The following is a 60,948-nucleotide window of genomic DNA, read 5'->3' on the forward strand; positions in this document are numbered from 1 at the left end:
AAAATGATGAAAGAAAGATGATTGATCATCACGTTCGGTCCATATGTTGATTCTGTGAAGTTCAACTGTGTAATGCTAAACAGCGAGCGCCGGGAGCCGAGGTGTGCGGGAAGTATGCGAAACACGCCACAAAATGTCTGCGAGATGATTTGCAAATGGGCCAACGCATTTAGTAGCTCGTAAGGAGATTTTCACTTGCACTTAAAAGACTCTGCTGCCTCCCAGCCCTGCTCCGTTTGATAGAAGATGCTCTAGTATCCAACTGCTGAGGATTAATGGGTGTGAAGCTTTTGGGTAGGATGAGAAGTGCAGGGTAAGGTGTCATACAGGGATTTCCTCATACTGCAGCCACATGTCAGCCACAAATAAATAAATAAATACTTCAATTACTCACGCTCCCACTGCAACTAACACATGAGGCTGTGAAGACAATGCCCATTGTCTCCAGAGGGAATTCATGAAATTCACGTCGTAGGTTGTGTGGAATACAGCAATAGTTTGACATTTTGGGAAATTCACTTTCTTAGTTAGCCGAGACGCTGCTCCTATATATGTAAACTCAACATGAAGATGCAGCTGATTAGCTGAACTTAGCAGAAAGACTGGAAACAGTAGGGAACGCTGTGGTTTTACAGGGGATTATACATGACGGACTATTTCTTGGCCGTCTCTGCTGGCCAGGGTCTCCAGCGCAGACATCCGCGTGCAGCCCAAAATTTGCAACCACGTGGACCATATGCACTACAATGTGCCAGAAAAGCAAATGGGACGCTTGTTTCGTGGACTGTATGTACGGTATGCACTGTATTCCCCATCCTCAAGCAGCCACGCATGCCTCTTTCTTTCCCTTTCATGTTGTTCAGCCAAATACAACAAAGAAGCTCCTCTTCTTCCTGTCAGAGGCTGGTCTGTCTGCGTCTGTACTGATGTACAATCAAGCCTCAGAACCACAGCTTATTTACACTTGTGTGGTTATAACAAATGAATTAGTGAGCTCAGAGCCACTATAGGTGGATTCTGCTACCTTCGGACAGAGTCGGGGTGGCTGTTTCCCCTTTCTTTAAGTTAAACTCATCATCTGCTGACTGTAAAGGCAGGAAAGTGGTATCTCATTTAATATGAATTTAGAAAAGTGTTTAAAATCTGCCTTTAACAGTGGCCTGTTTCACTCGTTCCACTATCCGCCTACAGTTTCTCTAATGGCCTTAAACATATCAAACATCGGAAGCAGAGCAGAGTTGAGAAATGTTGGGAGGACAGTGAGAAATGAGACGCAGGGGGTGGAAAGAGCTCTGGAGACGAAACAGTTGTGGGAAAAGAGCAAAATAAGCAAGATAAAAAGACATTCTTTCGAGGACATTAACCCTGTTAAGCTACAGTATATCATGCTAAATCCCACTCAGCTCTCCTGCCTATTAGCCATTAGCGCTGAGGGCCATGTGTGTTATCACTCTCCAACACACTCGGGCCAAGGTTACATCCCCTCATGTTTATGGCAGTGCACTTTCCAGCAATTTAAACACGGCAGATTAAACAGTGAGTCCACTTTTCACCTTGGAGCCATATGACAGTAGTCACAAGGTAACACCCGAAGGTGCTGCGCTCATGAGATAACCGAAGAATAAAACCCTTATCAATTAGCAGCTGCACTATGGCTGCTGATTCAGCCTGTGTGTGCTTGGTCTCAGATAGGCTCAGTGTCACTTTAATCTCTTAATCTTTGGTTTGTTATCTGGAATATAAACTGGGGAAATTAATGCAGGTGGAGTTTTGTCATTTACGCACTTGCGACTTTACATGCAGAATTCATGAGGTAGCTTCTTGTAAAAGGAAAAAATAGAGTCAGAAGAGCTCAACAATACCACTCTCATGTCTGGATATGAGCCTAGTGTTAGCAACGAGTTAGCTTAGCACAAAATCTGGAAGCAGGGAGAATCAGTTAACCTGGCTCTGAAACAAAGTCCACCTACCAGCACCACAAAAGCTCGCTAATTAACACGTTATATCACTTTTGTTTAATACAAAAACCAAAGTGTAAAAGCAACAAGCAGTGGTTTTACGGGGGTTTGTGTGCCAGACTTTCTCCTGGTGCAGTTTTACAAGTAAACCACAGCTATGTCTTTAACCTCTGGCACTTGGCAGGTGGACCGGTCTGTCGACAGCGCGAGTATCATGCAAATACTAGCTGTATTGCGCCCTCCAGATCATTATCACGTGTGGTTCTCGCCTCTCTCCGCTGGCCTTTTTTCAATCAGCTTTTTCTACTCGTGATCTGACCCGCAGTCGTCGCCGCTGCTGGAATCCAGCGGAAGAATATTGCCTGTGACTTCGTCAAAGGGGAAACTCATTTTCCGCCATAATTGGAATTATCACTTCATTCCTTCTTGTCTAAAATTCGAGATGGAGAAAGGAGAGGAGTGTCCTCAGCATTGCCCCAAATAGGCTGTCTTCTTATTTGTTTTTCACTGCATTGGGCGTAAAAAGATTTGCAGGCTTATGTAGGGTACACAGAGTCAAGCCCACAGAGAGCGGTGCCAGCACCCACTGCCGTCTGCCTCCCTGCACACTCTGCAGCTAAATCCTCCCACTAATCTCCAATTAAAATGGTGATAATAGGTGTTTGCCCAACTCAGTGCCCACCACTGCACCCATGCTCAACCCCCCCCCCCCCGCAACCTCCCATCAAATCTGTCACAAGGGACTCAAACACACACACGCGCTCACAAACCCCGACAGACTCTTTCCAAAGTGCCCGAAGGATTGACCTAGATTGAGCCCACTTCACAAACTAATTTCTGCAAACACAAAGGGGGATTAGCAGAGATTAAGATGACAAGGTCTGAGGATTGAGAAGTAGCAGGCGTAGGCCAATTATAATTACTGCCCTAATAAAAAGTGGACTGTGGCTAAACCAGTCACTGGAGGGCTTGTGCTTGGATCTGCTCCGCTCCCAGACTGTTATTTAGCTTTAGCTTGAAGAGTATACATGACCGTACTGTACAGTTTGTTCTGCCTGCTCAAAGCTCCCAAAAGCTTTGGTTCAAAGCAGAAAACAAAGGCGCATATACACCGAAGAGCAGCAATTACAAAACAAAGCTTTGTTAACGGATGAAGTTCACCTTCTTTTCCTTCTCGTGGGTCTGTTTGCTCCCTGCGCTCTGCATTGTTGTGGTGGTCCTTCCAGACTACACAGGTGGCTTGCAGAGTGTCTTACAGTGCTTAACCAGTAATTTCCCCTAACACGTTCCATATGTGGCTCGGCTTTGTTGGAACACTGCTCCACCAAATTCATTTAAAAAAAATCATGAATGTATTTTAGGATATTCCCAGCATTTGTGCTGAAAAGCGAGATTAGGAAATCTAATGAAAATGGAAAATTCAATCCTCTCCGGATCACTTGATTGGTTTAAATTTCTGCAATGTCGCACATCTAAGAGCGACTTGCCGGCTGCGTGACGCTGCTGCTCGTCTCTGAAAAGACAACTTTTTCATGTAAATCCCCTTTTTCACCAGTGATGAGAGCACAAATATAAGCCCCTGCTCCATCTCCTTTACTCGGTCCACATGAAGCAAAGTGGAGAGGAAAACATCTGCAAGGAGAAGCAGAGTTTGATGTGGTCACCAAAGCCATCAGCAAATCCGCGTGATAAAGCTCCCCTGAAATGTCAGCCGCTTTTCAGCATTTCTGACGCAGAGCTTTGGGTGTTTTGAGAAGTTTTCACAGCACATTGGGGACAGGGTGTCTGAGTGACTGCGGCCAAACCGAGTGTGTCTGTGGGTGTTTGGATGTGTGTTCGAGCGCATGTGCGGTTTGCTGTGTTTATGTGCGTGTGTGCGTGTGTGGTCCGCTGCAGAACAAAAGCGGACACTCATCAGCAGAGTTGGCGTGCGCACAACGCACTCGGAGCAGGAAAGAGAGGCGGGCTTTCATCTTCGCTCATGCTTGCCGAGACCCCAATGGGGACCACATGCCTGAGTCAGGCGAGGAATCCTTTTGTGTGATTAATGCTAAAAGTTTAGGGGTCCCCTGCTGTCAGGGCCTGAGATGCAGCTTCAGAGCCCACAACAGGGAGTCAGGGGAAGCCAATGAAATCTCTCTAAGGCACAGATAACAACCTGCCACAGGGGACGGCAGGCAAAGGATGAAACAGTCAAAATCCCAACCAGAATCCTGCATTGCTCTGCTAATTACAATCTCAGTGGGCTTCCTGATCCCCCTCCCTCCCCACCCACCGCTGTCCCAGCATCACCTCTGTTCCATCTGTGAGCCCGGCATTTAGTTAAGGAGGCTCTCCTAATTGATGAAAGAGAGCGAGAAATGCAACTTCAAACCGCAGTCTGACTTCAAGCGCTTATAAAAATGCCTGAGAAAATTGGAGTTCTGCACACGCCTCGTGCTCATTCATTAGCTGCGGCGAGGCTACCTTACATCAGCACACGCTCATTTATCAGCATGCCTCAGTAAACACAGGCTTTCCATCCCTTCAGCTTTGCCACTTTTTTATTGTTTTCTTGATTTTTTTCCTCCTCTGTGAGGTTGTTTTGGTTTGCAGATTAAGGTCTTAGCCCGGAGATGTTTGCACAGACGTGTCTGTCAGAGGGAGAGCCGAGCTGACCTTTAGCTGACAGGTAGTTTCAGGGGATCAAGGAGGGTCACTCCGCTGAGCATGATGGGTAATAAAGAGTTTGGATCACCTCTCTCTGTGCTGAAAGATTCACGGTTTGTGGGGTCTCTGGGGGAAATTAAAGCAAGAGAGTTAGAGGTAATGTATTTTTAGGAGTGGAGAGTAAATAATGTACTCAAATACTGTATTTAAGTGCAAGTTTGAGGTACTGAACCTCCATTTCTTTTCACTTCTTCTGTACATTTCAAGGGGAATTTAACAGCTACATCAAAATTTTACATAAAAAAAAACCTAATTACAACCATTTAATTTGGCTCATGACCTGCAAAAGGGTAGTATCTTGTCACCTTTCAGATGTTTTTGAGTTGCTAACAGTTCCTGCAAAGAAAGACTTCTCTCATGGTTTCATTTGAATAACCGTTCGAGGATAAAACAGGTGAAATCATCCATTTAAAAAAAAGCAAAGAATCGAGAAAAGACTTTAAAGTGAATCCAATTGTGTTGCAGAGCTTTGTTTTTTTCTTCTGTCCTCTCCCATTAATCATCCCACGACCTCTCACGTGACCTTTCAAAGGCGGCCCGACCCCGAGGTCGAGAACCACCGGACTAAACTACCAAACTGAATATTAAGTATTTAACAAGAAAGCTACAACAATAAGGTGCTGCTCATATCTTGCATCAGCATTAACCATGTAGAAACCGATCTAATAATATAATATATGATAATATATCGCTCACGTTGGCCATTTTTCTAACATATCTTTAATCATTTCATTTTGTTGATACTTCCCTTCCTTTGCTTAAACGGGATTTTGAATGCAGACCTTTTACTCGTCGTATTTGCGCTTTTACTTTTATAAACGCTTCCCCCACCACTGGTTATTTTGGAGGATCTCTAAAGCATACACCTTGTCAGAATGATATAGGTCAACGCTGACGCACCGTCATACCAGTTCACCGTGTTGTCTGTTTGAAAAGGGCAGCTGACGAGGAATGAAGGCAGATAACAGTGCGCGCTTCCACTCGCCACCTCTCTCGTGAATTCCCTTCCTTAATTAGAAGGCTGGAGTTAATTGATTGTTTTGGCTTCCCATTCACGTCAAGAGAGAATAATGTTTACCATCGAACAGACTTCACTCGAGCTATGCTACTTTAAAGTGCAGTGAGTTTACGCCATCATCCCACCTAAACCGCCAAGCCCTCCTCCGCCTCCCTCTTTCCTTACCCAACCTCAAACCACACCCGAATGAAAATCCATATAACAGCAGAAATTGCAGGGCAAAATGCCTTTGAGCCACACTGATTAAAAGACCCAACAACCCAATTTCAAAAAGAACGTAAACAATGTTATGAGCACACTGCCTGCAGTGACTCACCCCAAACTGTTATTACATCTACCTTATGAAGCCGTGCAGCGTTTCATCTTCATGCGGTTTTCAGCTATGAGATAAGCCTGAGAAAGCTAAGTGGCCTTAAAAGCATCCCTAAGCGGTTAATAAGTATGTACTAATGACCCCCAAACACATCTTATCAACGTGAAAAAGCCTGATAAAGCTGTGGGAGATCCAAAGGGTGAAACGGTGTTTAGATTTACCAGCTCATAAATCTGCAGCTGTCAGAAAAAATGAGAGCAGGTTTTCAGGACAGTTGCAGCATGCAGGTATGAGCCAGCTGTTTAACAAAACACATCAGTCTTCTTATGTCTGTCAACGGGTCCTTAGTGCTAATTATAAAATGCTACCATGCTATCACGCTAAACTAAGATGGTGAACATATGGTAAACACTGTAAGCATTGTCACTGTGAGCATGCCCACTTTAGCATTTAGCTCAAAGTCTCAGCGTCCCTGCAAGTACGGCCTCTCAGAGCAGCTAGCACGACGACTCTTACTGGGAATCCACATCAAAAGTCGGACATGAGTGGAACGTAAGCACCACGGAAGCATTCTGTCTGTTCAGTCCACACTTTCTCTGTCTGTCTTTCGGCACAGCGCCCGTCAGCACAGCAGCCAACCAAACTGTGTTGACAGCAGAAATTTACTAGACAAAAACAGTTTTCGGAAGCTCCACGGGGAGAAATCAGCATTGTTTTTATTGACTGGTCCTTTCAGTTTATTTCCCATTGAGGACTGATATGTTAAACAAAATGGAAGCGTGGCTGTTCAGTAAGCTGGGGGGACTTTTGAAAGCCCAGCAGTCTGAAAAACCTGCTCATTGTCCCTCTGTTTGGCTGGTGTTTGTTGCTTGGTTAGGGTTAGAGGGTTAGGCTTAGAAAAAAAATGCCAGGGTCAGAGCCAATCAGAGGAAGCGTAGGGGCGGGTCTTTGTGGAATACAAGTGGGAAAAAATAGCGCAGGAAATTGAAATAATGGGCCATCAGAACAATGCCGTGGCTCCGAGTTTTATGCTAATTGTCCTTTAATCTCTGGAACTTTGATCAAGGGCTGCAAATTCCTAAATATAACAATAAAACTGTTTAATAATACTGTAATTGCTCATAGAGTGGATATTGTATTATTATATTGCTAAAAATGCAACCTTGGTGGAACTTTGTTTTCCACAAAACGTACTCGCTGTGGAAAATTTGTTGTATGTGTCAAAAACAACGCTCATGAAGATGTTTGACAAGCAGCAGGCCAACGGCATCTTCTGGCTGCTGGCTGGACTCAGGAGCATGAGTGGAGCTCTCAGACAGCACCATGAAGAATGTAACATGGAGCGGGACCCAGCCGGTCCTTATGTCATCCCCTCCATCTCCTGGTGGAGCCAAAAGGCGGACGACGCATACTGGCTGTGGATGCTCCAGGGTCGTCACCTTCAGAAGAACAACAAGGATCACTTCTGCCAGCTGCTCTGGAGACCCAGACCTCCCACCCTGCTCAGTGCGGACCAGATCAAGACCAAGATGATCTAGTTCAGATCTTAAGAAATACTGTAAGATCTTTGAGTTGAAGGCTTCTAAGGAGCAAGTGTAGGTCCATGATGGAGGAGTACCATTGCTACAGGGAGCCGGTGCAGCTGACCAATTAGGAACAGAAGAGCAACCACCTGGAGCTCAGATGAGGAGCGGACACTGACAAGCTGACACCTGGGAGGAGGAGACCATTGAGTTCTTGATCAATGAAGAAATCCCTTGGAGATCTGTGATACCACTCTCGTGTCTGTTGAGTCAATATGAAACAGCAGTTAATTAGCTTAGCTTAGCACAAAAGCTGAAAACAAGGGGCAAGTGCTAGCACCATCTTCTCATCTAACCCTCAGCAGGAAAAGCGTAAGCGTCTTTCCCAAAATGTCAAACTACTCCTTTTTAAGTTTGTTGCCTTTAAAAGTCTGTGGAGTTTCCTCAGTCGAGAGGAAATTAGCCAAGGTCAGTCACATATTTGTTGCTCCCCAGTGCTCCATTAATTACAGCGCTTTTCTAAATGTCCTCCTCTGATGGGAAATCACTTCAGGTGATGTTCAAGCAGTAAAAGAGCTTGTGGCTGCAAAGCGACCCAATCAGCGGGGTGTCTTTCCTGGGACAGCCACAAACTTTAAGCACGCGGGCAGCGGGATTATCCAGGGAGGAAGGCTGAAGTAATGACACGAGTGAGAGACAAAGGCACAGGCAAGAAATGAGAAGAGAAAGAAGAGAGGAGCCATTGTGCATCTGAGCAGGCCTCCTTAGACTTAATTACCTCTCATCCATTTTCATTCAGCCTTCTCACGATAACACAGGGGGAAGGAGGGCGCACGCTGTGGAGGATAAACAAAGGACTAATGAAGTCATGCACAAAATTAAATGGGAAAAAAAAAACGTATTTAAAAACATTAAGAGATACCGCAGAAAGCGATCGACTGAAAACAAACAGCAGTGGGAATTCCACCTCTGCAGCCAGACGTCTCTCCGCATTGTACTGCGGGTTAAATGGAAGCTGCGATAAGGGAGGGTTTTGAAAATCTTTTGTGATCTCTGAGCCTTGCATGGCTCTTTCTTCAGCAGTCCAGCAGATGCTATTTTTTTTTCCCCAGTACGTTATCTCCTGAGTCTGCCCTGTGGTTCAGATAAGCTGGATCAGCTGCAGGGCTTTTGAAAGGACAGTAAACTTTCTTTAAAGTGAGCGTTTTCATGCAGGTAACATTGAAATTACAGCCCGCAACGCATTTGATGTTGTGAGAAATGTGCTCTCGCTGAATCAGGTGATAGCATCAGAAACGGAGAGGACATTTTCAGCTGAAATTCAAACTTCGAAAAGTTAACTTTGCCAAAGGAAGATCTTTGCTGTTAATTCTATTTCAGGACAGCGACACACTGGCCTCTGACACGGTCCCCTTGCCTGAGGCGGATTGGTCCTCAGCTGCCTGCCTGAATGCTGATGTAACTCGGAGGTCAGAGCGAGCACAGCCCAGTGGACGATTCTCTCATCCTGAAAACATCCCTGACATGATCACAGTCTCTGTCTGTGTCTGGAATGGTTTAAACCGGCTCCACCCTGCATAGTATGAATATTTTTTTTTTGTGGGTGGTCGAAGGCTCAGAAGCTCACAAGGCTGCTTCGGCTTTGTATCTCTACCTGTACCCACCTGAAGAAACCCGCAGGGAGAGGGTCAGATCTTATTTGTACGCAATCTAATGACAAATAACATGTAATATTTTCATTCTGTGTAAGACAAGTGGTTAAGTAAGTATGGATTTGGCAGTTGGAGCACAGATCCAGATGTCAAAAAATGTCAGATTATGAGAATAAATTAGTTTCCTTCAAAGCCAAAAATGTTGTAGACGAATCGACTGAGTAGACTGGAATACATGTGCAGGCTTTCACAATTCCTGAAGTGCTTATATGTCATGTTTCAGCAGGATTTGGACTCAACAGCAGGCATGCGGTCAGGCTGTAAGAGTAAAATAGGAATTTATTGAATGAACAATGAGTGGAGACTCCAGGTACAGGTACTGAGGTGGAGAGCAGTTCACAGATACGCTGGAGCGCACAGGGCTCAGGTGCTGTGAGTAGCTGCGTTGAGGGCACCTGCCGGTGGAGGCACAGGCGAAACAAGGTGGTGATGGTTGGGCTTGAGGCTTGAGGCAGGTGGAGGTAAGAGCCAGGTGGTGTTAATGCAGAAGTACTCACTGAGCAACAAGGAAAAAGACTCAGGAGATCAGGCACTGGTGATAAACAAAAGCTAAATATTCACCTCTACTCGCAGGTTGTACTGTTAAACGGCCGACTCTTCCATCCACCGAGCAGCAGAAACAATCTGCCATCGAGTCCTCTGCAGTCCACAGTCTTTATGCTGTGCTTGATTGTGATGAGTCCCAGCTGTGTGGGAGCCACCTGGAGAACCACGCCCAGCCTCTGGCAAAAAGGGAAACACAGGAAACAAAGCCCCACCTCTCTCGACAGCGCACGAGAAAACGCGAGGGTTTTCTAAACCCCCACGCTTACATACTGAACAGATTTTGTGTCCTTGCAAGAACTTGGCAAGCGAGTCGCCTCTGTGTCCCCCCCTCCTATAACCCTCCTACAGATGCACTGTTTGAGATCGTCTCACCTGCTGTTTTACAGCTTTATTCCAGAAATATTATGACTTTATTTACTAACTCTGCAATTATTAAAAAGTGGTCCCGATATACTGTTGTAACATCAACACAGCTTATTCCTCTGTGCCACATATAGAGCTCCATTTCTGTCCAAAACACATTTATGAGCCACGACATCTTCCCTCTACACCATGAACACGAGCACTGTAGTTTGTTCACCATCCTGCAGCTGGAAATGCTCATGAGAGCGCCAATTATGCATTAATCCACTGTTGAATCCACTATTTCCTCCTGTTTGATTCATGTGAACTAAAACCTATGGGGCAAGCTATTATAGGAAATTACTGAGCTTTTTTTTTTTTTTTTTTTTTTTTTTTTTAAATAAAACTGCATATTTTAAATTTGTTTTTAAAGATTTACATCTTCAGCAGTGGACTTGGCGCTGAGTGCTACAGGCAGAGAAGGGGAGTCATTATGTATTGAGAGACAGACGAACACATTGTCGGTGGTCAGTTTTAAATCCATTGGAAAATGTCTGTGCGTGTGTGTGCGTGTGACTTGAGTTGCAGCTAATGCCTGTGTTGCCAGGTGACAGTGACATGTAGGTACATTGTTTTCCTCACACTCGGCCAGTGCCCACACAAAATACTAGGCTTTAGTCTGTTCAGCCAAGCTCTGCATAAGCTAACAGCACCCAAAGGATTCACAGTGTTGACGGGCTGAGTCATCAGCGGTATGTTCTGGATGGGGGGATAAGACCCACTTCCTGGCGGACAGGAAATTCAACTTCCTGTCTTGATTAATGGGGGGACTGTTGGATCACACAGGGGGCACTGAGGGGCCTCCCACACACAGAGCTCCCACATTTCACCTTGAATGTCGACCCTTTTTTCTCGGCTGGCTCTCAGCCCGATCTTGAGAACAACCGTCTCGTGACTCGAAATATCCTGAAACAATCTTCAAATAACGTTGATAGCAGCTCACAACAACATGCCAGCACATATTGCAAAAGTGCTTGTTTATTTCTCAGGCTCCCCCCTCCCCCACCAGTGCACAGGCTTTGTTTGCGAATGCATGAGGGTCAGGATCCAGAAAAACTGGTGTTTCTCAACCTCGTGTCACCGGTCAGGAGTCGTGTCAGGGCGAGGAATGTAAACAGTGAGCAGAGCTGGACTCCTCAGAGCCGGAGGAATGCAGCGAGAGGCCGTGCGCTCTGCAGTCGCTCACTAATGGGACGTTAGACTCGTTACAAAGCAGGGAACGCACAACTGGCGAGCTGCTCTGCAATGCATTTCACTGATGAAAAGTGTGAGAGGGGGCGTAGGAAGAGAGAGGGGAGGCAGGCCGGGGAGGGGAGGGAGGAGGGGAATGGAGAGAGAGGTGCTTTTTAAGATTTCATGTTCTCCTCCAGCCCCCACAGTTTGCAGATAAAGGTTGCTGTTGCCAAGGTGACTTGACAGAGAAAGGGAAAGTATCTGGCTGCGTTTCGCCTGTTCGTGTGCAGGAAGCTCAGGAGCCAGAGGCACAGATAAGATGATTTCAGTCCCTCCTCCACAGAACAAAAGCTGTACGCATGATATACTGCTTTAAAATACCTCAGGACACTCTGGCTGCTGCATTCACTCCAAAGCTGCCTAAATATGCCAAACATGCAGTAATGAGAAAGCGCCCAGTGCTGTGCTGGAGCGCCTTTTCTCTGCTAAATCGCATCAATACATGCAGCCAAATAAACTATCAGCACACAGAAGACAGAAGACGCAACGCTTTACAGTCAAGAGGAAAAAACTCTTATGTTTATTAGCCATGAATTTCACATTGTGAAAAAAATCACATGTACAAAATAATGCCATAAAAAATAGAAATTAAACTCTTACATGACAAAAAAAGGAAAGTGACGCACACTGACGGTGTTTTTTTTTTCTTTCTTTCTTTTTTTTCTATGTCTAATTTACATCATCATGTGAAGCGAGATGCTGCGCTCCAATCTGAGCCAGCTGGATCGCCAGATAAAACGGAGGATAAGAGGAAGGCAAGAGCAGAAATGGGAAATGCCACTCAGCAATTAGGTGCAAATTGAAGGGGCATTCATTACCCGCTGTTGCTGGGGGAACTTGGGTTCAATGGGAAAGAAACGCTCTTATCTGATTGGTGGGGCCAGAGGCTCTCTGTTCAGTGGTCGGAGGAGGTCAACATGATGGAGCCACAAAGGTCTCCACAGAAGTGCTGAGACTGCCAATAAAAGGATGGACTTTTCAGGGGGCTTAAGGAGCTGAGCAGGAATTTGCAGAGCGGTTCACCGGTTTCCCCCCGCAGATCTGACGTGTTTCACGAGGATATTTGAAAAAAATATACATGTTCCACCAAAACATTAGCTCTTACGTTGAAATTCAATTGCAAAACGTCAATGTTCGGGTCACTTAGACAGACGTACAGACAAAAACACTGATTAGAGTTACCGTGTATTTCATATGCAAGTGTTTAAGACATTCTCTCTTTTTGGTCTTTAGGAACTTGCTTGTTTTTTTTCTTGTTTTTTTTTTTTACGTGCATCATTGACACTATGGTGAAAAGCACTGCGGTGTCTGCCCTTATCAATGCACAGCTTACTGGATCCATCTCTTTTTCGACCTAATGGTGAAGAAGACCGTTGGTTAACACCCAAAGGAGCACATGTGACAGTCCTCCAGCTGTCCCGAGGACAGCTGCAAAGACGGTCGCATTCTTAACCATGTCAGGGTTACACTGCGACGTCCCTGATAGTTACTTGGTCACACGCTGCCTCTTTCCAGCAGCCTTATCTGTTTTATGGTTCATATCTGCTTGTTTTGTTGGTTCAGTATGGGACCATTAAAGACAAGTTTGGATGCACGTTACAGCTTAAAGAGAATCTTTCAGAAGTAAAGTGAGTATTTCATCCAAACCCGTTCAGTCTTCTTATTTGGGCAGCGACCCTGTGGCCTAAACTGCGTCACACCATCAGTAATCCGAGCTGTTCTTCCTCTTCCATCCTGACATACATGAAAACCCTGGGAGAGGTGCACCTCTGCCTCTTTGAAAAGAACAAGCTCCTCCTGGGAAAGACTGAAATGTGCAAAATGCAGCCCGACTGAGATCAAATAAAACACAACACCTGGCCATGCATGACATAACCCAAACACACATTCCCACCAGAATGCAGGCAGAGAAGAAATAAATAGGATTAAACATATTAACATAACACAGCAATCATTGTCATATAAATTAAGACGACATTGCAGCGAGTTTAACAAGAAACTGATGAATTCTCAGTTTAAGTTAAGGTGACAAGATTTCTGTGACCACAGAGAAGAGTTCATGCCAGTTTTACTGAATCACTATGAGTGGACATGCTCTAAAAAGGGTTCAGCGATGACTCAGCAAGCTGCTTTTATCAGAAGAACAGAAGCACAGCCGGTCTTTTACAGCATTAAGTGTGCAGGTGAATGCGACAGCGTTTAACTAAACACCGAACACCGCCCCTGTGTACAGTGGGTTAGTTCACCGGCGCTCAGCGGGTGTTAATGCGCAGCTGAAAAACAGCAAACATCTAAGGTCTCGACCCCGAGGCACCTCGACCCCACCTCCCCCCCCGGCCACGCACAGATCCCCTCCATCCTCCTCGGCCTCAGCTGCCGTTGGTCATCAACACCTCGTGGCTCGCAGTGACAGCAAACTGCCAAAGCCTCCATAAGAGGAACACTCAAAGGTTTGTTTCTGAGTCAGAGCTGTTTGAAGCACGTCTTTAAAGGACGAAAAAAAAAGACATACAAGGGGCCAAACAAAAAGAGCTTATTAGAGGAGAGAAGGGGGAGACTTGCTCCTTCATTGTGCCTTTTATAAATCAGCTATACTCAGTCAAACTGAGCTGCGTTCTGTTCGTTAGCACGCCGGTCACCGCATTCTCCCTCCCTCCGTCTAAAGAGAACATCCATCATGCTATACATTGCAGTCTCCATGAAAAGAGTATATTTTTTTCTTCTTATTTATCATAGCGGAAAAACATCAATACACGTCCTCACAAGCCTGTCATGACTAAATGGGAAGAATGCAGCTTGTGTGATATGTTTCGCAGTCCTCATACGGCAGCAGGAAAGCACGAGCCGGAAATGCCAGATGCACACAAGGTTGGAGCCTGTGCCTCACATGACAAGCAGCAGTTTGTTTGGTTTGTTTGCGTGAGCGACTGCGCTGCGTGCCTCGGCTTCCTTCTCGGAGACGAGAAATGACATCATTCCGGTGAAGTGTCCAGCTGTACGTTTCTGGATCTGCATCTTTGCGACATCAAGATGAAGGCGGGCGTCTGTACATCACTGCTCAGTGTCTCTTTTCAGAGGAAGATGATGTGTGCTTCTTCACAGTTGGAGTCCAGTAGATGATGCAAAACAGGGATATCTGAGGGAGAGAGAAGGAAAACTCGTTAGACAGACTAATAAGACGTGTGCAGACGCCCGAAAGCGAGCAGCGCTCGACAGTTTAAAGGTGACTTTTCAATTATGCAAGGCACGAAAGAAGCTTCAAATGAAAGTAATGCACATCGAGGAAAACAGGACTCAGGAAATTTTTGTTCCTGCAATGTTTTTCTGTCTTTACAGATGATGGATGAATTCAGCTGTTTGAAGACAATGCAATGCAATGCAATGCAATGCAATAGCACTCATATTCAACTGTTTTAAGCTCCTAATTTGCTGCGATGTTGACTTTAATTGCATTTTCTTTACTCCCTATGATCCGATGCAACACCAGCACAAACTGCAGCCTCAACAATCACCATAAAAATACGCCTCTGACACCGTCTGACCAAGAATTTAAGGCTACATTTTAAGAGCTACTATATTACATTGCAAAAGTATTGCTGATGCGGCCGCTCTCTATCTCCTGCTAGACTAATAGATCTGGTAAATCCACCCACTCTGTTTCCTCAGTGCCGTCTGGCCTCTGTCAAGCTTCTTCTTCTTCTCCCCCTCAGCTTACTACACTTTTCATATCTGAGTGTTTTACTGTCAGACTTTCACTCTGACTTTTCCCATTTTTAAAGATATTACTTAATATGTACTTATCTGTGTGGCACAGATGGTTACTTGGCAGCCCTCTGTGTGTTAATGTAATATAACCATCTATCTGTTTGTAAGGGTCTTTCCTGTGTTGTTGAGTGAATAAGTAAACCCTGAAGAGCTCCTTCTTTCTTACTTTTGGCTTGGAGAGAGACGACTTGCTGCTAATGAAGCCTCGATCAGCCTTGAGGTTTCAATGATCTTGTAAATTTACTTGATATCCAAAAAACAGCCAAGCAATGGATTCCAGTTTGTTTTATGTTAGCATTTAGAGAAATGCATCCCTGAATTTATCAATCAAGGTAGTTTGAACGACAGAGTGCGCTAACCTTTCCCCGTGCACTGGTGCATTTTAAGCTACATGCTAGTTCACAAAAAAGACTAATTAGCACATTTTATCTCCTTTGTTTACCTTGTACAAAAAATCAAAGTGTAACAACATGATTTTGGGGTTTTACATGGTGTCACATCCCAGACTTTTTCTTAGACAGGGGCCGTAACCCCCTGGAGTTTAAGCTAAGCTAAGCTGTTGGCTGTGGCTTCACATTTAGCATACAGACATAATAATTGTATTGGTTTCCCGGCTAACTCTTAACAAGCATGTGAATATGCATATTTAATGTCAAATGAGTCCCATGAAACTGTGCACATGCCACACACCACGCTTCTTTATTTTAGCTGGAAACCATTTCCACACTGCTACGGCTGGAAACCAGATGAAGCTGATCAGGTTACACCAAAGTGTATGTAATAGACATTTGTTTATTTGGATTATCTGGATTATTTGGATGTGTATTGATATGGTGATGTGACCGTGATGACTTTCTGGCCTAAAAGCTGCATCTCAGTTCCAGTTTCCTTTAATATTTTGTGTAAATAAACATCTAAAATCACCACAGTCATCCTGAAAATGTGCCTATATTTTCAGCATCAGTTCAAAAATCCTGCTTTACTTGATTTTGCCAGTTCGCCCCCAAACTAAAAGCTTTCCAGGGAGGAAAAAAATCTAAAAAGGAAGCGTCTCAGACGAGTCAGAATTGTTCCCCTGGGAAAAACTGAGAGAACTTCTTTTTTCTCTCACAGCTACAATCTCCTTCTGTGAGGTCTAACATACTTCCTTTCCCTTTCATTCGCTAACAGTCAGCCTTCTTTTCCACATTTCGTCTTTTCACCGCGTTCAGTGAGTAGACTGTCAGTTGCCATGACAGGCAGGCGCACCAAAAAACAAATTCTGTATTAAATTAGTGGCAGGATTATATCCTTCACTGAGCACCGTGTAGCATTGGCTTAGAGATAGTTAAAACCTTCAGTTTAGTCTCTTCCTTTCAGAGATGAGTCACTGAAAAGAAGGGGAATAATAAGTCTTAAAAAATATTTCATCCTGTGGAGAGGAGGAACATCACAGTGTCGCAGCAGGGGAGCTGCTCTGAGCTGCTTCCTGGCATTATCAAACAGGAGACTTTCCTGTGCTGGACAGCTGGGGAGTTACTCCGCCGCTCTCCTGCGCTTTCTTGGGAGCTGAGGGCCCACAGCCATTTCACAGCAAAATGAAAGGGACTGCCTGCATGGGTATTTGTGGGGGGCATCAGTGTCGGGTGTAGGGATTGTGCAACGTGATGTGATCGTGAGCCTGCAGCATGCAGAAAGATCAGGTTTGCCAGCTGACTACACATGCTCCACATACGTCTGTCCTGTTTATCATCAGAGCAGGAGAGCAGGGTTAGAGTGAGGCCACGGAGACGTAGATGGAGTTCAACTGTAAATTTTCAGAGGGAGACCACTAACATCAAGGATGATGTGGGCTGGGGGGGGGGGGGCAGGGCTGACTCTCTAGCCCCTACGACTCTCCCTCCTCACTTCCCCTGCTGCCACTTCTCTTCGTCACCTCTACTTGTAACTGATGATGAATGGTTTCCGACACTGCGTGAGTCGCCGGCTGCCTCCCTCTCACCCAGCGTAAAGACCATAACCTCATCAAAGGAAGGCGACTGAGAGCGGATTAGCCTCATCGGGGTGTTGTAGCCTGCTGGTGTGTGGATTGTCTAATTGGTAGACCCCCGGTTCCCTCTTAGAGGGATTTCCCCCACAGGAGCAATAAAAGTATCCCATTCTCTTTCAATTACCCTCTCTGTCCTTCGGCCCATCCCCACAGCCACATAACTCACTTAACTAACGCACACAAGCCCCTATCAATCCCCCCACTGCTGCACTCTCCCTCCTTTAGTGCTCCTTCCTCTCCTCCTCTGAGTCGCTTTCTTTGTGTTTTATTTGTGTATTGATTAATGCTTTATATGTATAATTATTTATCTTTATGTGCACTTTCACAATTTTGTGAAAATTTAGTTTCCATTTTATTTACCGCAACTTAATTTTATTAAGCTCTGAACGACATGAGCAAATTCTTCTTCATGTCAACACACTGCATCTACGTTACCCATAATGCAACTCAGCCGCCTACAGTCCATTCAGAGACTCTGATGCGTGTTATGCTAGTGACAGCTAATGTAGCCTCGAGCCACTCGCCTGAAATAGAGATGAGGAGTGGGCTGCAGAGGTCAGGTAAGCTCACTTCTTTCTAGCATCTTTTTTCATTTTCAAACTTGTGTTCAGACCTAACAGACGAGAGACACATCACTTGAAGCAATTTCTGAGATATTTCCCTCAGGAGCCACAAAAGAGAAGGAGTACTCCCAGAGACCCGTAAACATAATTTGATGTGACAAATCTTTGAGATTCCCCTTTCAGACAGACAATGAGAGGTCAGACTCACCTCATGGAAAGGGTGCAGGTAGAGGGTTTTGGGGGCTCAAGCAGGCAGGTGTTTCCAGGTGCTGACGAAAGCAGTGGGAATGAGCGAGTATGGCACAGTAGTGATGCTGTTCCAAGCATCCAGCGTGGGGTCATAGCAGTCCAGAGTTTTACACCGCTGTGTGCCGAAGTACCCACCAACTACATACAATTTATTCCCTGACGCCACAGCCTGGCAGCTCATCCGCTTGGCTGTCACATCGCCCACTTTAGTCCATTGGTAGGTCTCACTGCTGAACTTATACGCCGAGCAGGCTGAGAACTCTGTATCCCCGCCCATGACGAAGATCTGGTTTCCCAGCACGGCAGCAGCTGTGTAGCGCCACGGCTGCGGGCAGGACGCTGGCACAGTCCATCGGTTCTCCTGCGGATCGTAGCACTGCACCTTGGGCAGCTTGTCGTGGGTGACGCTGGTCCCTCCGAAGGCAAAGAGCTTGAGTTTGACGCTGACCACTGCTGCATTGCTCACGCCCTCTCTCAAAGGAGCCACCATGGTCCACTTGTTCGCCACTGGGTCAAACTGCTCCACCTGTTTGAGAGACACCGATGGAGAAGCCGGGAGGCAGCCAGTTGCAGCTGTGTGACCTCCCACCACGTAGAGGCAGTGTTTCAGCTCCGCAGAGCCATGGCCAAACCTGGCAATGAGCATGGGCGCCGCCTTCGACCATTCCTCGTGGACGGTATCGTAGACCCACACATCTTTGGACACGCCATTCTCTGAGCCTCTCCCACCAGTGATGTACACCTTACATCCGATGGCGCAGGCGCTGAACTCCTTCCTGGGGCTGGGGATGTCAGCCTTGGGGATGATCTCTTTGGCTTTCTGGTCCACCAGGTACAACTTGTCACACATGAAAGTCTGCCCTCCCAGAAGAAAGAGGGCATGGCTGGTTTTTCTTGGTCGGGCACACGGGCTGTTGACGACACCATCATTCTGTAGGATCTTCAGCTTGCAGCGGATAGCTTCATCCACCAGCTCCTTGCTCTTGGCCTGGGCGTTGATCAGCTCTTCCGTAGATACGTTCTCCATGAGAAAGATGGCAGGCAGCAGGGCCAGGCGGACTGTTCTCAGCAGCTCTGGAAGATGGCAGTGCCTCTTTTCCAGGTCATAGTTGATCCAATTGAGGGCAGCTTCATAAACCAGTCTCTCATCTTCTGTCTCGAGCTCCTCATGTGACAAAAGCTGCACCACCATGTCTTTGGGCAGTTGGAGGAAGTCCTCTGTCTTGCAAATAGCGGGAAAGTTGCTGAGGCACATGCCCCAGGAGAGCTCCGACAGCTTGGTGCACTGGTGGGCATCGGACAGCAACAGCATGCCAAGGCAGTTAGATGGGTGAAGGTTTCTCTCTAGGAACTCAGCGCAGGCATCCCGGATGTCCTGAAACTCGAGCATGTCCCCGGCCTCTAATAGCGACTCTGCGTTCTCCTCATTGATGACCACACGAGACGAGTATGCGTAATCCAGCAGCAGCTCTAAAACCTCCGGGTGGATGGAGTCGCGGAAGTCGACCTCGCTGGCCTGGCTCTCCCTCAGCCCGCCGCTGAACATGGCCTCAAAGTAGCGGCTGCAGGCGGCCAGCACGGCGCGATGGCACGGGAAGGAGCGGCTACCGGCATGAAGCAGGACATCTGTGAAGAGCCGTTGCTGCCGCAGAGAGTTGAGGTGCATGAGGACACTGTCGGCATAGGAGGACTTGTGGAACAGGTAGATGTTCATGGAGCCGGTGCTGGCTCGTGATTTCCGGTTCTCATGGACGCACACGGACATTTTCATTGAATCCTGAGAAAGAAAAGAAAGATCTCTCTTTAATGCATTTTTTCAAAAAGTCCAAGGTTAAACAGTGTTTTGCTGAATGGACTGTGTGAGTCACAGTGAGGACTGCAGCTTGTGGATGATTTCTTTTGCTCTGAGTCAAGATTTTCACTTTTCAATTCATTTCAATATCTGCTTGTTGATTAATAACTTGAAATTCTCTTTACAGCAGACCTGAGCGCTACAATAATGAGTTTCCCGTAAAGAGGAGGCAAACTTTCACTAATGATATGGGAGTTTGTTGTCAAGACACAGCATTAGGAAAGAAACTAGATCATTAGAGTGAAGTCATTAGTGAGAATTGACCCTCCATCGTTCAATCTCCATCTAAATTCGCTGAAGAGCTCCACTCCTCCAGTCTCCTCTTCCACCATCAATCTGTCCAATATGGAGCAGGTGTTTCTAACTTTCAATCTCCATCTAACTCCAACTTTTACAAATATTCCAATTTTTTTTCACAGTATCTTCAAATAAACATACAGAAACAATAAACATGTTTTACTCTGTCCACTCATTTTTAAGTTGGATGCAAAATATGCATGAGAGGCTTGCTAGCTTGTATGCAAGAGCAGTGTGTAATCACTCCAAATCAGGCTAAATTATGTTGTTTATCAGAGAGACTAGACTGTTTGTCTGTAAGATTCAGGGAAAAGCAGAGTTTTCAATCAAGCATTCAAGTGGGCCTAATTTCCCACATTAAATTGTACTCTCCGCCATAACTATTGTATACGCACACACTGTGATGTCGATGTTGAAATATTGCATTTTGCAGATGATGAATGATGTGTATGTTCTTTAACAGCACTGTAATCCTTCCCAAGAGACGGAGAGACATTTAGCAAGAGATCCAGTGATTACAAATTGCAAAACAGCATACGTCTGCGTGTTATGAAGGTCAAGTAGAAAACAATTGTCTTCTCCAGGAGGCTTTTCCACTTTCAACTCCAAGCAGTACTAATCCCCCTTTTTAGAGATGCCATGATTTACAAGTAAGTCCCTTTAAGAAAAGAGCAAAGAAAGAGACAGCAGGACTCTTTTAAGCCTGTGAGAAATGCACAGAATTCACTCCACTCCCCTCCAGAAAGTCCCCGCTCCCATCTTCGCTGTCCTTGCCCTGTCCTCGCTCAGAGCTCACTTTCTTTCCAACCAATTTCCAGACATGTCAAGTGCCTGCTTCGCTCTGTTTGCAGAGTCCCTGCCTGACCCAGTAAATCCACAGCTGTCAGATTCTTAGACCAGACTTGCAGTCATTTCAAGTTCTTCTCTAGGTCACTCCAAATAACTTAATGAGTGACAGGCGATTGCTTAATCTTAAGTAAACCTCAAGACCAATTATACTCCACCCTAAATCTGCGTTTTTGGTATTGTAACAGGCATGAGCAAACAGCTGAAGCTGAAATCTGTCAGTTAAAACTGATTCCAATGATGAGTTTTCAAGACATAAGAGTATGAAAACAGCTAAATAACTGGCTTCCTGCAGAGTTTCAGAGCTTTGAGAGTGATAACATGACATAACCTCTTTATCTATGTTGTATTTTTGTGAAAGTATGAATGTTCTGATCTTATTTTTACCTGAAAGCTTCCACATTGTAATCCAATGTAAGTGACTGAGGTCAAGCTGCCAATGTTTCTCTGAGAAAATGTTTTACAAACCTACAGGTGGTTTTAATATCAAAAGATATTTTTTTGTAAATCCATCACTGTCAGACTTATAGGGTTCAAAAGTTTCCAGGTGTCATTAATGACTCCTCAACGACCCAGCTGCAGAGAGGAGGAGACAGTTTCCATTTTCCTTCAGTTGCATCATCTTCTCCAAAATCCTCAGAATGCTGTCTCATGAATAGACAATCGGGTGTGGACCCTGCTCACACAAACGAAAGTCCAGTGGGGCTTTCTGGTGAAAAAGTGTCACTCACGCCTTCGGCTTCGACAGAACTGCATTGTTCCTTGTGAGACACTGCAGGGGCATGATTAAATTCCAGCTAAACTAAGTCCCCAAACCAGCTGCTTCGTGTAATGTTTTTATATTCACCCAGGTTGGCTGTTTGGCTGCAGCCGTCGCTGGGGAAAACCTGCCGCATGTGTTAGCATAATGTACTGCATACATTTGTTTTCAGGTACTTTGTCCTGCTCTGCCAATATGACAGCACAAGCTTCATGTTTTTGGGATGGTGGTGTCAGACAGTCCTCTATCCCACTGGTCCAGAGTGAAATATCTCAACAAAAATTGCATGGATGAATTCATGATGCTCATGGTGCCCAGAGGATGAAGTGTAATAACTCTTGTGATCCCCTGACTTCTTGTCTAGTGTTGCCATGAGGTTGACATTTGTGGATTGTTGTGAAATGTCTCAAGAACTACTGCTTGGATTGCTATGAAATACAGTACAAACATTCATGTCCCCCCCGTCATGAATTTTTAATAACTTTGGGGATCCCCTGGTTTCCATGCAGCACCATCATCAGGTTAAATTTTCAATCGGAACCAGCTAAATTAACTGAATTCCCACTGACACCTGCTGTATGTTTCCTTCAGTGCTAATTAGCAAATGTTTGCATGCTATCACCCTTAAGTAACATGGTAAACACAGTAAACATTACTCCTGCTGAACATAATAATGTTAGCATTGCCATTTTCAGCATGTTAATGTTAATGTGTGAGCATTTTGCTGAAAGCGCCACAGAGCACAGCCTCACAGGGCTCATTCTACTCTCTATGACTTAGCAGAGAAAAATCTGGTTGAATAATGAAACTATATGACTCATATAAATGTGACACGGCTGAATGAACCACAAGAATAAACACCCTGTGAAACAATAGTAGCGTTTCGCAGGTGTTCCCACAGCTTTAAGGTGCACTTAATGACATATGTGGGAGGACTTGAATGAAATTAAAATAAATACATAGCTTTCTGAGTTATATTTCATGATAATAATAGGTGGAAGAATATTATTTATCACAACTTGATGAAACACAAAACCAACTGCAACCTTGGTTCAGCAGGATTTATTGCATTCCAGCACTGACACAACTGGCAACCCGTCATCTTCTGGCCTCTGGCTCAGCTATAATGAGAATATCCTAGCCTGCTCTCTCACCTGCACCTCCTACGCACACACACACACACACACACACACACACACACACACACACACACACACACACACACACACGCACGCACACACACACACATGCACACACAGCACTGATACTGCAGCTCGTGTTTTCTAACTGGAAGTGGTAAGTGGCTTAATTTGAACAAGTGGCGATAATAAACCAAGTGCTAAATTGGAGAGGTTTTGCATTCACTCATTCATATTTTCTGCTCATAGGAGGGACTGTGAAAATACAATTATGTCTGAGAGCAAAAACAATTCTGCACCAGGAGCAGCAGTTACCTGAAATCTTGATAACAGGTCCTTTCTGTCACGTTGCAGCCCTTTAACCAAACAATCTGCTGCTCCTGTGCCAATGCTCTGACTTCCACAGTGTAATCATTTCCTCTCTGAAATGACTCAACGAGCTCCTTTCTCATCTTGATAATGGCGAGGCAATGCACGGTCTTGTTCTAGGAAATGGCAAATATTTTGGTCTGCCTTCCAAATAAGAGCTTGAGTCAAGAATTTTAAAAAGTCTGAAATTCTTCCTCAGCTTTCTACTTATCTACTCTTTCATTTGCTCTTGTTATAACTCTGAATTTTACTTAATTTGCCTTTGATGATGTATTCAATGCTAAAATTATGATAATCACAGCTTGTACATTCCTGTTTTATTCCCCTACCACTATCCCATTAAATTACACCCTGTCCCTTACAATTACTGAAGGTGTTTTGCATGCGTAATCTACGTTTTGCATTTTATCAAACAAAGTTTTGACGGTTGAATGAGCTCACTCATACATACAGTGAGTGCAGGAGAGTCGAACAAAGAGCAGTAAACCAAATACTTAGACCATTTGCATATTAAAGGATAAAGCCTGGATTACCAAGTAGGCCTGCAGATCCAGAAAATTTAAATTTAAATGGAAATTTGTCCTTTGTTATAAATTTGCTTGTCCCCGACAATCCAGTAAGCATTTTCTTACTCATTACTGTAAGTCAAATGTGCAGAATCCAGTAAGTAAGTAAGTTTAAAATTACATTTTTAGTGGATTCTTGTACACGTTTTTTGTTTTCCATATTCCAGTTCTCCCTCATAAGCAGCCTATTAGCTTCATGAAATGTAAAAATGTCCTCTGCAAACTACCACACGTCCCTCTGGACATTAACCCAACACACGTAAACACAGATCACTGGACGAATCAATTTACTGCGACGCCGCATAACCACTCTGATCAGATTCTTACTTTAATTTGCTCGCTGGCGGTAAACAGGTTACAGAGTGTGTATAAACATCCTGAACAAGTCCTGCTGTTAAATGCCTGACGACTGTCTGGCAGACGTGAACGTCTCAAAACTTCCTTTACTGATTAAACATTCGATTAGTGGCTCGTCAGAAAATGAATCAGCAATTATATAACTGATCAAAACAAAAATGCCAAATGTTCTCTGATTCCAGCTTCTCAGATGTGATGCTTTGCTGCGTATGATCGATGGCTGAGCTGCAGCCCTGAGGCTATGGATCATAAGGACATTAATGTGTGGACCATCATTGAAAACTCTGGAGAAAATTTGGATAATCTTGACAACTTTGGCCAATAAGAACTAACTGGTGTTCACTGACTGACACCTTGGCTTACAGGTGATTTTAAGATGCAATAAATGCCAATTTGTATATCATTCATAGAACTTAATGAGCTCATGCATTCACTTTGACTTGGCTGCTCATAGGTAGGTGTTACAATGAAGAGAGTTGTTGGTTTGCGTGAAAGTTATTTGCATATTTGTTGTATAATCTGACCGAGACTATCAAATAAAAACAGGCGAACACAAATACAAAAGTCTCTTGTTTCAGCCTAAAACATCGGAGCTGAGACATGAATCCATTAGTTAGTGAAGAAATGTGCCACATTCTCTCCTTCAGCTTCTCTAATGTGAGGATTTGCTGCCTTTCTTTGCCACATATCACTGTAACCTGATTACCTTCAGGTTTTGGACTGTTGGTCAGACATAACAAGCAGCTCGGGGGCGTCGTTGTGGGCTCTGGGAAGCTGCGGTTGACATTTTTTCACCACTTTTTTTTTTTTTTTAACATTTTATAGACTGAATGTTTGACAGCTGAATCAAAAGCTAATGAAATGCAGTTGCAGCCATAAATAATCATTAATATTCTGATGTTCTACAATCAGTGCTCATGGTGTTACGACTTGTTCTCGGTCTCACAGGTTATTTTCTGTTCGAGTCATTCACACCAACATGCCCTAAGAGGAAGACAATATGCCAGCAGTGTGAGCGATTGGCTGGATGTCTGTGGGAGTTGTCATCCTCATCCCCTCACAGAAAACAGATCCACAGGCACATAACCGGAAAGCACATACATGCCACACTCACAAAGCACGCAGTAAAAAGGCAGCTTCTGGACTCTATCTGAGGCCTGGCTGGCTGCAGTCTGTTCTCAAATCATTGCCAGGTGTTCACAGTCAGCCATGGGCTCAGGAGGAGGGATGGGAGGGAGAGACTTCAGAAGTAAACACCAGGCTCATGTGGGCCAGCTCTATACATCTGCCACATGGCCGGAAAAATGAAACAAGATGCAGAACCACGGGACGCGCCAGCAGCTATTGATCCGCGTGTCTGCATCAATCTTCATCCAAACACAATCCAATTCACAGTCTCAAAGCAGCTGTCCACGCACATCTGAGCGGGCTTACCTGTGTTTAACCAAAGCCCTGCCACTTAGAAAACACAGCTTATCAGTTCAGAGCAGCGAGAAGAGCGCGTGGCACCTGACGTCGCCGGAGTGTGCAAGGAACAGGACGCAGGAGGAGAGCACGATGTCTTAAAGAATAACACAGTAAAGGTGCTGTGAAAGGACAGCAACAGCATCACATGGACAGGACTGAATGCCAACAACAGCCTTTTGTCCGGCAGCCTGTTCCGTGCTGCGCTTTCCCTGCCCACAGCCCGGAGTTTTCCATCATCAGGTGATCGCAAACGGACGCAGGAGCTGTTAGTGCATATTATCTAATATCTGAGCTACAGACATCTTTAAGTGTGAGCTTTAATGTCAGATTTACCTCTTTGGGTGAAAGCAGGAGTTCAATTGTGTCCGCAGTATCCCTCGAACATGCCACTTCTGACAGAGCCACGATGCAAGCCTTGCGCTCGGGGAGTGTAACTCCTTGGTTATTTCCGAAATGCTGGAGGATCAGTCGGTCAGGATGCGGCGGTTTCCCTCTGACAGCCCACTTCACTGTCTCTCCTACCACTCCTGTGAGTTATAAATATGTGTGTGTGTGCGTTTAGTATAAAGGATGAGATGTTCGGAGGCGTTCCTCCTGCGCTGCTGCTCCGCTCCCGAGTGCCGCTCCTCCGCCTGCGCTCCTGCTCTCCTCTCTCGCTGAAATCAGTGGGTGTGTTTACGGACAGAAAGGGGGGAGGACCGTCTCCTCTCGCAGGAAATGAAGTGAGACAGAGAGTATGCGCTAATATGTGGAGGACGCTGGTCTGTGCACGCACGCACGCGCACACACACCAACACACAAACAACAGTTGGTTTAGATTCTTTAGACTGAAGTATTTTTTTATGGTTTTCCTAATCAAATACTTAATTCTAGGGCTCTTTGAGGTCCCTGAACGTCCCTTTCAGTGCTCTGAAGGTGAGGAAAAAGCTGAAGGAAAATCCTCTCTTCAACAACTGAGTACTAACAAGTAAAACTAACAGTTTTCTTGAGTATTTCAGCTTTAAACTACTTAATACTGCTACTCCACAACTTTTCAGGCGGTGCTTTTACTCCAAGAGACTCATCTGACAGCTGTAATTACTGGCTGCTCTTTGGCAGCGGTGCATGAAGTACAGTACTGAGACCTTTTACTTAAGTAACAGTACCAATACAACAAAGTAAATGTACTATAAAAATGCAAAGTATCAAAAGCAAAGGTACTCGTTATTCCACAGAAAAATTGCATGAGATATTAATATATGATACAGACCGACAGTGTTCCTGTTGTTTTTGGTCAAAGTAGTAAATACAGTTCCATAGTTTAGTCCAGTGGTTCCCAACGTGGGGGTCGGGGTCCCTTCAAAGGGTCACAAGATAAGTCCGAGGGGTCATGAGAAGAAGAAGTTCTGCAACACAAACCTGTACAGTTTGTTGGGGGTCAGTTTGCAACCACGTACCATATTTATAGTCTTAGAGTTTAAAGTACAAAGTACTGGATGCAGTACCACTGTGGAGCAGCTGATGGAAGGTCACACTGTTATAGGTCAGGCTTGTTTATTAACGACTAAACAAGACCCAGCGCTGAGTTCAGGGCCCAAAGAAAATCGAAATTAAAAGTTTGTGTTATGCTTTTATGGAGCCATAATTAAAAACAAAACAATCTCATATAGGAAACACCATCATGTTTGTCTGAGTCACAGCAAACTCACCGCTGAACGCCGCAGACACCGTGTAAGTCCTATAGGATTATAAGGGCGTTGTGGTTTTTGGTTGGGGTAGCCAGGAACGGGAAGTCCAATTTTATCCCCGGACGTCTTGTGTGAGTCACAGCTGTGGTCCTCGCTGACGGTACTTTTGGCTGTGACTAAACTCCTCAGTGGGCCCTTGAGGCTGTAATGTCATTATCTTGTTGGTTATTGTTGTGTCGTGCACATGTGGTGATCAGAGCTGCTCCATGATCGCATCCTGTTTCTTTTCCCATCAACTGTTTTTTTTATGAAGACAGAGGTGACACAGTTACAGTAGCTTCATATTAAGGATATTACAGCACATCGCTCCCCGGAGAGGAGTGATTAGTTGGAGAGAAAGACTCATAATGGCAGCAGCTGCTTCATGGATGTGACAGGAGAGACATCTGGTGGACAAAATGTCCCTGGGATTGAAGACTTGAAGCTTATGAGCAGAAAGAGGCAAAAGAAAGTTATTTGTCTGATTATTAACTACCACAAAACCAATCATTTGTCTGTTTTTTCAAACTTGTGCCTTTGCTGAAGGTGACAAAATACAAAAAATTAACAGAAATCAGTGAACAAATACATGTTCCTTTTGTTTGCTGAAAAGTCATTAACAGACAGAGAAATGCAAGCTATGCTAGTCGCATTGCAGTCAACCAGACCCCTGCTATAAATCTATAATAGAAACATTTTATAAGAGAAATTCAACCAGTCTTGGAGTTTTGGTGTGTATGTAAAGACAAATGTGACATGAGCGACACCTAGCGGACAAAATACTCCTGGACCTGAAACTGATGATTGGCACAGTGTGAGCAGATCTGGAAAGGCATTTTAACAGGCTGTATTATTGATTAAGATTAATTTAGAAGAAAATGAGCAAAAATTTTTTTAAACAAAAATGAAATGTGCAATAGCTCTACCTCGCTATCACATTCAGATATTTCTGTTTGTGTCTGTTTAAATTCTCCTTTCAGCGTTTATTCCATCTCATGGAAAAAGTTGAGAATAGCTATTTGTTATTAAAGTAAACACTGTCGGGCGAGTCGTCCCTCGTTCCAGCATCCAGCGTGACATTTCCAGGAAGTGTGGAAATATCTGCTGTCACGCTGTTTCACAAAACAACCTGACACAAGACGTGTTGACAAGCTGCCCAGAAGCACATAAAGTCATTAAAATGAGCTCCACCTTCACCAGCTGCAGCATTAAAGCCACGAACACGTTACTGCGACGCTAACTCTGATCCAGTAATATCATGTATTTTACTCTGAAATAAAACCTTGAGTGCAGGACTTTTACTCATAACAGAGTATTCCTGCACTTTGGTTCTGCTGCTTTTACTGAAGTGAAATATCTGAGGACCACTTTTTAGTTTTCCTGAGCCTCAGTCTGTTTCAGTGTAGAGTGGTTTGTGTTTTACAGAAAGCTCGTGACAGGATGAACCAGTTCAGCATCTTTATTGTGCTGTTATTGTATCATAGTGTGTCATATCATCCTCTGATATTCGATATCTCTAGTAACCGTTTAACTTGAATTAAACAAGTTATGATATTATTCTGAGCACTTTATCAGTAATTATAATCCAGCTAGGTAATATACTCTGTTCTGAAAAGGGCCAGTACTTTTACTTTTGTGCTTTCAGATTGAATGTAAAACCTTTAGCTGTAAAAGTATTTCTACACTGTGGTATTTCTACTTCTAACTGAAGTAAAGATCTGTGTACTTCTTCCACTGCTGCTCGTGCATAAATATAACGTGCTTTTTGCACTTTACACTGAACTTTCTGTATTTCCTCATGCATACAGAAACGTGTGCTTTTTAAAGTGTTTGTGGTTCGCCTTTAAATCTTTGCCCAGAACTGACTTCCGCATGAGAAGTCCCGCCCAGCTCAACTCGTCGCTGCAGCTGCCGGATCACCGGGTCTTGTGACTCCGCTGCTCACAGTCAACATGGTCGCTGCTCTGAAGTTCACAGTCCTGCTCCTGGCCCTGGGCTTGGGTCGGGGGCTGCAGTACAACGGCATCGATGAATTCGAGGAGGAGGAGGAGGAGGAGGCTGAGCCCGTCGCGCAGGCTTCCATGTACGGCTCTCTGTGGCCTCTGCCGCAGAAAGTGCAGATCTCACAGGTTTCATTCAAGCTGACCAGCTCCAGCTTCAAAATCGTGGACGGCAAACAGTCCTCCGCCGGGCCGAGCTGCAGCCTCCTGCAGGATGCGTACAGGAGGTGAGAAGCTGTGTTTTTGGTTTGGATTTTGCGTTTCGGTTTCTCTTTAAAAATAAAAACAAAGCGCCGTGCTGCGTTCAAGGACCCGTCGCCGCACGACAAACCGGTTTCCCCTCTCCGTCTCTCTCAACAGGTATTATGAATACATGTTTGGCGGCGCTAAAAGGCAACAGCTGAACAAAGGCAGGCGGTCAGGCCCATCTGAGCTGACAGAGCTGCAGGTGTGGATCACATCACCTGACTCCGACTGTGACGGTTACCCGGGTCTGACTTCTGACGAGTCATGTGAGTCTCTTCCTCCTTGATATTACATGAAATCACAGCGTTCACTCTGGTGCGTCTGCGCAGTGGTGGAATGTGGCGTTCACTGAAGTACTGTCATTAAGTACACATTTGAAGCACTTGCACTTTACTGGAGTGTTTCCAGTTAATGCAAAATAGTCATATAAGATATGACGTCCTGTTAATAAATAGCATGTACTTTAATGATACTTTCAGTGCAGGACATGAAGTATTTTTTATGCAGTATTGCTGCTTTTACTTGAGTAAATGATCTGAATACTCCCTCCTTATAGTAAAAGTTGCACCCTGCAATCTGCAGATGATTAATTATAATATTAATCCACTGCAGTCCCAGGCGTGTTTGCTGTTTAAGATGCAACAAACACACACACAAATGATATGAACACTTTATAGTATGGAGCACCTATCTGATTCTTCATGCTATATTTTACAGCCAGAGAAAGGACGTATACTGATGATTTACTAGGGGAATGAGAGATTACCTGGATGGAAGATACTAGGATTAACACAGTTAATCTAGACCAAATGTTTAAAGCCCCCTGAGAGCTTAAGACCCCGACTTAAGCACCGTAATAACCACCTGGTAAGCTTTAACCACGCTGACTGACTATGCATATGCAATGCTGTGTGTCCGCAGATGAGCTGTCAGTGGATCAGCCGTACGCTGTCTTGAAAGCACCGAAGGTCTGGGGAGCCCTGCATGGTAAGATCTATTGCACCGCCTCAAAGCGAACTCTGCATTCACGCTGCGACTAACATTACCAGTTAATCAGTAGATCAATGTCAAATTTGTGTCCATCGTTTTTAGGTCTGGAAACTTTCAGCCAGTTGGTGTATGAAGATGAGTACGGGACTGTAAGCGAAGGATGAATTTTTTCAGAATTTTTATCAATAACGAGGACATTTTGTTGAACGGCCGAGGCTGATATTAACTCTGCGTCTTTTCAGAAAAGCATCAATTCAACAGCAATCAGCGACTTCCCCAGATTTGCACATCGAGGCATCTTACTGGACAGCTCTCGGCATTTCCTGCCCATCAAAGTCATCTTGGCGAATCTGGTGCGTCAGCGAGTCTTCATTTTTGTTTCCTCATTTTGAATTTTGTTTACCATTTAAATGATCTTTTCCCCCTGTTCTTCATTCATGCAGGAAACCATGGCGATGAACAAAATTAACGTTTTCCACTGGCACATTGTGGATGATCAGTCCTTCCCTTACCTGAGCCGAACCTTCCCGCAGCTGAGCCAGCAGGTCAGTGAGGCTTGAAACAGAAAACACACAGCGTTTCTGTATTAGGACATTGTCTTTGCCACAATCCACCAGAAGGGCTCGTTCAGGGTTGTTGTCGTCGTGTTCACAGGGGGCTTACCACCCATACACGCATGTGTATACTCCCGCTGACGTGAAGATGGTGATTGAGTTTGCTCGTCTGAGAGGCATTCGCGTTATCCCGGAGTTTGACACTCCAGGACACACGCAGTCTTGGGGCAAAGGTGAGTTTTGTTTTGTTTGTCAATATTTCTTTTCTCTTAAAACTACCTGGAAGCCCTCAGCATGTATATCCACACGTCTCAGGCCAGACGGATCTGCTCACGCCCTGTTACTCCGGCTCCAAACCCTCTGGCACCTTCGGACCGGTGAACCCCATCCTGAACACCACCTACGACTTCATGAGCCAGTTCTTCAAGGAGGTCAGCGCTGTGTTCCCTGACGCCTACGTTCACCTGGGAGGTGATGAGGTGGACTTCACCTGCTGGTGAGACCGTGCGCTCAATATAAAAAAAAAGCTTTTTCTCAGCATCAGAGGTTGGACCGCAGGTGACAGTGGCTGCTGTTTTTGCCCTGCAGGAAGTCCAACCCGGACATTCAGAAGTTCATGGATCAGCAAGGCTTCGGACAAGACTACAGCAAACTGGAGTCATTCTATATCCAAAGGTGTGTCGCTCATTTTGTGCTAAATTAGGTTGCTTATTCTCTATTCCTTATTTAAAAAAATAAATATTTGTTTTATGTTTTTTTGATCTGACAGACTCTTGGAAATCGTCACCACTACCAACAAGGGCTACATAATCTGGCAGGAGGTCTTTGACAATGGTGTGAAGGTAACTGAAGAGAAATAGTGTGCAGTGCTGTATTAATAAAGTTATTTCCATGTAGAGTTAAAGGCATACCGTGCAGGATTTGTCTGTCACAGCATTCAAAGTGGGGCCCGGTGGTGGTCGAGCGAGCTAGGGAGTGAATGAAGAGAGGGAGCAGGGGTTAACAAGAACAAAGCAGTGACTCAGAGAAATAAAATGGTTTGTTTTTTGTTTTGTTTCACGGGGTTGTGGGGTCCCAACACCAGAAACACACTCATGTTGTGGGGTCTGACAACTTTGTGGGGACCACAATGCATGACCCCATTAATTAAATCATGAAGTGATTATTGAAAGGGATCATTTTTGTCCTTATGTTGTTTTTTAGGAAAATCCTGCATGGTATACCTTTAAGAATGTAAGACTTTAAAATGCTAACTCTAACTTGTTTTTCGTGCTATGTTATTAAAGAAATAGTTTGACATCTTGGGAAATAAACTTACTTGTTTTCTTGTTGAAGGTTGGATGAAAAGATCGATACCACCCTCACGTCTGAGCCAGCAGGTGCTTAGCTTAGCTTAGCTTAGCTTAACATAAAGACTTGAAACTGGGTAAACCGCTAGCCAGGCTCTGTCCAAAGGTAACAAAATACACCTGTCTGCATCTCCCAAAGGTCTGCAATTAACTCAGTTTATCTCATTTGTTTTATCCAAATAACATGTTTTACGGGGGGAAGGTAATGCTGCTAGCTAGCTAGCCTAGCCTTGTCATTGAGAAGTTGCCAGGCAACTAGCAGAGAAACCCGGAAGCTAGTCCCACTGCGAGGTGGATTTAGTTGTCTTTGAACAGAGCTAGACTTTTTGTTTCCCCCTTTTTCCAGTCTTTGTGCTAAGCTAAGCTAACTGATCGCTAACGGTAGCTTCATATTTAGCATACAAACATGAAAATGGTGTCAATCTTGTCGTCTAAGTTTCTGCTCGAAAGCGAATAAATGCATTCCTCAAAACGTCAAACTGTTTCTTTAACCAAAACCAACCACTCGTACAGTATCTAAGTGCAGCCGCGTGGTCTGTAACTGTTCCAGCTAAAGGATGACACAGTTGTACATGTGTGGATCGGCGGCCGGTCTGATGAGGAAATGAGCAAGGTGACAACAGCAGGGTACACCACCATCCTCTCCGCCCCATGGTACCTAGATTACATTAGCTACGCACAGGACTGGCAGAAGTACTACAAGGTTGAGCCACTCAGCTTCAACGGTCAGTTTTCAAGAAAATGGCTTCTTATGTCGAATCAAATGATTTGTTGAAGGTGATTTAGGCCTGGCAAAAAAGAATTCTTGACTTTGTTCAACAGGCTTACGCTCGAAAACTGCACAGTTGTGACGGAGTCAGAGATGGTGAACATGGGGCCGTGTGGTTGGTGGTATAAGATATTTACGGATTGACGTAGTTCGCCACAGTGGAGGACCATTCCTGGCGTATTTGAAGCAGTGAACCAATAAACTCAATAGTTATAGTCATAGCAAAAAGGTACACGCTGTGTCCACCAGCCGGGGGGAAAACAAGTCAGGCTTGGTCCTTCAGAAATTTACCATTTACCATGCAGATTACGTTCTTCAGAAAGCAATAAATGCAGAAGTAAAAACACAAAATGTCTGAACTGGAAGGCTCAGACATTTTCGTCTTCGCTCCACCTCAGTTTGTCTCCCTCATCTTGCTGATACTGACACATGTATGTGTGTGTGCTGTGTAGCTGAAACCAGACACACTTATCCACGTTTGGAAAGGAAACCAGCAGCAATACCAGAACGAGATGGCAAATGTTACATCATCAGGGTACCGGACCCTGCTGTCCACCCCCTGGTACCTGAACCGTATCTCCTACGGCCAGGACTGGCAGGGCCATTACAAGGCCGACCCGCAGGATTTCAAGGGTTTGTGTCTTTAAGATTGATTTGCATAGCAAGACTTTTCTCGCCTGCCCGCTGCAACTGGTCGTTTGCTCTTTATGCGCTCATATGATTCAGTTTTACTGTTCCGCATTTTATTTGCCGCATTGACTCTTGAACACAGATGCAGACGCTTGTCACTCCTGTGCAAATACGTGTAAGCCTGTTGAATGAACACAGGGAAAATATCTTAATATTGAACTGTAATTCAGTTAAATCAAACATTTTGTAGAGTTTATCGCTCTGGTCCTGTGGAGTTTTGGATTCCCTGGACGCTGCCTCGGCTGACCTCATCAAATATTGCGTTTTAAAACAGGAACTGAGGAACAGAAGAAGCTTGTGATCGGTGGAGAAGCCTGTTTGTGGGGAGAGTACGTGGACGCCACCAACCTGACACCCAGACTCTGGTATGGCTCGTGTGAATTCACCTCAAGCTGTTAAATAAATGTATTTTCACACATCACACGACTGATTTTCGGCTCTTTGGTCCCTCGCAGGCCTCGTGCCAGTGCCGTGGCTGAGCGGCTGTGGAGCGCCAAGGAGGTGACAGACATCAACGACGCCTTCAGCAGACTGTCTGCGCACCGCTGTCGTATGGTGGAGTAAGTATCTGAAGCCTCTGCATGCTCACACTAACTTAAACATCCTGAATGAAGCATGTTCACCATCTAAACTGTCTTCCTGTGTAAGGCGCGGGATCCCAGCTGAGCCGCTGTTCTCCAGCTACTGTCCCCGTGAGTACAAGGGTATATGAAAACGCCGGAGAGGCCGGAGGGGGGAGCGAGAAAGGGACAAACTCCATGCTTGTATTTTAAACTGAGAAATCGAATGAACTGCCTTTGTAGAGACACATCATCCTTTTTAAATCTGCAGATCAGCAGAAGTCTTGATCGCACCCAATGTCAACCATCACAGACTTATGAATGCACTCTTTTTTTATGAATGTTTGTATAATTGTGAATAAAATGTTTACATTTAAGATGCTGGTCTGGTGTTTCATATTAAAAAAAAAAAAACAGGTATGAAATTCTTGGCTCCGGATTTATTTTGCGTCCTCCTGAGAACGTGGTACTATTTGGAAATAAATAATCATGCTGTAAATAAGATTTTACTCTTGAGTTCTTGTCAGTCACGTCTTTACTGTAAATCCTGGAAAGTCTTTGGATACTATCAGCCATGCCTCTGCCTCAGAAGGCCGTTGGTCCCGTTGCTGAACAGTTTCTAGAAAAGTGGATCACAGCAGACCAGACATTCTTTTCAGGAGGGCGTTCTGGTCCTGGGGGTTCATGGCCTCATAGGTGTCCAGCTTCAGGGAGAAGGTGGCGTTGCCTGATGTCAGCGTTCTCAGGATGGTGGAGTAGCCCTTTGGAAGGAAGCCAGTATGTAAATAACTATCAGGGCGACCCATTAAAACCAAAAACCACAGACCAGATGTTTGAATTGGATGCCATCTCACCATCATCTCCGCCAGCGGCACAGTTGCTAGTAGCACCTTGTTATCAAGACGACTCTGGATATCTCGGACGGTTCCTCGTCTTTGGGCTAAATCCCCCAGCACGGAGCCAAGGTACTCCTCGCTGACGGTCACCTCCAGTGACATCACTGGCTCCAGGACCTGACCTCCTGCTAGCCTCAAGGCCTGCGTCCAGAGAAGCACAACGGCAGCTTAGCTATCGATAATCCTGCATTTTGCAGTTATCACACAGGAAGCCGTGGCGGTTTACCTTCAGCATGCAGCGGGACACGCAGGCGGACACCATGGCAGGAGACGTTCCCGGTTCCATGTTCACGCTCTGAATCAGTGTGGATACACCCAGTAAAGGATAACCAAGCAGTGGACCTGAGGGTGGAAGCAGGGGTTGAAGTCACTTAGAGGACCTGGTTACTTCTCAAACAACACGATCTGGCAAAATGAGCTCCGTTGAATGATACCTTGAAGATTTGAGCTTTGCACTCCGTTCTCCACCGCCTCTTTCATTTCTGCTGACAGCTGCCCCCCCAGTTCCTCTGTGAACGCCATTTCACACAAACCACCCGAAGAGAAGATGTCCACAGGTTTGACGGCCAGCTCCACTGTCACAACATGCCGCCTCTCCCCGATGGTGCGGTCCACCGTATCTGCATTATAAGACAAGCAGGAAGAGTCATACAGGAAGGAAAAGAGGGAGAAATGCAGAATGTTGTTGAGAAGAATTACGTCTCCCCGTCTCATAACCTGACTGACAGATTGAGAAATGTGTGCACCTGTCGCAGAGCCCTCCTGGAGAATCGTCTCCCTGTAAGCCACCTGCAGAGGTCCGAGGTGAGTCTCGATGCCGTACTCTCTCCTGATTCGATCGTGGATGATCTCGATGTGCAGCTCTCCCATCCCACACAAAATGGTCTGAGGGAGGACAGCGACACGTTCAGTGGACTCATTGTGGCAGGTGCTCTGACTAAAGGAAGTGCTGGCTAATCCAATGATGGCATTACCTGGCCAGAGTCAGGGTCAACCCTGACTTTGAGACTGGGGTCTTCTCTCTGGAGGCAGTTGAGTGCGTTCTCAAGATCTTTTGGGGGGAAGAAAAAGGTGGTGAGTACAAAGAGTTGCTGGAGGAGGGAGCAAAGCTATAACTGCTGTCACTGACCAGCCTGTTTGGCCATGGTGGGCGGCTCTATGGTGCAGAAGAAGACTGGATCAGGGACCTCCACCCCTGAGAGGACCACAGTGGTGTGCTCCCCGCTCTTCTTCCCTGTCCCGCCGTCTTTTTGGGCTCGGCGGGCTGCAGCTGCTGCTGAAGCCTTCGATGACACGATGGTGTCCCCTGTGACGGTCTTCAGTGAAAGAGGAAAACTTCAATAACCTGTTTGAAGGGGAAACCTTAGAAATAATGAGGAATGTGAGGAATTAATGTCTGACCTGCTTCAGTCCTACAGTCAGAGCGATGTTTCCCGCTGTCATCGAGGAGATTTCTACATGCTGATCAGCAAACGGCACCAGCAGCCTGCTCATCCTCTCACTAAACGCAACATGACACAATAAAGACAAGCTCTGACCTCATACTAAAGGTTTCACTTAAAACTGACTGGTAGTTCAGGGGTCAATCAGGGTTGCGTGGTTGTAATGGGAACTACGCACGTGCTGTTCCTGTTGATGTTGTGGACAGCAGTCTGTGGTTTCAGAGCGCCAGAGTAAATCCTGAGAAACACCAGAGGACCACGCTGCTTGTCATGCAGAACCTTGAAGGCCAGAGCACACAAGTCGTCCTTGTACCACCGCCTGCAGTACGGTAGGACAACAACGGACAAATATGGATAAAACATATTTCCATAACAGCATGGCATATTCATTGAAGGACTATTCCTGCATGACTTCCTTCAATTTAAAGGACTCAAATCATGCCGGAATCTTCCTTTAACTCACTGCAACGTTCTGGTCTGAATTCACTCACACCAGGTCGTGGTGCCGTTCACTGGGGGCGGGCAGGTAGGCGGCGATGGCATCTAGAAGAGGCTGAACGCCTTTGTTTTTCAAAGAGCTCCCACAGAGCACCGGGACGCCTGCACGGGCCAGAGTCACCCGCCGCACAGCCTCCTGCAGCTGAGGACACATCCACACTGTTCGCTCTGTATTCACAAGTAACAGCGCGACTTTATGACGCAGTGGCACCACGAAACACATCACCTACTTTTACAGAGGGAACGGCATCAAAATTGTCACTAAAATCAGTCAGCAGCAGTTCAGCAAACTCATCATCCAGATCAGCAATCTGTGAGTGAGAACAGAGATATAAGCTGGAGAACAAATCTGAGACATTTTCACATCTTTTTCAACACTGTTGTCGTGTACCTGCTCGATTAAGGCCATCCTGGCCTCTTTGACCTCCTGCAGGAGTTCTGGCTCATCCGACTGGTCGAGAGGTTTGCTTTCAAACGTCTGTCCATCGTCTCCCAAAGATTTTGGATTCCATATCAGCTTCTGGTTGGTCAACAAGTCGACCACACCTGAGAAGCTTTTGCCGCTGCCGACAGGAATCTGTGAAACAGGATGTCTGTCCATGAGACGGCTGAACGACATGGTGACATACTAACATTAAGTCATTACAAGTTTTACAATGATAAAGACACATTTTCACTCATCTGGCTTCTAATCAATAAGCCTGTTTATTGCGCCGTTGTTGTAAATCTGCAGCTGCTGGGCCTACCTGCAGGAGGACTGGATTGGCTCTCAACTTCTGCCTTATGCTCTCAATGGAAAAACTTAGGCTGTGGAAAAAATGAAAGAGTTAAATTTGGAAAAATAAGATCAGAACTCGGACATGGTCGACCGTTCAGCCACTCACTCTGCTGCAGGCTTATCCATCTTATTCAGGAAGCAAACACAGGGAACGTGGTGCTTCTCTGCTTGCCTCCACACGGTCATAGTCTGAGCCTGTTTTCAAGGGAAGCAACTGAGTTCAGCGTGCACACGGTTATAAAACACAGCAAATATCTCAATGAGAAGAGAAGCAGCTTGAAAGCAGCGGGCTGACCTCGACACCGGCAGAGGCGTCAAACACGGCGACGGCCCCATCGAGAACACGAAGAGCCCGCTCAACCTCCAGAGTGAAGTCAACGTGTCCTGAAATCACACACAGAGTCACACACAGGTGGACGCTCTTTCTCATTATTGGAATGTTTTAATCTCACAAAAATGCCTTTTCTACCTGGGGTGTCTATAAGGTTTATTCTGTAACTTTTCCAGTCAAATGTGACTGCTGCTGACTGTATGGTGATGCCACGCTCCCTCTCTTGAGCCATAAAATCTGTGACTGTGTCCCCATCGTCCACATCTGAAAGCACCCGAGTAGCAGAAATACATTAAAAACACAGGAACAAGCAGATAATCAAGTTTTAAATATGTCCACATCTTGTTTGTTAACCATCCCACACACCTCCGAGCGCTCTCGTATAGCCAGAGTAATAAAGCATCCTCTCTGTGGTTGTTGTCTTTCCAGCATCAATGTGGGCCATGATGCCAATGTTTCGGATCCTGCAGACACAGCGCACGAGTTAACACAGAGCCTGGAGCTGAATGTAAAGAGCAGAGACTGCAGAATGCGATCACTTACTTGGATATATCAGGACTGACCACAGCCCGCAATGATTTGACATCATCTGTGACAGAAAACATGAAGGACAACACTGATGATCTGACCGAATCAGTGATGCTATGTATGATAAGTTTGTATTGCTGAAGTTATGACGGCTCAAAACCCAAAACATTTGTCAAATCTTAACCAGCAAACGTCCAGTTTTTACTTAATAAAAGACCAAACCCAGTAATTGATGGCTCAAACTGGGCTCAGCTGGTTCTTTGATGTTTTAATGTATAAGTGTGCCTTTGTTAAACATACACGCATTTAGCTATTAAATGAACGCACCTTGGAGGAAGCTGTAATGTCTTTTTACATGACAGCTCACTCTACATCTGCAGCACTGGAGCCCAGCAGTGAATAGATACCTTCCCTGTCAATGACAAGGAACCTGTTATAAAGTCAACATGATATTTACATAATTTATCACTGACAGCACTTAGTTTGGCAGGTTTTATCTTACCCGAATCATCCTTCTTAGTGTCCGAAAAGCTCTAACAGGAAACTTTAATGACAGCTTGTCTTCCAAGCTTTTCCCCCAGAATCAGTCTTAGGTTTAAACGATCCACTGTGAAGCAACATTGCGATCAAAAGAAGTCGTCAGCCCACTTGTGATGGCTGCACCAACAAAAGAAGAAGAAGAACGAAGAAAGACACGGAGAATTAAAGCTATATTCAGCATCTAAACTCTACATCTATCCCCGACTAAAGCTTTAAAACGTCCTACAACACAACGTACCGCTCGCTGTCAAATGTCACGCTTTCATAACGTACAACTCTAAAATACATCCTCAGGAAAAAGCGTATGTGTCTTACTTTCCGGCCACGAACACAAATTTCTCCCCGTCAATATCAACAATTATAATATAGTTAAAAATACGTACATACAATTGTTCAGCAACTATTAACCCGGCTTCACCATAGGAAAATCGTGTATTTTCTCTTTAATACGTTTCAGTTTCACAGTTATCTTTCGATAAGCCGAAGCCGATCATATTAAACGAACGGACAAGGCCTACGTCAGGATGACGTACTTCCTCTAATTTCGGCTTCGGGGAAAACAACATCGAAAGGACCCCAGCCCCAAGTTAAAAACACCGAATACTCCGCGTCTTTGCCAACTGTTACCACTTGCGACGCGTTACCTATAACACTTAACTCCTCACACACAAAATGGTAAGAAGACAACCATTTTTTAATCCATCACTTGACTTTTATCAAGCAGTTTACAGGTTAGCATATTGTGCTAGCATTAGCTTTAGTTGACATGTGGCTGGACGACGTGCTGCTCTGCTCTGGTGCTGTGTTTAGTGTTGATATTAAACGTTTCATGATTATGTTGAATTTATTCAACACATTAATTTTGGTTAATAATATCTGTTTTTTTTTTTCAGTTCGGCCCTTAGTGCCCCTGTCGTGTTTGTGATTGTAGATTAAGTTATTTACACAAGGTGTTAAAAACTGCTTAAGAAGTACTTAATTCCTGTCATTTACGAAAGCATTGCCTGTAATTATGAAATTTCAATTAACTTGATTAGCAGGTTAGAATTTAGCTAAATTGTTGTACTTTTGCTGACGTTTGTCTTTTCGCCATTAAACGAGGAATTGATAGATTCAGGTCTGCAATTAACAATGTCATTATTGATTGAGCTGAACATTTATCAGAGCCCGAGATGGCTCCTTCAAATTCCTTGTTTTTCCAACAATCCCAAACCCCAATGTACGAATTTTACAATATACAAACAGTGGAGATTTCTGCACCAAACGGGCGCATTTGTACTCACGGTGAATTAAATTACACGTTTACTTTCTCTTGTGTAGCCCCAGAACGAGCACATTGAGTTACACCGCAAGCGGCACGGCTACCGCCTGGACCACCATGAAAAGAAAAGGAAGAAGGAGAGCCGAGAGGCCCATGAGCGGTCCCACAAAGCCAGGAAGTTGATTGGTTTGAAGGCCAAGCTGTACCACAAACAGAGACATGCAGAGAAGATCCAGATGAAGAAGACGTGAGTAGAGACAGAGAAACGCTGGGCTTGTCTTTTCTAATGTGAGGTGTTTTTAAAAAAGCCAACAATGAAAACAAACAGCTAAATGATCCTGACTTGTATCTCTGCAGCATCAAAATGCATGAACAGAGGAAGACCAAACAGAAGAATGACGATAAGACCCCAGAGGGAGCAGTGCCAGCCTACCTGCTGGACAGAGAGGGACAGTCCCGCGCTAAGGTCCTGTCCAACATGATCAAACAGAAGAGGAAAGAGAAAGCTGTAAGTGTCTGCTTGTCAGCAGCCCCTTTTTCAGTGTTTGTCCATTAACACGCCTCAGTGAAGATTTTATGATAATGACATAAACGTGTGGGAATAACATCACTGGTTTGTAAACACAAATGTGTCATGTTCCCTGTAGGGCAAATGGGAGGTGCCCCTGCCAAAGGTGCGTGCCCAGGGAGAGACAGAAGTGCTGAAAGTCATCAGAACTGGAAAGAGACAAAAGAAAGCATGGAAGAGGATGGTCACTAAAGTGTGCTTTGTCGGCGACGGCTTCACCCGTAAACCTCCAAAATACGAGCGCTTCATCAGGCCCATGGTAAGATCGCAGCATAGCTGGAAGGTTTTCTTCACGTGCAGTCAGGACTGAAGTTAAACTGCGCTTTCTCTTTGAAATGAAGTGACCTCCCTCTTTGTTCCGCTTCAGGGTTTGCGCTTTAAGAAGGCTCACGTCACACATCCAGAGCTGAAGGCCACGTTCTGTCTTCCCATCCTCGGAGTGAAGAAGAACCCCTCCTCGCCCCTCTACACCTCTCTGGGAGTCATCACGAAAGGAACAGTCGTAGAAGTCAATGTCAGCGAGCTGGGCTTGGTTACACAAGGAGGAAAGGTGATCTGGGGTGAGTGCTCAGAAATCCACCGGTCAGTTCGTGTACATGCTCTGCAGTTATGTGTCTTATGTCCTGTTTTTGTAAATACTTGAGAAACATCTGCAAAATGAGAAATTACACTTCCATTTTCAGTTTGAAGAGTTAAACTGTGGCTTGATAAACACAGGTATTGCTGCACAAACACAAAACGTTGGAAATAACATTAAAATAAAGGTGTTCAATCGCACTGTGATAAATTCTAAAGTCTCAATGTAAATATAGTTTAAATATCAGTGTGCTTTGTGATTATGTTGTAACTAAACTCTTTCTGTCGCTTCCCAGGTAAATATGCCCAGGTGACAAACAACCCAGAGAACGACGGCTGCATTAATGCAGTTCTGCTGGTATAAGACTCTTTTTACATGAGGACTGTTGACTCCAACAAAGAACACAAAGATGAAGCAAGCAATGGGCGTCAAACCACAGGACCGTCAGGAATATCACTGATGCTGCACTTGGCAACACGACCGTTTCGTAACAGGACGCTCAAAGGAAAAGGAAATGAGGATTACTGTGTTAAATGTGATATAAATAAACTTGATATGACACCATCTGTTGGACTTTTCTCCTTTGCTTTCTTGTAGAGTCCCTTGCTAATATTCCTGATGGTTCAAAGATTTGTTTCACTGAACGCAGACCCGACACATCGAGCACAGATCGTACAACAAAGCTGCTTTGCTCCGAGCAGCAGAGCAACACACGTAAAAATAACATGAAAAATGAAAAAAGATCAAACCACCAGAAACAAATAACGACCCTGCGATGAAAATGGCTCCCCCCCCCCACAGTACATCAGTATTTTACCAGTATTACGGCAGAAATCTTGTGAAATGTTCACTGTGATCTGTTATTTTCATAGAAAGTCAGAGCCCTCAGAGGGATTGAAACAGCTCTCGCCTCTATCAAAGCCTCTTCCTCTTCCTTCCTGTGCCATTGTGTTCTGTTTGAGGGATTAAAGGGCAGGAAGCAGCTTACAATAAATTTATGGCTTCTAAAAACAGGGTAAATCATGGTGGGTTGCAGCTTTCCACAGCTCCAAACAGACTACAGATCAGTGAAACAGGCCTGAGATCTGAGGCCAGGCTGGATTCTGGACTAAACGTATGTGCGTCTTACAGGCATCATTTATCTGATCTTAACTAGAATTTATCCAACAACACAGTGAGTTAAATATACAAAAATGTGTATCTAAACTAGAATGAACGCATTACAATGCAAGAGCTTCATAGGTGTTACAGTTGAGGTACAGCCTGTGTGAAAATAACTACTTCTACAGGCAGTTTTACTCCAAACGTGTTCTGTTTCGCTCAGGAACTTCACGTCAGCTTCACGCTTTCCCTGCAGCCGTAACCCTCCGCAGCAGGAGGACGAGGCAACCTCACAGCTGTCTTCGGCTCAGAGTTGTACTTTGCACAGCAGCATTTTGCAAGCTATTTGTTACGTAACTCCTACTTCTGTCCAAGCTTTCGACTGCCGCTTCAGGCTTGACGTTCATCCACCTTTGCTTGAGATAGAAGCAGAGGTGAATGGACGTGCTGATATTTAGCTTGTTTCCATACATAGTGGATGTTTAGATTAAAACAGCCTGCAGGCTTTACTTTCAGAGAAGTCTCTATGAATCTGACTTCATCAGTACACGTCTCACAGGTCATTTAAGGCTGAATCCTCTGCAGCTACAACATCCAGTAAACCCAACACAACATTTGTGGAAATACCTGAAGGCCATAATTGACCAGCAGGAGTCCTGCAACCTGTCAAAGGCTGTCTGTGCAAAACAACAGGCCGAAATCCCTCCTGAACACTGTGACAGGCGAGTTTCTTCACACAGGAAGCAAAGGCGTCTCCACCAAGTGTCAAACACATTTCAGTCAATGTGTTCGACACTTTTTGTTGCATGTAACTCTTCATGGATCTGGGCAGATTTATTGAGCACCATCTAGATTTGATGTGAATAGCTGCAGTGGATATACGCTGAACACTTACTTCCCCTGCTGTGTATATGCTGCCTGAGCCTGCAGATACTGTACAGAGGAGAAAAATGAGGCAGCACAGCAGTCAGGACATGACCTCGCATGTCCTCAGGAGCAGCGACGCCCACGACGAGCTGCACTGAAGATGTTGGCGGTCGGTGTTTCTCAGAAAGCAGCTTGTTCAGACACAGTGAAGCTTTGAACTGTCACCCTGTGGTTCACAAGTCATGGCCTGCGCTCTCAGGCTGAAGCATCAGAAACAGCGACGCAAGAAAATTTCATGGTTTATTTGTGATTCATTTGGTGTTTTCCGTCCGTCAACACCAATAATGTTCTTTCACAGTCCACTAAAGCTCCTCCACCTGCAGGGACGGTGAGCGACTACAAAGAAAAGACTAACATTTCTATAATAAAAACATATTACTACTAAGATTTCCTTAGTAGGAGAGCTGCGTTCAGGATGACTCAGCGTTTCCTCGTCTTTAAAGACACTTCACAGAACAAACGGACCACTGGTGTTTTTCTTTAGTCTGAATTTTAAAAAACTGGATCATTGACATCATTACACACGTGTGTTCTGAACACTCTGCGAATCAACTTTTGGTAAAAATCAAACTTTCTTTTCTGTGTTTTTTGTCAGAGAATACAATCCTGAGTTCACACAGTGTCCACCTGCAGCTGCAGAGTCCAGTCGTCACGTTAAGACGTCAGAACTGTGAGGTAAAACCACACCTGGGGAGGGCTCACTGCGGACACGTCCACATCAGTGACAGTGCATATTACTGGTGTACCATGTTGGATATTAAAAGTGTGGCTGCGCTGTATAAAAATCTTACTAAAGTTGATTTTAATATGATGCATATAAACAGTTTTTTGAATTCTGTGTTTGAACAGTGAGACTTCAAGCTCAGCCACCAAGGCCAACGCTGACTGTTAATGGACTCAGTGTGTAAAATGACTCAGTGAATGAGAATTAAGGCTGTTTCTGGTCATCCATACATGTGAAGCACACATTGAAAAAAAAAAAAAACAGTGATTGACTGACAGACGGAAAAGCAGTTCGTCATTAAGAAGCTCTCAGGAAAATGAAACCGTCTCGGAGAATCGCACTGCGGTGTGACATAAACGCCGGATCAAAAGCCTTAATCAGTTACACGGGATAGCATTTCCAGTCTTATTACTTTTTCATTCCGCCGGCGCTCCGCTCGTTCAGCCTGCAGTGTAAGCGAGATGCCACACCGGAGACGACTCTCCAAAATCCTCCGTGAGGCCGGAGGGTCAGACAGAGAAACCTCAGCAGAGACAGCGTCAGAGTTCAGTCAGCTTGACTTCCTCTCTTCAGTCCTTTGGCTGAGAGTGTTTTTATTTTAAAAAGTGCACACAGTGATCGAACAGCGTCCGCCGGGTGCTCGCATTATGTGTAGTAATCCAGCTTGCTCGCTATCGTCTTGCAGCCTTTGACGGAGAACACCCGCTCAGATTTGGGGAAATAGACTAAATCTCTGGCCACCTGGTCGGCCACCTTCTCGTCTGGCTCGAGTCCTCTGGCTATCATCTCTGCCATGGCGCACTGCACGACGTGCCGGTACTCCAGAGGCAGGAACGGGACGAAGAAGTCCACCAGGTTCTTGTCAATCAAGCTCGTGTGCCACAAGCCGCCTGCAGGAAGAGATCGTACCAAAGATCAGCGTTTTCATCAAATCTACTTTCTGAAGCAACAATGAAGCACTCATTTCATGTCTACTCACTTTTCTTGTTGTTGAACACTGACAGAGAGAGCAGCGTCTCCAGGTCTTTGAGCTCGATCTCTTCTCGATCTCTGCCTGCTTTCCAGAAATCTAAAGTGGTCTGTATGATGCTATCTCCTCCAGCGTTGCTGGGAAGAAAAACACAAACAGGCAAATATATTAGAATTTGCCTCTGATTGTCTACTGCTACCGCTGTTTACATCTACCAAAAAACAATATAACACATATAGAAATACATTCTACAACCCCAAAACCCCAATGCTCCAAAAACACCTGTTTGGATCATTCCACAGGTAAACAGGTTCACTGGTAACAGGTGAGAGCATCATGATTGGGTATGAAAGTTGTTCACAAGCGAGGATGGAGTGAGGTTCAGCACTTTGTGAACACATGATTGGATGAAGGATGTTGATTCGTAGAGTCACACCTACAATTCTCCTTTCTTTCTGCATTATTACACACATTTGGTTTCTTTTTGCAGACCTATAAACATGCATTTACACTTTTGTTCCCTTCCTGTGGGTTGAGTGACAACGGTTTACTGGTCAGACCTACCTGAGGAAGATGAAGATGGCTTTCCGATACGAAACTCCGTCCAGCTTGTCGTAGTAGTCCAGGTACGGCTTTATGCTGTCAATCAAGCCGGGATGCATCTTGTCCATCTCGTCAAAGATGAACATGGAGTGTGCACAGTTGGTGACGTTGCCTTTAATCCACTGCTGAAGCTGCGACTGAGGAGGAACAAGAGCACATTTATTCACATAAAGCAGAACAGCACAAAGTCACTGGATTCTGCCTGTCTGTCTGTCATCATACCTTGTAGGTTTCAAACTGACTCTGGTGTGGGAAGTGAAGCTCTGACGTGAAAACATGGACGAAGCTGCTGTCTATTCCCTCTTTGTAAAGGTTTTCTGCGATCAGCTGACTGACGAAATTCTTCCCTGTGCCGGTCCATCCATGCAGGGAGAGCACCAGGGGCTTCTTCGGGTTGTCGTTGGTCATGAATCCGTTCACGGCTTTCAGGATGATGCGAGATGCAATGTGCTGTCCGAACAGTTTGCTGTCCAGGTCAGCCTTGAGACCTGGAGAGGGCACAGCAGAAAGTCAACAGGATGAGAGGCTGCAAACACCTGAATGAAACACCTTTCTCAGACACTGAGATCTCGCCTCACCCTGACTAATGATTAGTTATTAGGTACAGCTCAAACAATGGCTACACTCATTTAATATATCAAATCAAACTTAATTATAAAGCAAAAGAGCATCAAGGTACTTTACAGGTGACTTATAATGGCTGATAATAAGACTGGAAACCAATGACACAACAGTACAAATAATAAAAATAAGAGAATAAAACCAATAAAACAGACTACACATATCAATACTGCAACAAAACATTTAACCAAGTACGAAATCTCACAAAATTTCCATAATGCCCATAAAACACTGTAATAAAAAGCCAGATGATTTCCCCTCTGAGGATCAATAAGGCCTCAACCTGTCCTCAAGCAGGCAACTAAACCAGTCTGACCAGAACACCTGATGGGCCATCCTGCTTCATACGTTGCCAAACAAGCTGATGCACGACCATGCAGAGCTTTATGAAGGGTATTTCCAGTGTAAAGCTAGGGTCTCTGTGTTGACACTCATGTCGTGGTACTTCGTTGTCGCCCAGACTGCAGAGTTGACGTTACAGATGTTTTCCCTGTACACACGGTTTGCACAGCGCCACTGTCTACACGTTAAGCGCCGCATATGCTCACCTGTTGAATTGAAAGCTATCCATTTTGAATCACAACGTTCATGAAAATAATTCCAGATCGTCCGCCCCAGTGTCGCCCCGACACCAACGACCACCGTTGTTGTGATCGGATCAAACGTGTTAACCAGCACGCCGGCTGTCGACAAAACGTGCAACACCAAAAATAAACGTGCTGCTTTCATCGTCGAAACCACTTAATTCGTGACATCAGTTGTATTTATCAGGTAAGAACACCATAACACCACGGCAAAACCGCGCCGGACCTACAGGCTAACAGGCTTCTTTACAACGGGGAACTTCCGCATACGTCATGAGCACGCGACAAAAACACTACAGGCGCTGTTCAACGCACTATCACAGATGTTTGACAAGTTTGAAAAGGGTGCAAAATGGATAATTTTAATGTTTCACAGTTAGCCATATGTAAGTTTATACATTTTTGGTACTCGTATACCGAAGTTACGGTGTAACAGAAGCACACGCTCGGCTAACGTTAACCCAGCCGCTGATATTAACGAGATTACAGCTAACTTAATGAGCTTAAGTGTGAATAGATAGCACAAGAATCAAATATGATGGCTGAGGCGTTTGATGGGTTCCCCTGTCTTACCTGTTCTGTTGAAAGAAATCCACTCGGGTCGACAGCACTCGTGGAAATAGTAGAGAATGTTCTGGTAGCTAGCTAAAAACCCGGTCAGAGCCGCAGCCATGCCAACGGCAATGCTGGTGCTGATGGGCTCGATCGCCTCCGTCATGCCGGAGCAGACAAGCATCCACAGCAGCAGGACGTGTCGCTTCCTCGGTTTCATTTCGGATAAACGTTATTGCTTCATCAGACTAAAACGAAATAAATAAAAAAAAGTCCCAGTGAGCGTGTCAAATTGTTTGCCAAAGCGGACTGAGTAAACAACACAGAGGAGGCACTGTGGGTGTCGTGCACATCCGGGGCTGGTATGACGTCAGAGTCCAAAGGTGACACTTGGGTTCACCTGGAGGCTGCGTGAAGTCCCACCACGGCGCGCAGGGTATCAACTCTGCTGGAGATTTACCTTTTTCAGGACAACACATCCAAAATTCATTTAAAGTGCTTGTTTTTCCACAAACTTCTTCTGATTGTGTTTTTCTTTTGGAACTTAATTTTGTACCACGAATAACTAAAAGTGACAAGATTAAGACACTATTTAATTGGTTTGATTGGTTCTGCAAGAACTGACCACTCGTGCTCTGTGTAACGATGTGGGAACACGGTGTTCTTTTCAGACACTGAGAGTCTGCATTTACGTTTGTAAGTGTTATCAGCGATCATCCCCGTAGCAGTCTGTCTGTGCAGAGGCTTCCTCAGGTCAACGCTGCTCACGAATCCATTCGCAGAGCTCAGGACGGTGTGTGACGCAACGTGCCGTCCGAACAGTTTGCTTTCCAGGTCAGCCTTGAGACCCGGGCAGCAGAAAGTCAACAGGGTGGATTAAACTTTATTAAACAAGTAATGGCAAAGAGCAAAAGGTTCACAGCCAGGAGTTCAGAGACAGAGAGCATCAAAGTGGGGTCAGGAACTGCTGCCGCTGTGGTGACCTTTAAAGTCCACTGAGACAATACATGTGATACCGGGGTGTAAGTGCTGTAATCTTGACATGACTTGATAAATCTGAAATGACAGACTTAAAAATATCTGGAGCTGTTTTGACAATATGAGGTAATGCCCACTTTTTCCTGAGGGTCATGTGGTCAACCTCTCCGGGAACCCTTTCACTCATGTTTTCACTCTCTGGATCAAGCTTGTCTGTGATGAAAGAGTTTCCTCCAGTACTTCACAGTTTCCGTAGCCTGTGGCTTTGCGAGGTTTAGGCACACTTTGAGGACATTATGTGGGTGATGACACAGGAACCAAGAACAGGTTTGAGGCAAATAGGTGAAGACCTGTGATGAATTAAGACCAGTCTCTAGATACTTTACTCTAGATGGCACTCTGACTCTCACATGAACTCCTGATGGTGGTCTTAAATCTGTCTCAAACACAAACAAAGGACCTTCATTTTCAGCTGCTGCCGGTGTTTTTCCTTCCTCTCCTCCAGCCTGTCATTGTGGCGGCGTGTCCTTCCTGGTGTGGACGGGGGCAGATTGCGCTCCTTATGGTCCAGGATTAGGGCTCTTCCTCCAGTTCCTGTCTTCAGGGAGGGGGAAAGATGCAGCTTGAGGACCACCACACCCGACGAAGCCCAGAATCCCTGGTGGGCCGAGATAACTCTGAGGGAAAACAGGGATTAGAGCTTTCTTTGAAGATGCTGTGAAGGATGTCAAAAAAGGACCAAAAAAGTTTGAAAGTAGCCCAACACTCCTTAATTAAGCAGCCAGATTTCTTTCTTTTATGGCTTTATGGTGTAGCATTACTGCACATTGTTAATCATGTTCATTTATCAAACATTAACACTGTATTGACTTGAAATGACAAACTCAAGCATCCTTGAGTTTTTTATTAGCTGTAAATAATAAAATTGTGAAATTGTCATCTCTGGAGCGATGCCATACGCTCAAAAGAATGGTCCAGATCAAAGCAGCAAAGGCCACCATTAAACACCATTAAAGTGTGCATTGCAGGCTTTGTGATTAACATTTTTAGTCTAAGTCCAAGCTGAGATCTTCAAATAATGTCACTTCTTCACTATTTTTCACAGACTTCAGGGAACTCCTCCAGAGGCACAGAGTTTTCAGGGTCCCCCTGGCGTGTAAATTGATTTTGACATGTAATTGGTGGAGTGGCCCTTTAGGGAGCCAAGTGAATTTAAACAGCTGAAAGCTAAGTGTGAAAAAGAAGCGTAACATTACACAGACACACATCAGCTGTGAGCGCAGACTCCAGCGCTGCAGCCTGAGGACTCTGGGCATCTTCTCAATGGTCATCAGGTGGGAATGGAGTAAAAACATCTATTCAGTGTGGACATTGGAAAATGATTTGATAACTCTGACAGACCATAATATTTTGCTTGTCTTAACCGTTTAACTCTGCTGGTTACCAGGTGGGAAACGCCTGAGTGGAGGTCTTTTCTTCTCTCTCGCTCTCACTCATTTCTCCAGTGCTGGTTCATTCAGTGGTTAAAGAATAGAAGAGGGCGCTTGTGGAGGAGTCGGAGCGTTGAGGGCGAGACAGAGGGGACAGGTCAACCTCTAATCTGCCAATAAATGGAGGGCAGTGCCACCACACACTGACCCACCACTCCCCCTCTGTTCACCTCATCTAACCCTTGCCTTAACCCCCCAACCTGAGGCTGCCCGGGCCGGACGGCCACTTGAATCAAACCAGGGTCAAAGTACATTCCTGTGAAGCCAACAATGAGAGGATCTGCAGGGAGGAGATTAGGAGAAGATCAGAGAATTGATGAGGGAGAGACAGATAAATAAGATGAAGAGAGAAAAATCCAGCTGTGAATGCTGTGTGTTAAAAATACAACATGTAGGACTGTGCAGCAGTTACTTGTATATACTGAATATATTGAATTGCTATACCCCATAACACCACCAGGAGGGGCTCACTGCTTTTGTCTGCCAACTGGTTCTCCCTCTCCAGTGCAAAGTTAATGTCTTTTGGGAAGTGCAGAACACACAAATAAGTGAATTACAGTAACTGCAGAAGCTTTCACCGCAGTGGTGATGGAAAGTACAATAAAAAGAAACAGACACAACATTTGGTCCACCAAAGACACAGAATCATGTACAACGGTAACATAGAGGGCCTCATTTTCTAATGAAAAAAAGGTTGCGGTCTAAAAATCTATTATTCTGTCAGCAACCCTCCCCTCTGTTTTCCTGTCTTTCTCACTGTTAGTTTTCCCTCGTCAAATTATGCTGCATTGAGAGTGTTATGCAGCAGCACAAGTATCAGTATTCAATACTCAAGGAAACATCCTACATTGAAAATATTATTCAAGTGAAAGTACGTAAGTGTAATCAGGAAAATGTACTCAAAGTGTTAAAAGTAGAAGTATTAACAGCAGAAAAATGTCCCCTGTGGCTGTTATACTATAATGTATTATATCATTAGATTCTTATTACTCATGCATTCATGTAAAAGCAGGGTTTTACTGCTGTCGCTGGTTGAGATGGAGCTCAATCCAAACCTTAAAATGATTCAAAATAATTGAAATGGTGATAAAAATGGTTGCCAATGAGTTGTTTAATTTCATACTTTATAAACTCTTGACATGCTTAAGTCCCGTCCTGTGTCCGCACGACTTCTTTCTAAGCTGCATCGGGCTGGTTGAGATGTTCCTCTGCAAACTTCAGATGCTGAATTTTGTGCTGAGGACACAGGAAAGGTTTTCCATGAAAGTCGACGTCTGTGAAGGTTCTCGTTCATCCAGCTCACGGTTCTTCTCAGTGCTTCCAAAGACAGCTTGAATTGTTTGTGGTTCTAGAAGACGTTTCGCTGCTCATCCAAAAGGCTTCTTGTGGAGTCTCAGGCATGCGTCCTCTTGCAGGAGTGAAGTTTCTAAAAAATGCGGACAGAGTTAAGTTCCAAAAAAATGCAGCAAATAATAATAAAGAATTTGGCGCAAGAAGAACATCTGCTGTGAGTGTTTGTTCACAAAGTATCACAAAGGTTTCTGCTGTCTTGAGACGTGCCGTGATATTTTTTAGGTGTCTTGAAGCTTTTGTTTCAGGTGTAAAATACTCACTTTCCACCATGTCTTCAAGGCTTATAGAGGATCTGTAGATGGCTTCAAATGTCTTGCCCCGAGCCTGGGGCTCTACACTGTGGAGACAAATCACAATTATCATTATTATTATTATTATTTGGTCATTAGGCTTCAAATTCAACAGTCATTTAATCTTTTAACAACTTTAAATTCACTGATCTGTTGGTAAACTGCATTGCTACATTGAGTTGAGTCTGAGGTCGATGACTATTTTAGTAAGGGCAGTTTCAGTGCTGTGGTATGTCTAAGTATCTGGCCCACTTCCATACCCAAAGACCACTAAACAGTGGAAACTGAGCCATTGTGAGCCAGTTACTTACTGTCTGCCCCTCATTGCACAACAGGTACACTGCACAGTTGCATCTCAAGAGACAATATTAACCCTGCTGGGTCCACTACATTTTCAACACGACCAGTTACCATGTTGTGAACCGCTGTCATCTCAATTTCTGTGACCAGCTGTCCTCATGAGGGCAAAGCCACACATCTTCTCGCAGTGCACACACCTGCATGAACAAGAGCAGTACATTAGAAGACAGAGGAGACACAAACAGCGATGAAGGCCACATCTATAAGTGAGAAGGAGGTTATGCATATTATTCTGAAGCAGGAGCCGAGCGCAGGGCAGTATGGTTTAATCAGCACACACACTGTCACTCTTCATTACAGTCAGCAGGGGGCGACAGCGGGGCGTTTGTGTCCCAGTGACTATGGCTTTTTCCCTGACTTTGACATTTCCATAAACATTTCTCCCCACCAAAAGTTAGCTGGAACAATTTCTACAAAGACTGACGACATATTTAAGCTACTTCCTCCACCTTACTGTCACTTCGAAGTAAAGACTGACGCCCGTTAACGTACATGCGGCTCACATTTGTCCATTTAAAAATGTCGGAAAATAGGCAAATTTAAATAGGTTTGACTGCAACCTTTAAAAAGTGAAAATTGTGATGCCATCCTGAACGTGAACTCGGGACAGCCTAACACAAAGCAGGAAGCTATTAACCAAATTGGAGACACAACGCTCGGTGTTAGTATTTATCTGAAAACTGCTCGACTGTGATTAACAGTAACAGAAATATTGCTAACGTTACAGAAGTTAGTGGACGTTTAAATGGAAGTGGCGTTCGGTTTTAAGGTTTACATTCAAATTTTGAAACGCGTATTTTAAAAAAAAAGTCAATAATAATGAACATCACGTTGCAAAATACAAGCGTTATGAACTTTCTGTAACTTGGACTCACATACTCCCACTCACCATTTTATTCTCGCAGCCGTTTGACCGGAAAGACTACTGCGCCACTACGGAACCTGGGAGCGGCCAAGATTCAAGTACTGTCGCGAAAGGACAGGCTTCACTTACCGCACTAGATAAACATCAACATGTAGTTTGATGTTTTTGTAGTTGAGTGACTCCCTTAAATAGTCTCAGATAACATTTTAGTTAGGGGGGTTGTAAAGGACACGTCATCAGACACGGTTAAACTTGAACTAACTTCTTATACGTTGGTTCAACAACCAGACAAATCAGTTAATGCAAGATCTTATGTGAAGTGTTTTATGGGACGTCAGAGTCGAAGTTATATTACCTGTTTTCATAGAAGTGTTTCGACACAGTTCTTGCACGTTGTCTGAAATGGATGGTGGTCACTGAGGGGTCTTGTTTTGCTTACCAATGGATCCTCGCCACAGGGTAGACAAGTTAAACCATCTAAAATATGGCACAAATCTCCCAAAACACTGGAGAAAATCCCTCTTCGCTCAGACAATTCAAACCAACTGCATGTGTTTGTGTTCTGTTTTTTTTTATATCACACATATACCGACTGAGAGAGCTTTACGGGGTGTCCCAGGAGAGCAAATGAGTCCATCAAGCAGGCCAAGATATAGCTCAGAGGGGAAGGAGGAGTCCATTTGCCTGGTCTGTACTGCTGTACCAGCCTGGAAAGACATTCAGAAACACTGTGCTCAATGTATGTGAGTCCAGATCACTGTCTGCTCCACGAAGGAGTTGTGGTTTGTGCTGGCTGCCAAATAAACGTCAAGGCAATGCTCGTCCTCCAAGCGGTTTCCTGCAGCAGCACCCTGCAGAAAGCCGAATGGCCCCCAGCAAAATGTGAACACAGACATCCCAGCATGCAACAGGACGATACAGGCAACAAAGGGGCTAATGGGTGCTCCACTCGGAGACCGAGACAGAGAGAGAGAGAATACATTTCTGCAGCACAATGCTTGCCGTCATCCAACAAACACGCTCTGAGCTGTCCCTATTGTGTCAGGAGCCCCCAGTCCACTATGTAAACATCCCCTCTGTACCCCATCATGACTATATTCAGACCCCAAGCAGGAAGTGATTTCATATCCAGCATCCGCCTCAGTCTTCCTCTCTCAGGTGGTGAACGTTCCCGGCAGCCGACCTCCCAGACCAAAGGAGGGGGTGATGGAAAGCGGGCAGGGCTCAGTGCAGAGAGGGGCTAGGTTGGACTTGATTAATGCACTTGAATTGAGTGACCAAAAAAACAATGTTACCTCACTCTATTGTTATTCACAGTTCTTTCCTCCAGATTAATTCTATATATCCTGAAAGCATGACACCAACGTGAGCTATGTGAGGGCGTTATCATCGGGACGTTTGTTTTTCTTTCTTCTGTGCATTGTTGCCAACTTTTGCTTTAATTAATTTAATAGATGTCTCTGTTGCTCTGTAGCTGTTGGATGCAAGCAGCTGTTTGCTTTCAATTTAGCCATATGGACAGAAAAAGGCGATGAAACAATATATTTTGTTTTCAGCGTGTTTATGCTGCCCCCAAGTGGCCAAAAAAAGCCACTTATTTCAGGGTTTAGTTAAACCTAAAGGTGCAATGGCTATTTTCATGACCATATAAATTACAGGTACTGAGGACTTGAATTAAAATTAAAATAAACATTTTGGCGTTTATTGCTGCTTTTAACTGCACTTTTAACTTCCTTGAATTTTGGTGGTGGTGGCGGCTTTTGCTCCCGCCAACATTTGGATCACAGTGTTTGTACATTTATACCAAAAGAAGAATGAATACGAAGTCGAACCAGACGCTTGAAGATGTTGACATGATGTAAAACAAAGGTTTTTAAAAACATAAAGATGAAACATTTTCTTTTCTGTGCCTAAAAAATCAATTAAAAAAATCAATGAGAGGTAATGAAAGAGAGAGAAAAAAGAGAGAAATTGAAGGAGACAAAACAGTTTGACTGATTTGACTTAAAGGACATTACAGTTAAATATGACTTTTATTTGAATATATTTAACACTTTTAGGTCATAATGTGTTTGTGGAAGAAATTTAATCACTCTTCCATTTCCAGGCTGAGCAGCAAAGCTCCAAAACAAACCTGAAATTGGTGCCAACTAATCAATCCAGTACGTTTGTAAAAGCACCGACGCCGAACGCTGGTATTAGTTATTATTTTTTTAAATCCCTGAAAACATGACAAATTTGACTTCAAATCATTGAGCTGTAACAGCAGTGAAGGAAAAAAAGAACTGTGAGGAAAGGCATTATGGGCACATAAGACGTGACTAATAGCGGGTTTTCTGGCTGTCTGGCAGGGAAATATAAGAGAGAGTCTAAATGTGTTTGATTTCTTTGAATGACTCCAGCCTGTGAGGAGCCGCGAGGTCACATGACCAAACCCAAACAAAGACTGCTGACAGTTTCAAGGTGACAGCTGAGACAGAAAGGTTGTTTTTGAGGAGGAACTGCTGCGACCTTCAAGGTAACGGCCCTTTCAGTCTTGTTTGCTCGGATGAGTGTATGAGAGTGAGTTAAAAGCTAAATAAACACGAGCTGAATTGGGGTCACAGAGTCTTCAAACAGGTGTCTTGAGGGCAGCTTGAGCAGAGAGCTGGCTCTGCTGTTCAAAAGTAGACACGGATCGAAAACAGAGATGCGTTCTGACTCACAAATCAATCAAACCTGGTGATCAGAAAATGCGATTTCACCGTGATGGGTCGCTGCTTTGGATGTGATCACAGTAGTGCTGATCTACAACTGGATCAGAAGCAGGACTGAACTATCTGCCATCTGTGAATCCCTGCTGGGAGAGGGGCTTGGGAACAACCTGCTGCAGGCCGAGAAGTGAGGGATGAAATGAGGAAACCCAAAATAAATGGAAGGAGGAAGCAACAGCAGGTGGGGCTGAGAAACAAACAAACACGGGGCTTGTTTTACACCCACCTGCTCCAGCGGCTGTCCTTCACACACTGACAGAGCAGACCAGAGTTTAACAGCTGGAAAGTGGACGGATTTATTATTAATTTACCTTGAAGAGACATTTCTCTTTGCTTGAGCAGCTGTGGAAGAAGTTTTCGGACCCTTCTTTATTTTAGGCGCAGTTTGGTTGAGACTGAAGTATCTCACCAACTGCTGGATGGACTGATGTGATGTTGAATTGCTTTGCTGTACGCTGTAACTTTCAAACAAATATTTCCTTCTGAAAGATGTAGTATAAAGTATAAGGTTGCAGGAAATGGACAGTATAGTACTTGAGTAAGCACAGCTAGTTTCTACCACCAGAGCTTTATAATGGTTTTTAACATTTATTCCCTCATTAATAATTATTGGGAGCTTTCATTTTATTTTACCTGATTAAAATTAATCGACAACTGGAATCAGAAAATGTTTTAATACCCACGCAGCCGAAGTTAAATTAGACTTTGCTTAACAGTGTACATATCGCCGTGTTCTGCTTCCTGCTGTTATAATTAACGGCTTCATCAATGGTTAAAAATAATTTATGAATGCCGTATGAATCATTGATGATCCATTTAGACGAACTACCTCTGGGTTGCCAGGTTGTGATAGATCTGACTGCCGTGTCCTCCTCCAGCATGACTTCATTTGTTTTAGAAATAAGATTCAAAGAAATATTACATGAAATACCAAAACCAACATGAGTTTCATGCTGTCTGCTCAGGTGGAGGAAGGAGGACTCAGCACACACACGGTGCATTGCTCTCCCACTAAAAGCTGTGAAGACACACTGAGGGATTCAATAGCCGACACCAAAGGCTCAGGTGTGAGATAAGAGTTAATTGCTTTAAGTTCCCAGACGAAGAGGGAGAAGAGGAGGTCGCTAAAACCATCTGTAACCTTTATATCTTTGCAACTCTGGGAATCCTTTTCATTTACTCTCCCTCCTTTGCTCTTTGACCCTCCTTTACACACACAAACACAACACATGGAGATAATAACCGCCTCCACAGAGAGAAGGAGTCACAATCGCCGAGTGCTGATTGAACTGTGAAAGTGACTCGGTGCCGACAGCCGATGGACCGAGACGCTGATAAGAGCTGTTAGTGAGGCTGGTGATCAATGGTCAAACACCATCTGCACAAGTGTGTGTGTGTGTGTGTGTGTGTGTGTGTGTGTGTGTGTGTGTGTGTGGATGTTTGTGCTCCTGTTTGAGTCACCATCCCCCTCACTGCTCTGATGACCTGACACTCACACCGCGAACAACTCTGAGTGCATATTCAAACTTTGTCTTCACACTTAAGGCTGCTTAAAGGACGTCAATGTCTAGATGTTCACTGACAAAGTGCAATATTTCACCTGTTCTCCCTGCAGCTTGCAACTAAAGTTTGATTTCTTTTGGCACCAGTAGCACTTAAGATTAAAGATGTTGGCTTAATAATGAAAAAGTCAGCAGAGACTCGAAGCACGAGATGCAACATGTTAACTGTATTAATATTTAATCGAAACCATGATCGTCCCTTTGAAACCACTATAAATATTTCTATAATAACAATGTATGACATGTCAGTGCGTCATGTTCCCTTTGTGCAAATACGGGGAAATGAAGACAATAACAAGACAATCAAAGAATTTGGAGGAGTCGGAGTAGAAGTGAAAATGAAAGTGATTTATTCTTAGCTCATCATGTTACTTGCAAGACAAAACAAAGGTTCTCAAAATGTGGGGGAGGACGGGAAAAGGTGGCCTTGCCATATAGGAAAACTGGGCCCGGCTAATTCCTTCCTCTGAAAACAAAAAGACTTGCTTCTATTAAGAACTTCTCCAAAACAAAACAGAGGTGGCACCAACCAATATCCTAATGCCTCTGGATAAAGGTTAGCTATGTGTGAGAAAAGTGTGAAGTTTGTTCAGACAGCGCAGCGGGTCAGGCAAGCTCAAAGCAAGACTCAACTCTGGAGACGAGCTCCTTTTATTGAGTGTCTGAGTGCTGTTAGGCCAGCTCAATGGTTGAGGGAACCAATGAGAAGCCAGATGGGACTGCACAGGTGCAAACCAGTCCTGTTGTTAGCACCTGGAGAGGGAAGACAGACATCCTACAGGCACTTTGGCCCCACCTGGTACGTAACACAAGGTGAAAACAGGCCGTCAAGTGAGTTTCTAAGCGAGATTCTGAAATGTTGATAAAAAAAGAAAAAGAAAATGTGGATATGGCACATTTCCATAAACTGGAGCAGATAAACTAGTCTACGCAGAGCCTAGTTGCAGAGAGTGAATATTGGACTTCACTGGTTGACCAGAAAACTCCAGCTGAATGAAAATGTTGCTCTGTAACTTCTCTGTGTGTAAAAAAGCAACTGTTATCAACTTAGAACATGATGATATGTTAATGTGGTGCCGACGACTCGTTTCCTCTGCCCACAAGTGGCCGAGACAATAGATTAAAAATCAAAGCTTACCCAAAGTTTTCCTTAACTTTACCACGCCAGGGACTCAGTCTGTGGTGTCATGGAGCGGCGCTATGTATGTCCACCACCCACCTTTACCAGCTTCCTGCGACTTGTGTGCAGCAGCCACTAAAAATGTCCTTTTCAATGCTTCCAGTGTTACCAGACAACATTCACCCTTCCATCTAAAATGTAATTTGCAGTACAAATGAGTGATGTATAAATCTAATTTCTGGTAGACAGTGTTGTCAGACAAATGTTAAATTTGTTACTTGCACAGTTAGCAAGGATAGAAAGCAACACTTTTCATGCGTTAGTGGGAACAAGATCATTGTTTAGTTCAGTGAAGTTAGCTGACAGCTGAACAGCAGCTCTGTGACGGCGACATCCAAAAATCATGTTAGGCCCCTTTGTACCCAGTAGCCTCTGACGGCGCCTTTTCATGTGCGAGCCGGTTCATTTTTCAACCAGAGAAATCCCTGAGCACAGACTGAAAGGCTCTCTGGGAAGACGGATGGGCCTGCAGAGACTTGTTAAAAGGGGGAACCTCACCACGCTTTGGCCAGGAGCAGGAGGGGAGGGGAGTTGCTCTGGAGGTCATCGTTCCACACATTAGCAGCCTTTAAATCTTACCACCAGTCACAAAGCGCAACATGCATTCATATAGTTTCTGAGAGGGAAACTTGAACTCATATTAATGTGTGTGATATGTATGCCTTCATGATTGAAGTGAGTGGGTTTCAGGCCTTCATCAGATTTTTCATTGAGGGTTTAGCCACTTGGGAGATGTTTTTCAGTGTATACATTACATGTTGGGAAATGGTGCAGATGGTGCCAATGACAGAGACCCAAGAGGATGATTAAGAGGTGGGGAGACAGAAACATGAATATCTGCATCCGTGCAGCAGGAAATCCAGTCATCTGGCTTGTTTCGTGTCCTTGAATGCAACCTAATCCCGACCCAGTGTGGTCAAGGAAGCGGCAGATTTATTTTTGTTGAGTTATTTTCAAAAATAAACCGGCAGCGGGGTTGACCAGCACGTCCATGCACCGCCTGTGGTGATTTATCGACAGAATTTTGCACATATCATCTCGCTTTAACTCTCTGTGAGGCCTTTGCGCTATATGTCACGCACACGATCCGATGTGCGAACCGTTCCCCCTGCAGAAATCACAACAGAAGGTATCTATTTAACACCTCTTCACTGTTAGTCGAACAGCCGCAGATGACCAGGAGCTGTTACTGCCCAAACAGACCACCCTCTTTGCCTATCTGCTCTCCTACATCATACATTTCTCATTCCACTGCAGCTGCACAGCGTGGTTTCGTACAGCGTTTATCCCCGTCTCACTCCGCCCTTCCCTCTTGTTCATCTCCTCATCTATCAGCCACGCTGTGACTCATATATTATTGTAGCGTTAACACAGGGAAGCACCCGTCAACCGGAAGATCTGCTTCTGGAGATTGAGCCAGTAACTAAACGACGCTTCCTGTCTCCCACCCCTTATTCCCCCTCTAATGTTGCCTACAGAACCATTACATGAACATTAAAAGCTTCATGCTATAGCCTTGCTAAATGATTTCCATCAATTTGAACTGTAGATTAGAGCCGTATGCTTACATAACCAGCACTGAAAAACAATCATGTCATTCAGGCTGTAGCAAATTTATTTCTACAGTCAACCAACTGTACCTGTACAGTGGCTGGGATGGAAGAAATGCTGGTATTTTCCGTTATGGGAACAGACAAGGTTTGCATTTGTCGCTAAAAAAAGTCATTTGCATGATGAACATTTGTCACATTCCAATGAATCGTGACAAAATAAACAGTCGAGAGGAAAGTCGAGGCTCTGCTTTGCCAGACATTTTGCCATTGCCCACCGCTGTCCCCGCAGCAGAATGCCATATGAATCAGAGGTCAAGGGTCACAGCAGGTTTGCGTTGAATCAAGCGCAAAATACACCCTGACACATTACAGATGTATCCTCCACTTCTCGCCACCAATACATCTACATTTACGTCAGGGGATGGAGGGAAATTCTAGTTTTGGGCCGAATGTGGCGGATAATCACAACCAGGTTGATTTTGGCTGAAAGAACGAGTGAAGGCTCAGACGACGGGGATCAAAGAAG

General features: G+C 44.7%; 5 protein-coding genes and 1 long non-coding RNA gene across 8 annotated transcripts; 2 read left to right on the forward strand and 4 right to left on the reverse strand.

Annotated features, from left to right (window-relative positions):
• Nucleotides 1–11,907: 11,907 nt before the first annotated feature.
• Nucleotides 11,908–26,295, reverse strand: enc1 (ectodermal-neural cortex 1). Its single transcript, XM_070989119.1, has 3 exons — nt 26,007–26,295; nt 17,980–19,797; nt 11,908–14,550 (listed from the first exon to the last, which is right to left on the reverse strand). Exon 2 carries the CDS (start codon nt 19,789–19,791, stop codon nt 18,016–18,018), a length of 1,776 nt encoding a protein of 591 aa, XP_070845220.1. The 5' UTR covers nt 19,792–19,797; nt 26,007–26,295; the 3' UTR covers nt 11,908–14,550; nt 17,980–18,015.
• Nucleotides 26,296–29,240: 2,945 nt separating this feature from the next.
• hexb (hexosaminidase B (beta polypeptide)) lies at nt 29,241–34,914 on the forward strand. 2 transcript variants are annotated; one of them, XM_070989247.1, is made up of 14 exons: nt 29,241–29,606; nt 29,740–29,891; nt 30,547–30,612; nt 30,718–30,764; nt 30,858–30,968; nt 31,059–31,160; nt 31,270–31,402; nt 31,485–31,665; nt 31,758–31,844; nt 31,939–32,011; nt 33,069–33,243; nt 34,252–34,342; nt 34,433–34,537; nt 34,626–34,914. In XM_070989247.1, exons 1-14 carry the CDS (start codon nt 29,332–29,334, stop codon nt 34,687–34,689), a joined length of 1,662 nt encoding a protein of 553 aa, XP_070845348.1. In that variant the 5' UTR covers nt 29,241–29,331; the 3' UTR covers nt 34,690–34,914. The 2 variants fall into 2 exon arrangements, with proteins under 2 accessions (XP_070845348.1, XP_070845347.1); XM_070989246.1 differs by lacking the exon at nt 33,069–33,243 and adding an exon at nt 33,740–33,920.
• Nucleotides 34,915–34,957: 43 nt separating this feature from the next.
• gfm2 (GTP dependent ribosome recycling factor mitochondrial 2) lies at nt 34,958–39,829 on the reverse strand. Its single transcript, XM_070989234.1, has 20 exons — nt 39,513–39,829; nt 39,338–39,422; nt 39,026–39,071; nt 38,849–38,946; nt 38,621–38,746; nt 38,447–38,535; nt 38,258–38,346; nt 38,120–38,180; nt 37,765–37,950; nt 37,604–37,684; nt 37,367–37,515; nt 37,054–37,194; nt 36,835–36,934; nt 36,563–36,749; nt 36,408–36,484; nt 36,180–36,318; nt 35,868–36,053; nt 35,660–35,775; nt 35,392–35,574; nt 34,958–35,298 (listed from the first exon to the last, which is right to left on the reverse strand). Exons 1-20 carry the CDS (start codon nt 39,519–39,521, stop codon nt 35,170–35,172), a joined length of 2,277 nt encoding a protein of 758 aa, XP_070845335.1. The 5' UTR covers nt 39,522–39,829; the 3' UTR covers nt 34,958–35,169.
• Nucleotides 39,830–40,076: 247 nt separating this feature from the next.
• Nucleotides 40,077–42,520, forward strand: nsa2 (NSA2 ribosome biogenesis homolog (S. cerevisiae)). Its single transcript, XM_070988804.1, has 6 exons — nt 40,077–40,225; nt 40,871–41,058; nt 41,169–41,319; nt 41,459–41,638; nt 41,747–41,939; nt 42,252–42,520. The coding sequence occupies exons 1-6, from the start codon at nt 40,223–40,225 to the stop codon at nt 42,317–42,319; spliced, it is 783 nt and encodes a 260-aa protein (XP_070844905.1). The 5' UTR covers nt 40,077–40,222; the 3' UTR covers nt 42,320–42,520.
• A 1,691-nt stretch (nt 42,521–44,211) lies between these two features.
• Nucleotides 44,212–48,404, reverse strand: tor1 (torsin family 1). Of its 2 annotated transcripts, none has more exons than XM_070989025.1 (5): nt 48,060–48,404; nt 46,504–46,769; nt 46,243–46,418; nt 45,688–45,815; nt 44,212–45,598 (listed from the first exon to the last, which is right to left on the reverse strand). In XM_070989025.1, the coding sequence occupies exons 1-5, from the start codon at nt 48,256–48,258 to the stop codon at nt 45,354–45,356; spliced, it is 1,014 nt and encodes a 337-aa protein (XP_070845126.1). In that variant the 5' UTR covers nt 48,259–48,404; the 3' UTR covers nt 44,212–45,353. The 2 variants fall into 2 exon arrangements, with proteins under 2 accessions (XP_070845126.1, XP_070845127.1); XM_070989026.1 differs by lacking the exon at nt 48,060–48,404 and adding an exon at nt 47,451–47,759.
• A 3,195-nt stretch (nt 48,405–51,599) lies between these two features.
• LOC139349042 (uncharacterized) lies at nt 51,600–53,420 on the reverse strand. The gene is made up of 4 exons (XR_011603431.1): nt 53,399–53,420; nt 52,561–52,646; nt 52,120–52,196; nt 51,600–51,932 (listed from the first exon to the last, which is right to left on the reverse strand). It is a non-coding gene; the product is annotated as an uncharacterized lncRNA (long non-coding RNA).
• Between the last annotated feature and the right edge of the window lie 7,528 nt (nt 53,421–60,948).

Source organism: Chaetodon trifascialis, chromosome 20 (assembly GCF_039877785.1).
Source record: "Chaetodon trifascialis isolate fChaTrf1 chromosome 20, fChaTrf1.hap1, whole genome shotgun sequence".
Classification (NCBI taxonomy): domain Eukaryota; kingdom Metazoa; phylum Chordata; class Actinopteri; order Chaetodontiformes; family Chaetodontidae; genus Chaetodon; species Chaetodon trifascialis.

Excerpts from the sequence above, each read along its gene's own strand:
- enc1 (XM_070989119.1), bottom strand. The coding sequence starts at position 19,791 with ATGAAAATGTCCGTGTGCGTCCATGAGAACCGGAAATCACGAGCCAGC.
- hexb (XM_070989246.1), top strand. The coding sequence starts at position 29,332 with ATGGTCGCTGCTCTGAAGTTCACAGTCCTGCTCCTGGCCCTGGGCTTG. Across the intron at positions 29,892-30,546 it reads TCTGACTTCTGACGAGTCAT|ATGAGCTGTCAGTGGATCAG; the intron begins GTGAGTCTCTTC and ends GTGTGTCCGCAG. Across the intron at positions 31,161-31,269 it reads TCCCGCAGCTGAGCCAGCAG|GGGGCTTACCACCCATACAC; the intron begins GTCAGTGAGGCT and ends TCGTGTTCACAG.
- gfm2 (XM_070989234.1), bottom strand. Across the intron at positions 38,347-38,446 it reads ACGCCTCTGCCGGTGTCGAG|GCTCAGACTATGACCGTGTG; the intron begins GTCAGCCCGCTG and ends CCTTGAAAACAG. Across the intron at positions 35,299-35,391 it reads TGCCGCTGGCGGAGATGATG|GGCTACTCCACCATCCTGAG; the intron begins GTGAGATGGCAT and ends TTCCTTCCAAAG.
- nsa2 (XM_070988804.1), top strand. Across the intron at positions 41,320-41,458 it reads AGAAGAGGAAAGAGAAAGCT|GGCAAATGGGAGGTGCCCCT; the intron begins GTAAGTGTCTGC and ends TGTTCCCTGTAG. Across the intron at positions 41,639-41,746 it reads AGCGCTTCATCAGGCCCATG|GGTTTGCGCTTTAAGAAGGC; the intron begins GTAAGATCGCAG and ends GTTCCGCTTCAG.
- tor1 (XM_070989025.1), bottom strand. The coding sequence starts at position 48,258 with ATGAAACCGAGGAAGCGACACGTCCTGCTGCTGTGGATGCTTGTCTGC. Across the intron at positions 46,419-46,503 it reads GTCAGTTTGAAACCTACAAG|TCGCAGCTTCAGCAGTGGAT; the intron begins GTATGATGACAG and ends GTTCCTCCTCAG. Across the intron at positions 45,816-46,242 it reads GCCATCTTCATCTTCCTCAG|CAACGCTGGAGGAGATAGCA; the intron begins GTAGGTCTGACC and ends TTTTCTTCCCAG.